Source organism: Alosa pseudoharengus, unplaced genomic scaffold (genome assembly GCF_046254945.1).
Source record: "Alosa pseudoharengus isolate Yale_2024_CS ecotype anadromous, Long Island Sound unplaced genomic scaffold, YU_APseudo_1.1 YU_APseudo_1.1_scf_24, whole genome shotgun sequence".
Taxonomy (NCBI): Eukaryota; Metazoa; Chordata; class Actinopteri; order Clupeiformes; family Clupeidae; genus Alosa; species Alosa pseudoharengus.
Window position 1 is genome coordinate 29,145,611 of NW_027468689.1, and position 71,527 is coordinate 29,217,137.

The window sequence follows — 71,527 nt, forward strand, 5'->3', positions numbered from 1 at the left end:
TGCAGTAATGACTAGACCAAGGTAAGAATCCTGCATTGTGTTTTTCTAGAGTGGAAACATTACACATCACAGAGTCACGGTAGTCACACACAATATCTGACAAGAGACTGAAGACACTAGACAAGACAGGTGAACATGCAAGCAGATGGCCAGCGCCATTAGAGGAGTACACATCACAATCAATTAACACCGACATCAAACTCTGAGACAAAAGCTCCAATGTTCTTCATGTGCAAACACCAGATTTAAGAAACAACATCCCCACTGCCACCACAGGAATTAGCCTGCCCAATTCCGCCAGGAACTAAATCAATATTGCCTTGTTTCTTTACCACCACTGAGCAGAACATAACACATTAAACACATTTCCTGTAACATTTTTACGTTAAACAACAATTTTAGACCTAAGTTTGCATGCCAACGTAAGCCAACGTAAGCAGAAAATAAATGTTTAAAACATAACAAAATGGTCTTTTGTGTCTTCCCTAAATTACGTGTATATCGGTGTTTGTATACCAGTCCATATGTGTTTGTTCGTTTTGGCTGCCAGTGTGTTTGCAGGTTTGGTATGTGCATGTGTGAGTTCACAACAGAGGGGCAGATTTGTGCCAACAGAGCACCAGATTTCGACCAGACTTCGCACTTCAACCATCACACACAGCAACAGGAACCTCACACAGGCAGCAAAGCCCCTTTAACAGGGGTTGCTGTGGGGTAGTTGCCTGGGCCTCAGTGGAGGCCGAGAACAGCAACGACAGTGTGGAGAGGCCGTGTCAGTTTGCTGAAGTGCAGCTTGTCTGAGAGTCGACAGGCAGGCAAACAGGAGGGCATCTGCAGCAGAGGCATGGGGTCACACCCCTTAAAAAGACAAACTCAGACTGTCCTCCTCCAGAGGCATCACCCCATCTACTGTCACCTCCGCTTTTCCTTCCTCTCGTTCCTTCCTTGCTACTTCTATCCTTTCATCCCCCTCCCACTCCATCTAACATCATAGGGACTGTCCCAGAATCCATGTTTGTGCAAGAGAGCTGTGGACCTGATTTGGTACAGCTATGAAACACAAAACTGCTAAAGAGAAAAGATGGAATTAACCTACTGCTCCACAAAGTGCGGAGAACAGAGTACACCAGACATAAAACAAGACAACCCAGATACATATACTCATTGTGACACTCATTGTGCAGTCCTACAGCACTCCTTACCTATTATCAAAATTATCTCCTGTCTATTTCTTCTTAATCCTTTTTTCCACTGCTGTTTAAGCTTCTTCTTCATGAGCATCACCATCATCACCTTCCTCCTCTTCCTTCCTCATATCTCCAGACACACACAGTGACCGCTCTCATTAGCGCAGGCAGTTGGCTGAGTATTAATGTGAGGTACCCTATGTCCAGTCAGGGTCACCCCTGTGGTCAGTCGGGCACCAGTCTGTTCACGAAAACTGCTGTCGTGTGGGCATGGCCTGAGACTGACTGTATGAATTACTAGTGCATACAGTATACTGCAAGGCACAACACAGATGAATGTGCCTGATAAACTGTGGTCCTTTTGCAGTAAATCTAATCTGCAACAGAGACGTGTGATTTCACAAGGTTCAGGAGTCAGCTTTGAGTGAATGTGTTTCTGTAAATATAATGGATGGAGGTTGGAGCATGCTTCAGTGTTTTATGGTTTTCCAATCACATCTTGTCACATGAAATTGTCAAAGATGCAGATTCAAACTGAGTGCTTTCAAATATAGTATTTTAAAGACACACACACACACACACACACACACACACACACACACACACACACACACACACACATACACACACACACAGCAACAGGAACAGGAACTATGTGTGTGTGTGTGTTTGAGTGTGTGGCAGAATGTCTGCAATAACCAGGTAGAATTGGAAGAAGGCTTTCAACATGCATGTGTCATGCAGGTCCTCATGCATTTTAGAAAAGGCTTTACGCTTTGATATAGCATGCTCTGTCAGAAGAGTGGTATACCGTGTGTGTGTGTGTGTGTATGTGTGTGTGTGTGTGTGTACATTTTTGTTGGCTCACATGGCTACTGTATGTAGCCTACCTGTGAACTGCTAGTGTCTGGGATTTCATTTAAGGGTCAAAACTTACTTCATCTATTGCCATCGAGTCACTTCGATAATTAAATTGTCAAAATGTAATGAAACTCTTTAATACTGAGTACTTTTCATTTCAGTAATTTGTTAGATTTTCACTCTGATTGCATATGTTATATATGAAATATTAACTGCTAAATACAGTAGACCCTGAAAATTACAGACAGTCTCATTGAATTACATGAAAGAGCTGGCAACAGCGTAATATCTGATCATCCTTTATTTATGATGTTTTACCAAGTTTGAAATGAAGGAGCAGTTCCCATTTTCAAACTTTAATGAAGTGTGCCAAGTTTTTAGGACGTATTCCAAGTTTAAAAAGAGATTCTTGATCATTAGATATATATTTGAAGTATTTAAGGGAAAAGGTGCCAAGAGCTATTAGCACAGGAGCTATTAACACATTGAGGAGTCATTACAGTATCAGCCGAAGATGGCTGTTGCCATCTAGTGGTATAGAATTTAAGTGTTTTGTGCTTGATGCAAGGAGCACAATGATTGCTGTGATATGAGACAATCAGCCAAAACCAAAAATCACTCCTGCAAGAAATTAAATCTGATTACCGGTAAATGAAATACATGGTTCAAAGTTCATGCCACTGGTGATTAACAGTGTTTCATGAATGAACATGTCAAAATTCACAATGCCTTTACCTAGCCCAAGAGCATGGCATGCAATTTCTTCTTCCATTCTAATCAGCATAACTTCATTCCTTTAATCATTCATTTAAAAAAGGTTTAACAACTGTGGACATGGTACCATCCATCAATGCAGGATGGCATAACATAACTGTTACATGTTGCGGCTGGAGCCAGACAGTTGTTGTTGTTGCTATGTCTAACTTGCTATCTAATTCCCACAATATGCCTGGCATCATCTCCTTTCCTCATTGATACTTATGTAATGGCCATATTAGTTGTTCTCTTTCTGTTTTTCTGTGCAATGTCGGATTCTTTATGTCTCTTTACCTGTCCTCTGTCACCCTTATGAGACCTTTGCCCACAAATGCTGATTGATGTAAAAATGGTTTCTAATCACACTGTTTACACACATTTGGTAAGTGGAAACCAAGCTTTGTTCACTCACTTTGTCTCTTGTCTTCCATACCTTATATATACCTTACTGTGGGATGCTTCTGTCCAGGCTGACACAGATTCTCATCTAAACTGAGATTGAGAATTAGTCAGGGGATGCTTCATTCACTTCCCATTTCCAACCAGCGATGACATTAAACTTAAATTACATTAAACTTTAACATAATCTTTTTGGAAGCACAGCATCTTTCAAATAAATGAAGGTTTTATATGTAATCGTTTCTTCAATTTCAAAGAAAATACACGTCCATGTCGTTTAACAGTGACACCATCAACACAGCTATTTGTTGTGTTCAACAGCACTGCTAACTGTACTCCGCTGTCTGTTGTCATATAAAGCCTGCCCCAGGCCGGGGAAGCTTTTGTAATTGATTCCTGGGTTTTTGATGATTTATAAATGGGCCCAAAAGGGAAGATAGCCAGACGGATCTGCTGAGCAAATTCAAATGCACTCACATTCACTCAGCTGAAACATATCCAGACCAACGGATAGCTGAATTACTGAAGCTAAGCATGTGTGGGCCTGGTTAGTACTTGGATGGGAGACCTCCTTTGAAAACTAGGTTGTTGCTGGAAGTGGTGTAGCTGGCACTCTTCCCTCTGGCCAAAAAGATTGATCCCAAAGCCCCAGTGCAGTGACGGGGATACTGTTGTGGGAGATGCCGTCCTTCGGATGAGACGTTAAACTGAGGTCCTGACTCACTGTGGTCATTAAAGAACCCATGGCATTTATTGCAACGAGTAGGGGATTCCCCGGTGTCCTGGCTAAATTTCCAACCTGGCTCATTCAGTCTGGCCCCCTAATCATCCCCCACTGTAATTGGCTCATTCACTCCCTCACTCTCCACCTCAAGCTGGTGTGTGGTGAGCATTCTGGCGCATAATGGCTGCCGTGCATCACCCAGGTGGGTGCTACACATTGGTGGTGGTTAGTGAGGTCCCCCTTTCCATGTGAGTGTTGAGAAAAGCGCTATATAAATGTAACGTGTTGTTGTCGTATTTTTACATTCAGCTGAGGCTTTCATCCAAAGTGACTAATGAGGACTGACTTTCAAGCCATGAGGACAAACATTTAAGTGTAAACATGAGACCTTGTATAACAATCCTTACATGCAATGTACAAATGTCTCATTTGCTTGTTCAAATGTTGAAAGGCAGGGGGGGAGATGGCGCTGTGTGTGATGTGGGCCATACCATGACCCACACAGAGCTCACACTGCAGAGTATTGTGCAAAGACACAGCAGTTGCAGAGCTGCAGTGCTGGCTGATTACATAGAAATACAGTTGTTACAGAAGAGATGCTGGGCTTGCTGACACAAGGATTGTCCCAGTTCTGTCGTAATAGATTTCTCTGCACTGCATTTCAACTTTGTATTAAGGTCAAAGGGTAGATTTCCACTCTGTTCCCAACCAGTATTCCAATATGGGCTCTAAGCACATATGGTTTGTGGTGAGTTTCCAGTTACCTGTTATACCGGCAGTCCAGTATTCCACATGCCTTCGTACCTATTTCACATATTAAGTTGCATATTAGAGTGGCCTTTCCCAGCAAATAAGAGCTTGAGGGGCTGAGCATTGTCACAATATGGCAGGGTCTCCCTCAAGGGCCAGTGCAGAGAAAAGGTCTGGGAAAGACTGAATTCCCTGGAGTGGAACAGACCCCAAACGCCCTTGCCTCATTCCCCTGGGTCTTTGGTTGCACGGGGAGGAGTATGGATCAGCACTGCGGCCACGTTTGGGTATTCTTACATGTTGAAGATCCTTTACATCACTGTACAAGCTATACAAAGACATGTTTGTTAACACATTATATAACCACGTTTATTATATAGATTAGAGGGAATGACTGCTGCAGTACTCTATTTGACTACCAGGTGGCACTGGTGTAACAGTGAACAGAAAGTCAGGCACTGCTCAAGAAATCTGCAGTGCTATCTGCAGGGCAAGCGAGAAGACATCCGCCTCACCCGACTTCACAAGGACAGGGATCATATTTCTGTTAAAGACTAATGGGCTTCAAATGTATTCCAATTGTATGATATATTATATGGAGCATTACTGGTCATAAGTCTAATCAGTTTGTGATTGGAAGTAAAACAGAGCAGTTCCTTCAGAGCATAAAATGATAGGGGGATCAGGGAGTATTGGTCAAGGACACGCACAGTTAGAAACACCCAGTTAGAAATGCCACCAACCCTTGTCAACACACACCTCACCAACCAGGTGTTCTGAGAAACAAGAAATTAGACTGTAAATAGACTGTAAACAGCAAATACAGACATAAAATAGGAACACTATGGGAGAGGAGAGAGTAAGGGCCCGTCCCAATACCTCCCCTACCCCTAGATTTTTGCCCTAACCCTCGTTTTTGTGCGTGCACGTGTAGGGCTAGGGTGTCCCATTACTTTAGGGAGCAAGGGGAAGTGCTATTTTCCCCTTAAAATCAACCCTCAAAACATAGCCAGGACCGATGCAGGCTTAAAACGAAGTGGGAGATGAAAGTACCCTGGATACCGTGCGAGCTCAGCGAGCCGGCCAAATTTTTCATATATTTTCGCAAATAAGCATATTAAAATTTCGGAATATGTTGGAATATGTTAGCTGGATGCACATCTGATGGACTGTTGAGTTTTGAACACTAATGTTAGAAAATATCTCACGAAGCTATCTGACGATGTTCATGATATCTGCTGAGTGCTTTGAGAGAGTCTGCCCATCAAATAACGTTATATATCTGATCTGGGTAGTTTCGTCAATATTTAAGGTGGGTGTTCTGGCGTTCACATGAACACGAATATCTTTGTTGATTAACTAGACGTAGATAAACCAGCACAGCCCACACAACAACGACCGCTGGAATGGGCATGTTCCTGAATGAAAATAGTAGCAGGCTACTACCGGTAGACACGTCGGCGCTGCGCGTGACGTAGGTGAGCACGTTCGCTACGCTTATTTGCATTTAGTGGTGTCCCAATTCATAGGGAAAGATCTTCACCTCCACTTCCCTTGTCGAGGGGGCTTTAATGTTGAGGGCAATCAAAACCAAGTGAAAGTTTTAAGGGGGGAGAAATGGGACGGGCCCTAAGAGTGTTAAAGTACAGTGCAGACATATGGAGGTTCAGGCTCAGTGTTTCCATGATATAATATTACCACATGCTGTGTTTACATCATGTGTTAAGTGGGGTGAAGAGATTTGCCCTGTATTTCTACTCTGAGCGCACATGCAGGATCCCCCCCTAAACTCCACCTTACATATAGGGAGGGACAATCCGTAAACACAATCCAGTATACTTACCAGAATGGTCAGTGTCAGAATATAATAATAATTTTGTAAGTAAATTCAACAATCAATTGGTGACCTGTCAAACAACAACATATACTTTTAAGATGACAAATTTGACGATGATTATAATATTATGGGTAATAATTATGACGTTCATACCTATTAGACCTTGTAAAGCTTTTACATACAAAGGGTGAGCCCAAGCCATTGCTGCTAGCTTGTGCAGCTCTCGAGGACTCCGTCATGGTATGTCCACGCATTATGTAATGGCCTTCCTGGTTTCCAGCCAGAGTGTGCACACTGTAAACAGTTTGACGTGTGTGTGAGGTGGAAATTGAGGTGGGCGCTAGCGTATGGGGACGTTACTCAGATGACAGCAGCTGGCTTGGGTCCAAACTTCAGCAATCCAAAGCATGCCAGCCCTCTCACTTGGACTGTGTCTCTAAGACACTTAATAACTTGCTTATGACACATGAAACCTTGAGACACACGTATATGATATATGACCTAAACCAAACTCATTCAGTTGAACTTTCTGAACCTGTCTTTAAATTCTGTTCAATGTTGCTACACTGAGGACCTGATATATCTCTGAAACAACTGTGCAATCAGCCAGAGATTCATATGACAAATAAAATAGGAAATAATAAATAGGCCTACTAGGTCAAGCAACTCAATTAAATCTACATTGTTATTTGTGGGACATGTAAGGATAATCACCAGATTAAATTAATTACTTTTGGAGAGGTTTTACCTGATTATAAGGGCTATATATCAGCCTTTTTAGTAGAGGTTTCACCTGATTTTAAGGGCTATATATCAGCCTTCGTGTTAGGAGAGGTTTCACCTGATTATAAGGGCTATAGATCAGCCTTCATGTCACCTGAGTACACATGGAGCCCAGACTTTGTTACTGATTAACATCAGATGAAGCGTGGAAGACGTCATGTCTCACTACAGAGTGAGTGCTCCTGATGGCTGTTACCCTACGCCTGGAAGGCTAGTCCCGTGTCACTACACAGCTGTTGGAAAGAGGTCAAACCCACACACGCGCACAATCTATGGCGGATTCCAGCTGGAGATACATTGTACTAGACTCTGCATTTCAAAGATTTCACCCGCAGCCCCAGGGCCGGATCAACAGGGCTAAGAGGGGCTTAAGCAAAAGACCTGTAGGCTGGCGGTATAGACTCTGGTTGACAGAGGAAGTAGGCCTACATCTTTGGCGTCAGTGTCCATTATCATAGCCTGTTCTTACAGACTCTATTTTAGTGCACGCCTTCATATGATCAGCCCCTGTGAAATAGCCTCCCGACTATATGTTTGTAGCTATCCAGTTAATTACAAGACCGATGGACTGATTTTTTTTCTCTCATCTAGTTTGTCTATTGTAGTTGGGTTGTTATGAATAGCTGCCATTGAGTGTAAGTAGCTTTGGAGGTATCTGCTTTAGGGATGTAACGGTATGAAAATTTAACCTCACGGTTATAGTGACCAAAATTATCACGGTTTTCGGTATTATCACGGTATTTCTAAAAGTGTGTTCAATATGTTCAGAAAGCACTGATAGGCCTACACAAGCTGAAATAGTTTGAAAAAGTGTCCCGTTCACTTTTTTCTTCATGTTTAGACAACAGAATCAGTAGGGTACCAGTTTTGTTCCATTGTACCAGGCCTACTGTATGTCAAAAGCAGGCTCGGATGAAGCTGGGAAGGATTAAACAAACACTCAAAACGTCAACACTTTTATCGCGGTTTACCATTATACCGGTAATAGTTACATCCCTAATCTGCTTAGTGCTATAGTCTAACCATATTACAGATTTATAGATGAAAATGATGCTTGTTGTTCTTGAACTTGGAAGTTACCTTGAACTTTTTGCTCTCTCTCTCTCTCTCTCTACATATATATAGTATATCCTCAACTCCACCAATAAAGTTGCTCACTGATGAAATTCTGCTATACATTTGTGGCATTGTGTTAAGTGTGATAGTCAGGATGCAATATTTAATAGTTGAAAATTGAAAGATGGTCTGAAAATACTGTGGCTGTTTTGAAGGGGTTCAGGGCCATGTTCTTAATCCAGCCCTACAACCTCACGATTGCAATTCATTCATAGCCTATTAGACTATGTTATAAAAACAAGTAATAATAGTCCACTTAAAGGTAAACTATGCAGTATTGGCAATTCCCTTACTGTTTTCTCGGTTTTTGCTTCTTTTTTGCTGGCTCTGTCATGACGAATGTCTGAGAAACTCCATCGCTACCTTTTTCTAGCCGGTGTCTGGTGTGTATGTGTATTTGAATGCAGTAAAGCAACTCGTTATACTTCCTGACACTGAGGTCGTCGGCCCGCCGGCCCACAGTTGCAAGGGTGGTTTTTCCGCTCACAGGCGCTAGGGGGAAGTGAGACGGCCACCATTCAACCCGAAAAAAGTCATATAACCATTCCAATGACTCTGAAGGTGTTAAATGAAGGTCAATTAAGCTAAAAAAACTTGCATATTAAGCTAAAAAACCTGCATAGTGTGCCTTTAAAACCAGTCTTACAACAAAGATTAGGCTACACCAGCGACGAAAAGTTTACATTTATTAATTTAAAAGACACTTATCCAAAGCGATTTTGAATAACATTTAAGTTACATGGCAAAGGAGACCTCAGGTAACAACAAATACTACTACAATAAATAGTACTTTATTGTGTTCACCATGTTTTTTCTCTCACAAGAGGTTGACAGCAGCTTTGCAAACATTAAAGCAGCATTACAGAGTTTTGGTCTAACAAGCTGCTATCTATTTAAAAGGCATGCAAAACCTTGCATACAACACCACGAGTTTTACTGCCACTGCTCGATGCTTGCAAACACACGAACTGGTGTCTTTTGATGATATTATAGGCAGAAATGTTATCCTGTGAAGTTTTCTTGTATGTTGTTCCTATCCGGAACACAGAACCACACGGGTCTACTACAGCATCCTGGATGGCTGGTGGTGCTAATAACATGTAGGCCTCTAGGCCTATTTATCTGTCCTTCACATATACAATCAAAATTAATTTGAAGATGATACCAAAACTAGCATAGCTGCCTGAAAAACAGAAACCTTAAAAAGGTTCAAATTGTTGCGTAGTGTTGCTTTAAAAGCACAAACTCACTGAATACCTTTCTGCTCCCTCTGTGGCGGACAGCTATGGACTGTCCTTAAAAGACCTTCATTGCGTCATTTGCGTCACGACCAAGGGTATCCGTTACATTAGTAGTCCCTACTGAACAAATACCTACGGTTGCACGGTCAACAAACAGCGTTTTACATAATAAAATGACATCTGAGGGATATCTCAAACTAGCAATAAAAATAGCGAATTTAGTTTGGACTGCCTATAGCCGCATAGCCTCGTTAGCCTACTAGCCTCAGTGCCGTTTTCTCCTTCCTCTCTAACGCTAACGTTACCCAATGGAGATAATGTTCAGTGGTTTAAATAACGCGACATATAAATGTTCGACCTTATCTAAACCGATTAAGAACAGTATTTAACACAGTCCACTACCATTGACTCTCCATCATTCTTTCCCTACAAGGATGTGAGTCTGAGCGCGAAAAGTAGACGTATGTCAAGTGCTTTCACAATTCGTTGAAAACCAGCACGTGATGGAGAAGCGCCTGACTGTGATGTCATTTGCCGGTGCCTCTAAATTAAGTGACCTTCCTCTGCGACCGAACAGAAGCGCTCCAAGGACCTCAGCTCTCGAATCCATCCTGTAGTTTTCTCGAAGTCGTCCTTTATAACCCCGAGGTAAGCACTAATTTTCGTGAAAGAGTTATGTTTTGTCGTTATGAAATGTACAGTTTAATTGTGTTAAATGTTTATTCTATTCTTCATAATGTGGAGATGTAACTGCATTGTCTACGACAGATGAAATAACTGACAGTGCTGTAACGTTAACGTGGGCAACGGCTTTAAAGAATAGCAGATTGCGTAAAACAAGCCGGTAGCCGGTATCTTATTCTGCAGGATAATCAGCTGTAGCCTATCAGTTATTTATAAACAGTTAATGGTGAACAGTATTCACGAGGTTATTTAATATAGACACCTGAGTTATATTGTAAGAAAAATCGTTTGAGCAGTGTGTTACCAGCTAACGTAACTGTGTCAAGGAGGATTCTGGAGCATTCAAAATCATAACAGAACCACCGGCTAATGTTACCGTTAGTTAACGTTAACGTTAACCAGCTGCATCAAGGAGGCTTTGGGGACCATCAGCTGTCCCATCCAATGTAACGTTAAATTTGGCAGATGAAGCGCAGATGATGCGAATGGTTACATTATTCTGGCTTGGTGGGGGAAAAAAACCCGTTTGCTTGATTGCCCGCATAGCCTATACGATTAGGCTATAGGCCTACTGTAGGCTATGTTATTTTGACATTCTCTTGGCTTTGGACACTGTCATAGAGGATAGTAACGTTAACGTAACGTAGCAATCCTTGTATGCTAACATTACAGATGTTTAAAGTTGCCTAACACACGGACCTATCATTACAGTGTGATGGGTAACATTATCCTAACAAATCTCTTGGTAACATCCTATAAGAACATCCTATCAAGAAGTCGAGCGTTTGTGTAGCCTACTAACACTCAACCGGCTTTTACGTTAATGCACCTCTTTAGTAGCCTAAGCATAATATTAACTATATTCTATGAATCAGTGACCTAACATTAGGGGTGTAGGTCTACTCTGGAAATGAAAATTGTAACGCAGACCTTCTGCAGTTAAATGACCCGGTTGAGGGCTTTAGAAGGTGGGTTTAAGGTTAGCAGGAATATGCTGCTACAGGGACCTAGTAGTTTCATTCTTAGTTTGCCAGTTAGGCCGTTATAGCTATGGTGACATGAAATGCTCCAAGTGTATTGATTAATTAATACAAAAGAACAAGGTATACAAAGGTGACATTGTGCCTAATGAGGATGAGGAACTGCTGTTCAACTCCACTATGACCTTCAGCAACAGCATCACTGTCAACGTCAGCTATTTTAGGCTGGAGACACATTTCTTGTGGTTACATGTCATTACATTACATGTCGTTATCTACAGGTTACCATGGGTGATGTGGAGAAAGGCAAGAAGGTATTCGTTCAGAAGTGCGCTCAGTGCCACACTGTCGAAAACGGTGGCAAGCACAAAGTAGGACCTAACTTGTGGGGCCTATTTGGCCGTAAGACGGGACAGGCAGAAGGTTACTCCTATACAGATGCCAACAAGGGCAAAGGTAATGTAAAGAATGTAGCCTACAGGATGGATATATGTTCATTGTCTGTGCTGCGACCTCACTGATCCATCTTTACTCTCTCATAGGCATTGTTTGGGGAGATGCCACTCTGATGGAGTACTTGGAGAACCCCAAGAAATACATTCCAGGGACCAAGATGATCTTTGCTGGAATCAAGAAGAAGGGGGAGCGTGCAGACCTAGTTGCTTATTTGAAATCTTCAACATCATAAAGCTGTATTTGAATTTGAAAACTGTTTTATTTAATGTGCTTCAAATATTTTTTTTTAATGTTAACTCACAACAACCTCAGCCAGATGAAAATATAAAAATGGCAGACATTCTGGATGTTATTCATGGTGCAATTCTTACTCATCATTCAATGCAAGAGAAAGTCTCCTCACTGTCTGTTAGTGTCGACTTTAATACCAATGTCAGCACTGCTCAAGGAAGTATGACGTTACATATCTATGGATTCCCTCCCTCAAGACGGAATGACAGCATGTATCCCCTGGTTTCACAGGAGTCTATGAAAGATAAATTATTTAATATACTAAAGACGTGGAGTGTTTTGGTCCAGACATTGAATTGGGTGGCAAAAGAGGGAATGTGCTGGAAGCTGCAATATTGATGTGTAACCTGAAAGAATCGAACTGTCAATAAAATGGGCGTATTTTGTGTGCATTAGTGATGTCCGTTCTTTCTATCTATCCGTGCTTTTGACATATGGGCAGCTCAGCTGTATATCAGTCACTTTTTTGAGTGCAAGATAAGGACATTTTGAGGATCGTAAACTACATCGAAAGTCACCAATACACTTGCTGCTAACGACTTACTTGTACGCATCTTGGCTGCCATGTGTATTCTGCGTTCGTTTGGTGCGTCGGTCGCGCACGTCGACGCGAGGTAGTGTCGCGTCCGTAAGATGCAAAGACAGGCAGTAGCCTATCGTGTTGGCCGCGTTTCATGCAGCAAGCATATTGACAGGACGGTACAGGTCGCATACACGCTTGGTCTAACAGCAAGTATAACTGAAGACATCCTAATTTTGATCTTTGATATAAGTTTGATTGCAGCTACCAGATATCTTCTACATACTGGAGTGGTGTAGGCTAATCTATCAATAACGTATCAAATGCATCACGCCGCCAGTCAGTCTTGTCCAAATTTAACTTGCTCCCACCAGCTCAGATGTTCTCTTATATGGCGAAATCTCACGTGAGTTTGGCAGGCGGAGAATAAAGGTATTTCTTAACGGAGAACTCGACAATACCTATGCATGCGTATCTGTAACAAACTGTAATGGCTACGGTACTGGTCTAAGGAGAAGGTCATAGAAAGGTGATCTCTGGATTATAGCCAATGGGGAAACACTGCTATGAGAACATGTCCAGGCTACTTCATAACGTTAGTCAATCGCACACGGTTGCCGTAGGGGTAACTTCCCGGTCACAGCTGATAGGCCTATTAGCCTAAATGTGGGAACGTAAAAGTGAAATTTGATTTCCAACTGATTTAACTCGCTGAGTTTGTCCGGCCATATAAGGTCAGAATTTCAGTTTCTTATCAGCGGCACCTGTTACAAGAACATGTCAGGTTAATCCGATTGCAGATCTCACAAGGACAAAGTTCACTGAATGTTCTTGTAGTTGACCCACTCCCGAATGCAAAGTCAAGTCAACGTTGCTCAATTGCCATGCAGGACCTCGTCTTACGGATAAAAGGGAATAAACATTAGGCTATTATTTGGTAGGATGTTTAGACTACCGTCATAAAATATAGCAGGACGTGTCAGTTGCAGTATAGACCTAAAATGAAGGCTCGATCATATGTTGCCTACGTGTAGGCTAAATGATTTTCTGATTTCGGTTCCTTTTACCGTCGTTATGAAAGAAAGGGCATACCATTACTGCCCTCTAGTGGACAAAAGTTGTTGCACACCTTTTGTAACATCACAACCATAGACTTTCTAATGAGGAGACACAGCACTCAAAAAATCCTCTATAGAAATGCATGGGGCTAGTTTGTAACGCCAATATGGCCGTCCTCGGCAAAACATTGAGCCAATCATGTGGTGTGATGTGAATACATTGAGCCAATCATATGGTGTGTTGTGAAGACATCGTGCCTATCATGTGTTGTGAACTCGCCGCTGGAGCAAGATTGGTGTCGTGAAGCCTTGCTCACGCGCATTTCTGCCGAAGAGGATGCCCGATGAGTGCCCAAAAAGCGTTGCAATATGGCCGCCGAGTGGAGGGACTTGCCTAAAAGGACTTTGATCACAACAGTTATGTAGACCTAAGATGAGGGATGGGCTAGTGCAAAATATCTTATGCTTAACACTACAAAACGTAGGCCTAGGCTACTCAAATTTAGGCCTACCTTAAATTACCCCTGAAAACTTACCAAAACCACTTAATTTCAATTAAGTGGTCCTTAATTTGTTAAACAGGCCCTTGATTGTAGGCTACCTTATGGCCACCTTACACCAAACAACTTTGACAAGATTTGGGAAAGATTCTTGAAAGATTGTGTCTTTTAACTAATGCCCCCCATTCAAGCTTTACTCAAAAAACTCCAATCTTTCAAGAATCTTTCCCAAATCTTGTCAAAGTTGTTTGGTGTAAAGAGGCCATTAAAGGGACACCAGGCAACGTTTTCGTGTTAATTGATCATCTTCGTAAGTCGGTATATGGTTAAATGACTCATTACGGGGCGAATGAAGGCTCTCTCGCCCGCCCCTACTGCCTGTAGGAAGAATATTCCACTTGCAAGTTCGGTGTATCCTACCCGCCGAACTTCAGTCTCACAAAGTCTCAGACATCGCGAGAAGCAGGATCAGTTTACATCCTGCATCCACAGAGGCAGGCTAACGAAACGCTAGCGATTGTTGCAAAGTGTATAATGGCAGAGCTTGCGAATAAACAGTGAAAACCCTTGATGGAAGATGCAAAGAAAAGGAAAAGAGCTTTAGACCGAGCGAGGGCTCGCACACGTGTCGACACGTAGGGGGAGCTTGGTAGAGAAAAAGCATCAGGCTTCCCTGATATCCCTTTAAAAGCCATTTTAAGGTGTGGCCCCTTAATCTACATTTACATGTAAGGTGCAGTCAGGGGTTCCCTTTATTTACTGTTATTAAGGGGGTAATTGAGGACAATTTAAGTATGTCTTAATTTTATTTTAAGGTGTTAATTCAGTGATTCCTTGATTAAGGGGGGAAATTAAGTGGAAATTGACAAAGTAATGGGTAAATTCATAGGCTTTTCTCCTTAATCAACCTTATTATATGCACATTTCTACTTAAACACTACTTAATTATAGAAGGGTTTTATGGTCAAAAGTAAGGCATTTAAAAGGGGTGAAATTAAGGGGTTTTGTTTATCTGATGACAATTGTTTGATGACACATTTGCAGTTGGATTTGCCTTGTCTGTGTTTATTTAATCAGAAACATGTAGGCTACAGGTGACAAAATGTTTATACAAGGAAGGATACAAGGAAGTTTATTGTTGTCACATGCATATAGTTACTGGAAGTAAGAAATGCAGTGAAATTATGTCTGGTGTCAGCCTATTTGTGCATTTATGGGGGGTGCAGTAGAAGAGGGGTTTAGTAGATAAAGTGGCAAGGGCTGCATAAGAAAGGTGGGGGAGGATTGGGATTGGGGGGGGGGGGGGGGGGGCACCAACAAGGAGCACCCAAGAGCAACAGGGGCAAGGAAAAACTCCCTTACCAAGGCAGATGGGCAGATCCACAGCTCAAGGGGCTAACCCAACTGCCAGGGGTCTTGGTGTGTGTGTTGGGGGGATGACAGGGGAGATGGGATAGTGTGCTGTGTATGTGGGGAGAGGGCAGTGTGCAATATGTGTGTTGGAGAAGCTTCCTCATGAGACAATGTGCTGTGTATTGGGGGGGGGGGCAGTGTGCTGTAAGTATGTTGGGGATGTGTGTTGGAGAAGCTTCCTAATGAAATAATGTGCTGCGTATGTAGGGGAGGGGGGGGGGGCAGTGTACTGCAAGTACGGTGAAGGGACTTACTATTGCAAGCAGAGTACTGTATGTATGATGTATGTGAGTGATGACAGTGAAGATGTGTGTGTGGGCGGGAGGGGAGTGGAGCAGTGACTGTGTGTGTGTGTGTGTAGTGTGTGTGTGTGTAGGTGGGGGCAGTGTGCTGTAAGTATGTAGAGAATGTGTGTTGGAGAAGATCCTGAAGACAATGTGCTGTGTATGTAGGGGGGGGGGGGGGGGCAGTGTGCAGCAAGTATGTAGAGGAGGCTTACTGTAGCAAACAGTGTGCTGTATGTATGTGAGGTGATGACAGTGATGATGTAAGCGTGTGTGTTTTTTGTGTGTGTGTTGGGGATGGGTGGGGGGTGGGTGGGGGCAGAAAGGCTAGGCAATCAAGGACATGGGTAGATGGAGGAGAAATCAAAATAATAAATAAAAAGTTCTATGGAGATGTGCAAAAGTTGGAGAAGGTCAGATATGTGTGTGTGTGTGTGTGTGTGTGTGTGTGTGTGTGTGTGTGTTTTGACGTGTGATGAAATAAGAAAATAAATAAAAGGTCTGTAGCATAGCGAGAGGGATGTAAAAGTGCTAAAAGTCTTGTAGGTGTGTGTGTGTGGGGGGGGGGGGTCATGAGTGCTGAGGAGTGAATGAGTGCAAAGTCAGTATAGTGTGAGATCAGAGTTGGGAAATGTTTGAGAGTGCTGAGGAGTGAATGTGTGCAAAGTCAATATAGTGTGAGTTCAGAGTTCGGATGGCCTGGGGTTAAAAACTTCTCCCGAGTCTCTCAGTTCTGGCTTTGTGACTACATAGGCATCTTCTTGATTTCAGCGGTAGGAATAATCCATTGTTAGGATGAGAAGAGTCCTTGAGAATCTTTTGGGCTCTTAGGAGTACTCTTCTGGAATAGATATCTTGTAGAGCAGGGAGTTGAGTTCTTATAGTACGTTCAGCTGAGCGCACTACTCTCTGCAGAGTACTACAATCTCTAACTGTGGAGTTCCCATACCAGGTGATGATGCTACCAGTTAGAACACTCTCAACCGCTGAAGTGTAGAAGGCCTTCATGATGGATGTAGAAACTTTGAATATCCTTAGCTGACGAAGGAAGTAGAGTCGTTGTCTGGACTTCTTCAGAACATATTGAGTGTTAACAGTCCATGTTAAGTGACCCTCCGAGAATAAATAAAGGTTGAATGAATGAATGAATAAAAAGTCTTCAGTAATGTGGACACCAAGGTATTTAAAACTTGTGACTCTCTCTACAGGTTGCCTGCTGATCATTAGTGGGGTGTAACTGTAGTTCTGCTGCTGCCTTCTGTAATCCATTACCATTTCCTTGGTTTTATTGATATTCAGTGTCAAACTGTTAGATTGACACCACTGTGCCACCTCATCAACCTGATCCAAGTAGAGCTGTTCATTGTTGTTACTAATCAGGCCCAAGATCACTGTGTCATCTGCAAACTTGATGATGGAGGTACAGTATGACTACTGTTGGCTTTGCAGTCATGTGTGTAGATGTTGTACAGCAGTGGACTCAAAACACAGCCTTGGGGAGCACCAGTGCTGATGGTTAATGAGTCAGATGTCAGACCCCCCACTCTAACCACTGTGAACGGTTGGTGAGGAAGTCAAATATCCAGTGACACAGGGTGGAGTTCAGTCCTAAGGCCTTCATCTTTGTGACCAAGGTGAGAGGTACTATCGTGTTGAATGCTGAACTAAAGTCGATAAACAGCATCCTCACATAATTCCCATTCCCCTCCTCCAGGTGAGTTAAGGTGGTGTGCATGAGGTTTGAGATGGCATCCTTTGTAGACCTGTTGGCTCTGTAAGCAAATTGGAGGGGGTCGAAGGAGGCAGGGAGAGATGAGCAGATAATGTTTTTCACAAGGTTCTCAAAACACTTCATCACTGTAGACGTCAGGGCTACTGGGCGGTAGTCATTCAGACATTATGGACTTTTGTTTTTCGGTACTGGAACAATAACAGACTGCTTGAGGCAAGTAGGAACTGTCTCTTGAGCCAATGATGTGTTAAAGATATAAGTGAACACAGGAGCTAACTGTGCAGCGCAGGATTTCAAAACCCTGTTAGAAATTCCATCCGGTCCAGCAGCTTTTCTACAATTAACCCTCCTAAAGGCATTGCTCACATCGACCTCAGAGACACAGAAAGGTGCATCCTCATTTGCTTCACATGCTGCAGCTAGTGCAAGATAGTCTGTGTTTTTCATGTCAAAGCGAGCATAAAAAGCATTAAGTTCATCACCAGGGAGGGCTTTACTCACATTCATCATAGGAGGGGACTTTCTTTCAAAGCCAGTGATGGTTCAGAGTCCTTTCCACACTCGTGCTGGATCACCCTCCAAGAAATCAGCTTCAACTCTGTCTCTATAGCGCCGCTTAGCATCTTTAATAGCTCTACGTAAAATATAAGATGCTGCTTTGTAATCCGTCATATCCCCTGAAATAAGCCCAGCATTATAAGTCATGGTGCGTGTCTTTAATGCCGTTCTCACTTCTCTATCCACCCATGGCTTCTGGTTAGGGAAGCTTCGGATCTTTACAGCTGGGATGATGGAATCAGTTAGCATATTGATGTAACTCAATGATACTTCCGTAAACTCATTGATGTCAGCTGCAGTTCGTCTTGAACATCTCCCAGTCAACGTTGCTAAGGGCGTCCTGTAGCCTGGCTTCCGATTGGTCAGTCCAGCGCTTGACCTCCTTCGTCACTGGGGGATGCGACTTCTCTGTTGTACAAGAGAATGTCTAATAAGGGCTCTGGTTGTACATAGGCAGTAGGAAAACAGCGGCATGATCTGATTTTCCGAAAGCTGGTAGAGACTTCGCTTTGTAACTGTTCTTGAACTGTGTGTAGCAGTGATCCAGTGTGTTGTTACCACGTGTAGGGAAGTGAATTTGTTGAATAAATTCAGGCATGGACCGGTTCAGATGTACTTGATTGAAATCACCGGCCACAATAAGCGCAGCTTCAGGGTGCGTGTGTTGTTGTCTATTTAACACTTCTTGCAATTCTGAAACCGCAGCATCTGTGTTGGCTTGTGGAGGAATGTAGACAGCGTTGAATATTACCGAAGTAAACTCACGGGGCAGGTAGAAGGGTCGACAGACGATCGCTAGATGTTCTAGATGAGGCGAGCAGGACTTTGAGAGAAAGGTGACATTTCTAGCATCACACCACTTGCTGTTCGTCATGATGCAAACACCGCCACCACCATATGCTTTGTTATGTCATTTGTATTCTACCAACAAGATTATAGGTCAGTCTGCTCCTTTTAACAGAAACAGTTGGTGAAAATAATCCTTCAAAAGGTACTTTTTACAGTAGGCTACTGTTACAGCGGCCTATACTGTTTACTGTTTGTACTGTTCCAGTCCAAAAATATTGTGGACATTAGAAATATAGCATATTTTATATATATAAATGCAAATGTTATGGCTGGGCTATTTAATGAACCTTTCTGGTTTGTCTATCTTAATATTCTGAAAAACAATCAAATTGTCCAATTTTCCTGAAGCTCCTCCAAACGGTGGCTCTGGTGGTGAGTGAAGATAGGCTATCAGTCGCAGGTGTGCAATACTAGGCTACGTATAGAAGGACAACCATCAGTGCAGCACTCCACCAATCAGGCCTTTATGGTAGAGTGGCCAGACGCTATAGTCTGATTAAATGAAGATTTAACTATTTGAACACTCCCAATGGCGTGTGTGGAAGAAACCAGGCACTGAGCTGCACTAGCCTATTAGTTGTCCTTCTGTATGCTTCTCTCATCTTCACAAAGGAACTCTGGATTTCATAGTAACCATTGGGTCCTTGGTTACCTGTTTGACCAAGGCCCTTCGTCCCCAATTAGTTTGGCTGGGCAGCCAGATCTAAGACTGTTGGTTGTTCAGACCGGATGTGTGACTCTCATAATGTCAAATTAATTAATTTGGCACAAGATGGACTCTAATCAAGTTCTAGAAGCATCTGTAGGACCATTGACAGAAGTAGGATGCACCAGAGCTCAATTATAAGCGTCATAGGGGTCTGAAAACGTATGTAAATGGAATAGTCCCCTGGCAGTTGGGTTAGCCCCTTGAGCCGTGGATCTGCCCAAGGTTTCTTCCTTGGTAAGGGAGTTTTTCCTTGCCCCTGTTGCTCTTGGGTGCTCCTTGTTGGTGCCCCCCACCCAATCCCAATCCTCCCCCACCTTTTTTATGCAGCCCTTGCCACTTAATCTACTAAACCCCTCTTCTACTACCCCCCCCCCCCCATTAATGCACAAATAGGCTGACACCACCAGACATAATTTCACTGCATTTCTTACTTCCAGTAATTATATGCATGTGACAAACTTCCTTGTATCCTTGTAGTCTTTTATTTTTGATATACATTTACAAAACACTTCGTGGAGTATTGGAGTATTTTGTGTAGATTAGTGAGGGAAAAATTTAATTAAATCCATTATAAAATTAGTCTGACTGAAGTGAAACATAACAAAATGTGGAAAATTTGAAAGGGTCTGTAAACTTTCCGGTTGCACTGTAACTGGTCGTTTCAAACATATCCTCTAGATGGCGATAGTGACCTTCGAATGTGCGATTCACTGACAAAGAACACGAGACGTTTTTGGCGGGTCTGAATCAACTTCGTAGCATGTGAGCTTTTATCTACCTTTCAACTGTGGGAGATGTTTGTAAGTGACAACAAGCATAACGTTATGTTTGTAATGAGAAAGATATACTGACTGACAATGTCTGCTTTGAAACTGTTTGACGGCGAACACCACGAAACGTAAGAACACAATCATCATCTTGTGAACAACTTGTGATGATAAAATGAACTTAATTTCTCAAATCTGATCTGAAAATGATAGTGTTAACGTTAACTTAGCTACTCGTAACAGTTACAGTAACCTGATGAATAGTTTAACGTTAACGTTACCATGATCGCCGTTTAACGAATCATCTCTCTAACGTTAGCCTACCGTTATTGATCTGGAAGTTAACGTTACAGTCCTTGCTTCCTACAAGGTTAAAGGTTGTATCAGCGATTTCAGGCCCCAAAAAAGGCCCAAACGTAAATTATCACATTCATCTAATCTTTCCTAACGATCCGCTAGTCAAACAAAAAAACGCGTCTCTGTAGGCTCCGAGATCTGTACACAAAAACAATTGGCACCAACAAGGGTTGGCAATACACTCAAAGGCAAAATAAAGTGTTTCAACCAGAGCCTTATACATATAAGGCTCTGGTTTCAACCAATAACCGACGATATGCGCGTTTAGGAGAGTTTTAATTGCACGGGAGGGGGAGGGAGTAGCGAGCTAGCTAGCTAGCTCTCTGTTTTGTTTGAACATCAACAAAAGTGACGTATCCCCGCTGTCGCTGATACCTTTACTGCGCTGTCTGGTTAACCTTACTGGTTACATTACAGTCCTTGCTTCATACAAGATTAATAAAGTTAACGTGACTGGTTTAAAGTTGACTGGTTGAAGTCTACAGTGGTGTTACCTGACATGTAAAACTCTCGAGGCCAGATATTTTTTAAAAGCCGTGGTATGACTCGAAATGCTCATGAATAATGACCGACACTGTCTATGTCAGTGCAATTTCTTAAATGTTTCTCCAATTTTTTCAATGCAGATCACAACATAACATTACTCGTCGCATGCGGCAAACAAAGAGACGGGAGGCGGATGGCACACTAAAGGTAACCTAGTCAGTTGTAACGTTAGTGTTTCCTTGAAGTAAGCACTGTGGTTTATCAAAACAATGTCACAAGTTCATCGTTACTAGGTCAGATTTGTTTCTATGGGGCAGTTATTTACCATTGTCAGAGATTCGGTGGTTCTTTTGATGAGATGTCTTTGCTCTGACTGCTGATATCCTGTGGTGTGTAATGCAGGTGGAGTGTGTGATCGAAGAAGTTGAGATCCGCAGGAATGTTAAGCACCTCACCATGAACCAGTCCAAAGCAGCTGATAAGTTTCAGACTAATGGTGTGTCCCCCTCGAAGCCTTTCAAAAAGCGTTTTTCCAGCAAAATTGTTCTGGATGATGAGTCTGACCAGGATTTGGGGGCCCATGATCTCATCGACCTCATCAACAGCCCTCATAGTCGCCATGATAGGTGGACGAAGAGCGGTGAGAGTCCTATGTGGGGGTTGAATGGAGACTCATCCCCAGCCATGCTCAGTGTGGCCCTCCTGTCAGACGGCGGTCAGTCAGATGCAGCATGCTTGGACACAGAATCAGTCGAGATCATCCTCGGCTCAGAGAGTGAGGACGATGAACGTTTGAACCTGAGCATGTCACAGTATTCAGGGCCCAACGTGTCTCCTGAGCTGTCTACCACTCCTTTGTCCCAAATGCTGTCCCTCTCGAAGAGTCAAGAGCCCTCTGCGAATAGTGGAGCTGAGGCTGGCTTGAAGTTTATGAGTGGTTCTTATGGGGAGGACTCTGCCCTCATTGGTTGTGGAAAAGAGCCGCCAATTGCGATCGGCAGCGAAGATGAGGACTTGGGAGACGGGAACGTAACTGACTCCTGCTGCTCCATCGCCTCCGGCCCCAGCAGGCCGTGGCAGCCTGTGCCCCAGGGGCCGTGCTCCAGCTGCCTGGCGCTCTGCGTCAGGATGAAGAGGCTCACCGACTGGACAAAGAGCAGGGTGAAAGGTAAGGGCAAGAAATAAAGGTGATGATACATGGGGGAACTTTTTGAGCAATGTTGCTAGGCAACCAAATAGCCGATGATGACAATTTGCCTAATGATGATTAAAGTTCTCCAGAAAAATGTTACCCAATATCAGTGGGAATGTGCCCAACAACAATACTCAGGAACATTGTCCAGCAAATTTGTTCAAAAAGTTGCCTTGTTTATCGTCAGCTTTTCGCAGCTGCCGGTGTCCGTTTTACATTATAATCTTATGGAGTAGACCGTGTTTTCAAAAAAGTCCTCGGCTTCTTTTAAAACTTAATCGTTGGCGTTTTCTCTGCAGCTCAAAGCTGTTTTTAAAGTTGAGAAATGTTCAACTTCTAGAAAAAAAACGCCCTGTCACACTATGTTTTGACAACTGGATTCACAAGTGAATAACCGAGACTTGTGGTCCAGCTGCTTTTTGGAACAAAAAACGATGGCAGATTTTTGAAAAACGGGAAAAGCGGTCTGCACAACTTTATTTAGTCAGAAAAAGAAGCCAAGCCTGAACGTACTCTTAAGGTCATGTAAAGCCTAGCAAGTGTGCATTATGTCTCAACTCAATTGTTGCACAAACATTCCACATTATGGAAGTGGCCCTTGGATAGCAGTGCATCAAATTCCGATATTTCTTTAGTGTTAGGTTTCTGTGCATTCTTCCATTTCATTATGCACAATTTCTCTTTAAGATGTCTATCATTGTTGTTGTTACATTATGTGCTTACATAATTGCAAAAGGGTTCTCCAATGTTTTCTCAGTTAGCCTTTTAAAATGATATCAGATTAGTAAACAGAATGTGCCTTTGGAACATTGGATGAATGGTTGCTGAAAATGGGCAATGTAGATATTGCATTAAAGATCAGCCATTTCTTTTCAGTTGAGAACCCTTTTGTAATTATGTAAGCACATAATGTAATCTGAAAACTGCTGCCCTGATTAAAAAAACAATGCAGCTGATGGTAGTGGTAGTGTATATGAATGACAAAGGTTATCATGGATATCGAAGCTGTGTTGTATAGTGTCATGTGTCAGGTTGTCAGTCCCAATGACACGCTTGTTTTTTCTTGAGTGCATCGATTTAACATAAAAATAGTGACCCTGTTTTATCTCGTTACCTTGTGTTCTCAGTTTCTCTTATTCATTGTTTACTCAGATCCAGCCTGTTTATACTATGACCGATGGATGCTGCTGAAACCGTGGCAATCTCGAGGAGTGCGCGGCCTTTGCAGAGTGAGGGGGTGAGACGAGGCATCCTTTTCTATGGGTGAACTTAGGAGATGGGTATTGTTGTATTCACATCAGGGTTTCCGTTGTCCGGTAATTACCGGACATTGGCCGGAAAAAAAATGAAATGTCCGACAAAATTAAATCTCTCCGGTCAAATTGTCCGATTGAAATTGGCTAATAATCCCGTCCCCTAACGCAATCTGAATTTGAGAATAAGCCTTAATATGTAGGCCTAAGCCTATATTATACGTCCTCTGGCTATGTTTTTTAAATGAACAGGCTCTACCGTTTGAAAGTTATTAAACAGCACGCATAACCTATGCTGCATTTCAAATAGGAAGCGCACGCTTAAAACGTCCATGTTAAACAACGAACAAATGAGCGGTTCAAACATGGCCAGGCCCAGGCAGACTAGCCTTAAACGTTTTTTCAGAGGCCAGACGCGATGGATGATGATAAATTGGTAACGTCTGAAGCCTCAGATGTCCGGTCAACTCCACCACCACCAGATAAAAAGCAGAAGTGTCGGGCGTATCTGTCGGAATCAGTGACATTGGAAGTGGAGTTGCGGGGGGTGCGGCCGCTCCGAGACACTGTCATTCTCCGTGTACATTGGACATGCAAAGTGTTCTTTACCCAAAGCATACAGTAGGTTTATGCATTCTCTGTCTATGATCTGCAGGGTTAGGGCCTCCTCGACGAGGCGATTACTGGTCCGCGGATAATTTCTGGCATAATTAAACGGTATCATTGAACCGCGGCCGAAAGAAAAAGAAACTAAACATTTCCCAGAATAGGAAACATTTCTTAATTTATTGTTATCAAATAAAGAGGCATAGCATTAGGGGGTAGTGGTGTGAGCGCTCATTCTTGTGCACATCTGTGCAAGTTAAACAGTCACCACTGAGATAACGTGGGTAGCAGCAACAAACAACGTAGCCTTTTTAAAACAACGAACGAAGTGGACTCTTGCTGTCCATGAAAAGATACTGGCTAGATCTTGTTAGGCATGTTTAAGTTAGGCTAATGAACATGTTGCATTCTATACAGATTATGTAATTATTTAAGCTACATAGCCGGTCTCCATTTTTCCTCAGTTTGACTAATTAAGAAGGGATAATAGGATATTTGACCGGCATATCATCAAAATGTCCGGAAAACGAAACCTCTGCCGGTCACTTTGACCGGCACCATTTTTTTCTAGCGGAAACTCTGATTTACATATGCTTTTTGTCGGATGTGTGTGTGTGTGTGTGTTTGTGGTGTGCATGCTTACTCGTGTATGTGTGTGTCCCAACACAGGAAGTTGTTTAAGCATCTTCCTCGGATCTGGCAGCATGCAAAAGTCCAAGCTGAGGAAGACCTTGATGATGAATGTGGGGTCTGTTCAAGACCTCATGTGTTTCTGCAAAGGTAAGAATGTAGACATCCAAACAGATGCCATGACCATATAAGTGCCTCTTGAGAGGAGGAAGCACACACACACACGCACAAATACAAATGCGTGCTGGTTTGACTAATTTCCCATACGGTTTATTTGTGTTTTTACTATTGGAATTATTGTCTATTTATTAGAATTGTCTTTCACTGTGTGTGTGTGCATGTGTTTTTCAGAAACCTTCGACAGTGCAAGAGATCTCAGTCAAAACTCCTCAAACACACAAAGGTCAGGAATAAGGCGGGCTCAAGACGTGGTCGAAGGTCAAAAGACCACTGGCCCCCACTTCCAGGCCAACACGTGAAAAAGAGGAGGAGCAAGAGCGTGAAGGACTCCATAAAGAAGAAGAAAAAGAGGAGTGTGGGCGAGAACCAGGGGAGCAGTGGGAGACGTGAGGAGACGAGTGGGACAGAGGTGCTGCACGAAGACAGCCAGACGCTGGGTGACGAGCACCTGAGCTATGATGACGTCACTGCAGACTGCAGCACAGAGGAGCAGGCAAACCTAAGTCCAGACAGACGGCAGGATATGAACGCTGACATACAGACCAATGGATGCCCTGACGAGCATGTAAATGTCAATGCGCCAAGCCCCTCAGAGTGGCCTGCAAATGCTAATGTAGGCAGCCCGTCACATACACACACAGGCAGATACACAGGCAGTAGCCCAGACAGCAGAGAAGACAGACCGGGAGACTTGAGGGCAGACCGGCACCGAGATGAACATGTTGATGGCCACCGAGAGAAACAACGTTCAAACCAAAGATCTGTCTTGGAAGCAGATGGACAAACTGGAGTGAAGGCATTCAAGTGTGTCGTCAGTGGTTCAGACAGAGATGTAGGAGGAAGCACAGACACATCTCCCATCGTACATCTGCACAGATGTGACGGTGTGAATGGAAATGTCAAGCAAGCAGACTGCCTCAGGAAGGCACCACACAACTCTAGGGACGTCAAACATAAAGGTGCAGGCAAAGATTCATGTTGGAGCACAGACAGGCCTACGGGCAGTGATGTAGATGTAAGCCTCAACAGAAATGCAGATGATGAAGGCAGATGTTTAAACAATGAGAGGAGGCAGAGAAAAAGTCACCCTGGGGATGCTTTAAGCAGGCATTTGGGTGTAGATCCAAACATTCACTTGAACAGCCCCTCAAATAGGAATGGAGATGATGTCTTGGATGATTCAGATGGGCACTTGGACAGACATGTAGAAGGTAGTTCAGATGAACTTGTAGATTTAAGTACAGCCATGGGCATCACCCGCAGGGCTCTCTTGTTTGAAGACCCCCCCACATTGCCTTTGACGAGTGGATCCTCAGCAACCCCAGTGGTGGGGTCAGTGCAAACTCAGGGACACACTGCAGTGCCTCTGAGCAAGGACCCGTATATGTTCCGCACCCCAACACCTCCCGGAATTGAGGCCTCCGAGGTAGTCAGGAAGCTCCGTCCCTTCGCCCGCACCTACGAAAACGTGGGGGCTCGATGTGGTAGCTTCAAGTCCATTCTGTGCACTTTGGATAGGGTGCACAGTTCGGTTGTCCGTGAAACCGATCCATGAGTGGCATACAGAGAAGTTGGCACAGCAGCCATTGATACACGCTCATGGGCTCTTCTGACCAGTATGTATGTTGCATAGTTCTTTGCACTTGGTTGTACCCTGTATGGAGAAAACAAGTTCACTGTGAAGTTGAATCCAATGGTGTTAATGTTACTGTGTTAAATTGTTTGTTATTCATACTTGAAAGAAGTGTTAAGTTATGTTTATATTTATTTTCTTTGGTGACACATCTGCTTAACCAGTTTGTGATTGGCAGTCAGGCCTGACTTAATAAAGCAGATTGGTTAAAAGCAGAACTGATGAACAGTCAATGCCTAAAAACAGGATCAAAGCAACAGGACAAAAATCAGTAACCTCATGTTCTGTGATAATTGTACAATGGAGATGTTTTTTTTAAAATATAGAGTTGTGAAAAATACTCAGAAAAAATCTAATTGTGTTACTATTATTCAAGGATACATAGAGTGAGCCATATGGTGGCGCCAATACCCTCGGTAAGAAGCGTTTAGGGTTGCGTAGTTTTCAGTTTGTAAGTAGTGGGGTGTCACATGTCATTTTACATTTTTACCGAGAAATGTAAGTACTGGCACACATAATGCCGATTATTTCGCAGGAAAGTTGGTATATGAAACACAACCTCAATAAGAAAAACGCTGTCAGCCGAGCACTGAAAAATGGAAATGTAAAAAATAAGGCAAATTTACATATACCTGGATTTGTTTCTGTTAATATGTAGCTTTTCATTTTTAATAGTAGCTTTTTATGTCTTTCTAAATGGTTGCCTACAAAATAGACGGAGAGAGAAATTACGTCCTAAATGTTAACTGGACGCGCGGGGCACCGTGGGAACCTCGTCTGAGTATAAAATAGTCCCTTCCTCTTCTGTGGAGTCAGTAGAGGCTGGTTGCTGAGCGCGCAGAGCCGTCACTCGGCTTGTTCTTCCATGTTAAATGCGATATCACTGGCAATAGCCACTTGACCGGAGGGGGTGAGCCGCGCGCTTACAGCATGCGCGCCCTATCAGCAGCCAACATCTGTTCCGGGAATGGGATCGCGCAAGGGCGCGCGGAATTTTTCATTTTCACTCTAAGGACTGTGAACAAAGTACTTTTCTTTTGAGACAATCATTTGTCCATAAGCGCTTTATGATATTAAAATATTGCGCTTAAAAACACGAGCAAACAGATGAGGAGGTATAAGAGGATTTGGGACTGACTTGAGCACACCATCCCACAGAGGCGATTATATTGTTCTAATCAAGACTAAAGAAATGCACATTCGTCGTCACATTTTTTCAGCACTTATTGGCTAAGCTGTTCGGGGAGCACCGAACAATCCTGGGTGTCCTGCGCTAAGGTGTCCCGTCTGGGTGTCACCACACGCGCGTAACGGGATGCGCTTTGTGGACTACTGAGGTGAGCCAGTGACTGATAAAACGAAACGGTAAGAGTTAAAACAAACTGTTTCAATTAGATGTCTTTGTCACAATGTCACACACAGGTGTCACATAGTCTATTATGTTATATGCTTAGTGTGGCATGATAAAATCGACCATGCATGACGTTATGAAATCATTTGTAGATTTTTAATCCTCGTTCATTTTGAAATGTCATCAGGGTTTTTTTTTTGTTCAACTGATAAAGCTAGAATTATTTACCCCTGTGATGTCCTTAATCCTTGCTGTTCTGTTGTCCCTTCCGCGCAGTTCGGATCAGCGATGATGCCCGAAGTGCAGAGTCTGTGCACCGAATGTGGATGTATTCAGTCCTAAAGTTGCTAAGGAATGTTGAAGAAAAACCCCAAGATGGCAAAGCTTCTTCGGCTCACACTGGTGATATACATGCGGATGGTGAGTTTTCCTCTGGCTCCCTCGTCTTACCTAAATACTGTGTCGCAACCTTGTAAACGCCATCATGTTTATAGTTTATTGAGTCTTGTGAATATATGGACCTTGCCATTACACATGTATTTACATAATTTATTAATAAATAGCAAAGACTATTGGAAATATACTATTCTGAAAAACGGACAGTAGGCCTACTCACAACACACAACAGTTTAGATGATGAAATAATTTTAAGGTTTAGCAAATAGAATCAAGGAATTATGGAAGCTTACCTGACAGACCAATTTGTAGAATTGGCAAGAGTGGTATGTGTGTTTTTCAGAGATTGGACAATGACAGGGATGGAGAATATGAGGGTGATGGCTGGCTGGGGCTACAGTGCATATATTTGCATCAGCCCTCAAAACTTCTCTCATGCTGTATGTGCATATACTTGTGAAGACTCTAGTAATCCAGTCCTCTCACGTCTTAATCCACCACTTTATGCTCTTAGTGTCATTTCTCAGACCAAATCATTTGCGTGCGTTTTCTTTAATCGCAAATGAAAAGTTACATTGACTTTGCTGAGGTTCTGTCTGTGTGTGTGTGTGTGTGTGTGTGAAAGAGCATGCCTTTAGCCTGCTGCGGACTACTGCATAGATATGCCAGTGGTCCCCCACCCCTCCAGAGAGCTGTGCCCCCACGTCCCCAGGCCCTCCCAGCTCAATCATGCTTCTCTCTTTTCTTCCTCTCTTCCTTCCACCCCTGCTTACAAACCCAGGGACTGCCACCAAATGTAATAAAAAATGCGTCTGGATTATGAGAGGGTCCCTAATCTCTGCCTCATTGATTAGTTTTTTCTTTCATTTCTTTATTTTTCTTCCATCCCCCCCCCTCCAGGGAGCTTATGTCAGGGACATTAATCCGCCGTTTGATTGTGTCTGTCTCAGTCTGCCTTTCTCCTGTACTGTTCATTTCGCTGTGGCAGAGAGGCTTGTGCGAAAGCCGGAGAGGGGATGGTCCTGAACTTCAAAGACCATGCTTTGCCTGACTGAAAAAAAAAAACCCTCTCACTGCTCTTGGTCTCTCTTCCACCGTCTCTCTTCTGCTTGCTTTAGAGAGCACCTGCTCTGCAGAGAGAGACAGAGCTCTCATTACTCTAAATGGTTTGTGTTCAGGTAAACCGATCATTGTCTTGACCCCAGCCATTTAGAATGCCAGAGTGATACTGGCTCAGGATTAGGGCTTAACTGTATGTGTGGGGAGGAATCATACCGTATTAGCCAATCAGTCTCTGCAGTGGAAACAGAATATAATTCTATGCTCTATGGACTCAGCCTATGATGCGCAGAGGCTTTGCCTCATCTATTGGGGTTATAATTTGATACCAGACACTGTTCTCAGAAACCTCAGTTTTGGGGATTGTGTTCTGAACTGGAGAGGGGGAGAATAGGGTGAGAGCTTGAAGGTTACCTGAAGAAAGAGGGTTTACCAGAGGGTTGGAGAAGCAGAGAGAAGTCATCAGCACAAAGGGGCGGGAGGGAGGAGATGGGGCAAAGAGGGCAGGGCCAAGTGGGGAAGAGGAGGCAGGAGACGCACAGCAGAACACAGCAGATAGAACCAGGCGGGGGGGGGGGGGGCGCAGGGATCCCTCTGCTCTGAGATGTGGGATCCTCTGAGTCTGGAACCCTCAGCTGTTCTAAGTTAGGGCTGAAAAACAGCTGTGGAGTGGTGAGCTTTCATTGCTAATGTAAGTGGATTTCAGTTTAATCACATGACCAACTTCAGCGAGAATTCAGTGTTCGTTAGGAGAAAAACAATTCCTTTTTCATTAGATAAAGACAGGTGATGACAGCAGTCATCTCAGGTCAAAGATTTGTGTGATCCCACAGTGCTTCCTTACAATCAATATGTTTTATAGATGGTAGGTGAATTTGATACTATAGCTGTGTGTGCGTTTCATGTCAATAGCTGTATCCCCTGAGATTAATTTAATCTGTGCATGTGAGAGCATTTGTATTTGTGTGTGTGTGTGTGTGTGTGTTGTAGTAGTTCCCACATTTGCATACCACATGTAGTTTGTGCATTGGCTTGGCCACCTGTCATCGCTGTAAGAACTGTGTTTAATGGAGCTTCATACACCTACACCATAGTTTTATATTCCCCAGCTAGATGTGAACGCAGGGGATCATAATAGCTGCTGTGTGGGTTGTATGAGTCTTTGGTAATAATAATAAGTGTTTGGTAATCTCAGAAAATGAAGATAGGGGATCCAAAAAACAGATACTTGCATCAAAAATGGTCCTCCTCTAGACAGCAGTTAGTTATGTCTTTGTGAGAGAAAATGTGCAAATGCACAAATGTCTCCCAGTAGTACAACCCTACCCTGTTCATTCTCCTTCCTATGGGTATAATTGCAGCAAAGAATCCTGTCAAATGTGGCCAACATCCCAATGTTCTCCCATTTACATGTTCTTTATGTCCCCTACCCCATCCCAATGTTCAAACCCAGACATTAGGAAATATTTAACAGAAGTGCACACACACACACACACACAAACATTTAAACAAACATTGATCATATCACATTCTCCTCTTGCAGGTGTCTTGCATGGCTGATCAGGACCTTGTACAAGGCGTGGTGGAGTGGAGCCAGACCCAGGAGCAGGAACGGCCGCAGGTGGCCCTGAAGCCTGACTCATTACGGCTCTTTGCCCAGCCGCCCCCGCCCCACGAAGAGCCCAGCCCGAGCGGCCCGACGCAGCTGGAGGACAGCCCGCAGGAGCTCTGGGCGTGGCTGTCCAACCTGACGAGCACCGACGAGACCCTGGCGCGCTCCAAGCGCCGCCCCATCGTCAAGACGGGCAAGTTCAAGAAGATGTTCGGCTGGGGGGACTTCAACTCCAACATCAAGACGGTCAAAGTCAACCTGTTCATCACTGGCAAGATCGTCGACCACGGCAACGGCACATTCAGCGTCTACTTCCGCCACAACTCCACCGGCTTGGGCAACGTGTCCGTCAGCCTGGTGCCACCCAACAAGGCCGTGGAGTTCCAGAGCCAGCTGCGCGAGCTCGCCGCCATGGAGACGCAAGACTCCATGGCCAAGGGCTTTAACTGCCGCATCGAGTACGAGAAGACGGACCGCAGCAAGCACACGTCGTCGCTGTGCAGCACCGACCCGTCGCGCGTCTGCTACCAGGAGCAGACGCAGAGCCACCTGTCCTGGCTCTGCTCGAAGCCCTTCAAGGTCATCTGCATCTATATCGACTTCTCCAGCGAAGACTACCGGCTGGTGCAGAAGGTCTGCCCGGACTACAACTACCACAGCGACACGCCCTACACCTCCATGGGGTAGTGTGGAGCCCCCACGCACCCGTACCCATCGCCTCTCACCTCCCTTCACCTCGCCCCTCTGCATGCCTCTAGAGGAGGCACTTGGAGAGCCTTCTTACTCAGAAATCCAATTAGACATCTCTCCTCTTTGACCTTTCACCCTTATGTCATCATAGCCAGGCTCTCTTCCCATGTTTGCAGTGACAGCAGTTGTCGCTGGTGTGTCTCTCCCTCTGCCATGGTTTTGTACCGCCAACCCAAAAGTGATTTGAATCTCCTATGTTGTGTCTTTTCCACTGAAAGTAAACAAAGTCTATGGTCAGAACTAGTGATTCATGTTGCCTGTGTATTTGTACTATTTTTTCAGAAGTGTTAAGCACCAGTGCTTGTATAAGAAGAGGATGAGATATACTGACTGATTTCAGCCAGAGAACTGTTATTTATTCTAATTTTTCCTGAAGTCATGCTGTGTAATTCATCACTATTAAACTATACAAAAATACCAATGTGTTTGATGCAGAGGACAAGACTAAGAAGTCATATTTTTCCAGCGTTCTCCTTAAATACATTGAATGAATATTGTACACGCTCCAGGTTAAGGAATGTCAGCAATTAAACAATTACATTAATTACGTTGACTTCTTTTAAGCTTTCTAAAACATATGTTTGGGTTGGATTACCAATGAGCCAATGATCTTTGAAACATGGTATGCATACAGCAAGTCTTTGACCTGTTTCACATATTTTTGTGAGACATATTTAATTTTGACCACTATTTACTTCCCCAAACAAGTGTCCTATTTGATTTGGATGTCTGCCAATAAGAGGCCTATAAATTATTAAAGCTATGCCACTTTTGATAGACAATCGAGATAAATAATTTAGTGAATTAAAGTCTTCAAAGATTATTTATAAGGTCAATGGTTAAAAAAAAATTGTATTTAGATTGAAACCGGCAGTCGCTGTCCAAATTTGGTTCCCCCTCATAAATAGTTAGTTAAACAAGTTTGTTGTAAAAATATATTATGCATGCATCTTAATTGCAACAGGCCCCTTATATCACAGTGAAACTCTGCATTAAGGCATATATAATCACCCTGTGTGTGCCTGCCATCCAGTCAAGTCATCCAGTATGTGTGATTACTCTTGACATTTCAAAACACTCCAGAACAGTTCTACAATGTGAATATCCAAAACAGCAGATTTGCCATAAACATTGCCTGTCATTGACTATACTAAAAATGTATTGTTTATCTTAGACACGGTAGTATAATTCGCACTATTTGTTACTTTGTTTACAAAGATTATGGAAGATATTAGATGTAGTCAACTTAAGTCACTTGGTGTACACCCATGACGTTACATACCAGGCTTCATCCTTCCAAACATGAGGCCAAAAAAGCTGTTCATCTCAAATAATAATGAGGTTGGACACTTCATACAAACCTATTAAGAGTTACATACTGTAGGTTACATTACCTTTAGGACCGCATGTCTCTGGTCTTCACAGATTTGTCACACCGATTTAGGATCCCTAACCAAAACAGGACAGCATTCTGCAGCTTAAAAGAAGACTTGCAGGAACATGACATGTTTTTTCTGCATTTTAATTTCAAAGCATGAAATCATAATTCATAATAATTCATGAACCACAATACAGCTTTTTCAGAAGACAAAGAACTCAGTCGTTTGATCAACTAAGCAAAGCAGAATCCAACGGAAATAAAAAGACCAAGTTCAGAAAGAATGCAACATGAAGAAACACACAAAAAAAAAAAAACGTTGTAAACCAAAAGAAGTCGGTAAACAAATCTTCATATTTACCCAATAGTTAAGGAGGTGCAAAATACAGACATCTCAGTTTTTTCATGTGTAATATCCATAATTACATACACTTTTAATACATCACATTATTTTAACCAAATATGTAATGCGGGTCCTCAGTGTCATTTTTTATGGCCACCGCTGAGGAAGTTTTGAACAGTTTGTATTCAATATGAGCAGCATCGCCAACCTCAGACTGGTCCAGTGCAACAGAGAGCCTCATCTCGCAACACAACGCCGTCACGCTCCTGTTCCTGTTCCGTCACGTCTGGGAGGGGGAGGGGGGGGTCAACAGCTAGGATGGGCGACAGGGGCCCCCTTCACTCCCATTACTTGATGTGCGACAAGGTCCACAAAAGCGCCACACCATATTTTCAACTACTGCATTGTGGGAGACTAGTGCAATCTGGAGAGGCCTGGGGTCAGCCTTGGCAGGCACGGGGTCACACACAGAAACAATGGGCGGGGATGGGGGTGTGCAGACGCGTGCGTGTGTGTGTGTGTGTGTGCGTGTGTGTGAGAGGGAAGGGTTTGGGGGTCAGTTAAGGCCATGTTAGAAATGACCTGTGGAGTTGAGGCTCCATGATGTCATTTTCCTGAGCCAGGGAGCTGAGCTGACGCAGAAGCGGCCATGTTGTCAGAGTCCTTCCCCTTTCTGGCTGAGAGGAGTGCATTGTGGGACTGTCCACCTGCCCCACCTGGTTTCTAACATCGGGGGGGAGGGGTAGAGGTGTGAGTGTGTGTGGTGTGGAAGGGTGGGAGAGAACGGAGTGTGGGGAAAGGGAAGGGTTCTCGTGTCTTTTGGCAGTCTGTGGGGGGCAGTGGGGGTCAGGACTGTTTTAGTCGTTTCCGAGGGAGGCCAAACGGGGGACACTGGGCGGACGCCAGTGCGCGGAACGCCTCGGCAACCAGGTGGGGATGCGACTGGATCATTGCCTTCCAGCCCGCAGTCTCCATGATGTCAGCAGCGTGACTGTACCCCAAAACACATGGACACAACATCACAAGACAGCCAAGCTACCGCGACATGAATAATACATTTAACAGTTCACACCCAGTAGACAGTGGTGCTTTGGTTTAGAATAGCATTAAAAATTAAGATTCAAGCTGTAAAAATAGCCATGTACTCACCTGTTGTTCCAGTTCTTCCCATCTTTACAACCTAGCTGCCTTAACACACTACATCTGCAAAGAGAAGCAAAGAGGACAGAGAAGCGGAGCCATTTATCTCACCGTCTGAAAACCGAGATACAGTTTGTAGTGTGATGTGCACATGAAGCCTCCCACACTGTGTGTGCGTGGATTTGAGTGTGTGTGTCCACATGCTTAATGAAGTGCAGATTGCGCTTTGTCTGTGCTTGCATTAAGGCCATCCAACACATCAGTTCCTGATATAAAGTAGGATCCAAAGCATTTGAATTCCCCCAAGGCCAGTGTGCTGCTGCTCACTAGTGTGCACAGCAGGAGCAGTGATTAAGTGCCAGTCTGACCTGTTGATGAAGTCTATGGCTTGTGCTTTGAGCTGCTCAGCACTGTGCAGGTCAGCCAGGATGAGGATGTCGGCCACGTTCTCCACCGAGAGGCTGTTACACAGCGCCTCCTCGCACATGACCTTCAGTCGCTCCAGAGCATACTACAAACACACGCACACACACACACAGAAAAGGAAGAGTAAGTTGCTGGTGAAGTGCTAATCTACTGCTGAGGTATGTAGAAGAGAACTACAGAAGTGGGCTGAGGCAAAAAAAGAGTGTGGAAGCTGCTGTTTGCAGATATAGAAATAGAAATAGATATAGAAAGACAGTTCTACAGCTCACGTCTGCGTATCAAACCATAGGGGGCATACTGTTCGGTTTGAGAACCAGATACCATGGCATCCCTATACATACACATCCGTGCCAGAGAGAGAGTGTGTGTGTGTGTGTGCGCGCGCCTCACCTTGTCTGCTGCAGCCAGAAGGTTGTCGGCCATCTTCTCCAGGTTGGGGGCCTTCCCTGTATAAATGAAGCCCATCATCTCTTTGAAGACGACAGGCTCCACGTCACTAATGTCCACACGGTTCTACAACACAACAGCTTGAGGTAACACACCTAACGCATCAAAGCATCCAGCTATGTTAGTCATGTGTGGTGTAAGTCTGAGATCAGCTTTAATGACCCACCTTTTTGCTTTCTTCCATCTTGTGTTCAAACATGGCGTTGAATACTGGTGACCTTGCTGCCAAGTAGAGAAATAAATGTAATTTATTCTGTGAATTATATTACAAATAAATGCATTAAAGCTAATCTTAAGATTTTTGATTGCCGCTTGGGCACATTGATTGATTTTCAGGTGGCAGTAATAAATTCCTCTTTTATCAGCCGGTCCCACACACAGAAACAAACAAGGCTGATATGACTTACCGGCCAGGATAGATTTGTGTGCTTTAAATTCTTGTCCCCCCACGAATAGGCTGCAGTCGGTGAACCTTGAGCCCTCCCATAGGCTGCCCAGGTCATCTGACAGCTGGCATTCCGGAACCTTCAGCACGTTCATGTTGGACTGGCCCGAGATGTTGACCGAGTCCTGTACCACACTCACCTGGTCATGGAACAAAGAGATGAGTGTATTAAGAGATGTGGGAAGAGAAAATGCATTAGAGGGACTTTTCCCTCAATTGGTGACACACACATCAGCATACAGTCATGCAGACACTTAGGCCACAACATGAATATGGGCTCATTTCCAGCTATTGTTGCCTCCATCCCAAATGTTTGAACTGGAACGATGATTGGGTATGAAACAAGCATCCCAGAAAGGCAGTCTCTCAGATGTAATGATGTAGATTGCGCAATCAAACTGGCCGGGGTAACACCGTTACTTAAGAAAACTTCTCTCAACCCTGCTCAAGTTGAGAACTACCGTCCTGTCTCACTCCTACCTTTCCTATCCAAAGGTATCGAACGAGCAATCTCCAAACAGGTCTCTGAATTTCTTTCACAGAACAACCTTCCTGATTCCAACCAATCTGGGTTCAAGAGTGGCCACTCAACCGAAACAGCTCTGCTGTTCATAACAGAAGCCTTAAAGGAAGCCAGGGCGACCGCACGGTCATCAGTACTCATTCTGGTTGATTTATCGGCTGCCCTTGGCATCCTTCTCTCTATACTCACAAACAAGGGGCATCTCCGGCTCTGCTCTCTCCTGGTTTGAATCCTACCTCACAGGACGCTCGTTTAATGTATCATGGCTTGGACAGCTGTCCGCACCTCACTATCTCACCACAGGGGTCCCCCAGTGCTCAGTGCTGGGCCCCCTTCTCTTTGCTATCTACACCACCTCTCTGGGACAGATTATCCGTTCGCACAGCTTCTCATACCACTGCTATGCAGATGACACACAGCTCTATCGGTCTTTTCCACCTGATGACCCCTTGGTCTCGGCACAGATCTCTGACTGCCTCTCAGACATATCTACATGGATGAAGGCACACCACCTCCAGCTAAACCTCTCAAAATCCTCCCTGCTGGTCCTCCCTGCTGAACCTACTATACTACATCATCACATCAACATCAAAATTGACTCCCTGTCTGTTGCACCTACCAGGGCTGCAAGAAATCCTCGACAACCAACTAACCTTCTCCGATCATGTTGCCTCGGTCGCCCAGTTCACACTCTACAACAGGAAAATCAGGACTTGCCTGACTCCAAATGCTACCCAACTTCTGGTACAGGCCATAGTCATCTCACGACTTGACTACTGTAACGCCCTCCTGACAGGTCTCCCAGCCTGCACAGTGAAATCCCTTCAGATGATCCAGAATGCGGCGGCGTGCCTGGTCTACAACCAACCTAGGAGGCTACATGTTACCCCGCTGCTCATCCAGCTACACTGGCTACCTATGGCCACCCGCATCAAATTCAGGTCTCTAACGCTTGCCTACAAAGTAGTCTCCGGTTCTGCTCCCACCTACTTGAATGCCCACATACAGGCATATGCTACCTCTCGATCATTGCGCTCCATAGACAAACGACGTCTAGCTCTGTTGCTCGTTGGTGGAACGCGCTACCAGTTCCTACTAGGGCAGGGACATCCCTCTCCATCTTCAAAAAATTCCTGAAGACCCAGCTCTTCAGACAATATCTCCTCTCAAAGCACTACTTACATCTAGCCTTGCTAATTCTAGCACTTATCACCTGACCAGAACTGACACCTGACTGTATAAATACAGCACTCACAGATGCACTAACTTGCTCTTATTGTACTCTACCTTTTAAATTGTTTTAAATTGATCTAGAATTGTTGGGATAATTGTTTTTGTGTTTTTGCGGCCTCAGATGGCACTGCATCAAACACAGACCTGTTTCTGTAGCCATAACCATTGTATATGAACACAGTTTGTCCGCATCCATCACCTGTTTGCTGTTCCTGTGGACGTACCTCACAGAAAAGGGTGAGCTTGTCGTCCGGGAGGAGACCATTGGTTTCGTCCAGGAGGAAGTCCCTCCTGATGAACTTCTTGAAACCCCAGTCCTTGCCTTGGACAAAGCGGTATGCTCTTTGGCTTTCTGAGAGAGGAAGAGGATAACAGATCTGTCAGGCAAAAACTATCCCCAGCCCAGGACTGTCTTAAGAAGTGGGATTTCATCCACATATTATAAAAAAAATAAAATAAAAAAAAAAAATTATATATATATATATATATATATATATATATATATATATATATATATATATATATATATATATATATAGACACACACACACACACACAATAGCAAGCAATAAAACTGATTAACTGATGTGCCGAACAGACACTACAGAACTGTCCCATCTTTGGTGTATAGAATGGTTACAAAGCTACAACCTCATGCCTCATGCTAAAATACACAATGGATTCAGAATCTAAAGAGCACATTAAAGTTGATCCTTTTACAGCTTGATTAGAATCCACTCACCCATGGCTTTAGTCTCTTCTCGTTTGGCATTCAGTAAGGAGAACTTGAACTTGGCCCTGACTTCACTTTTGGGGCAGCTGACCAGCAGTAGATACAGTGAAAGGTAGTCTTTGCTCTCTTCATCCAGCCCTTTAGGGTTCACACGCAAACACCTACACAGGGGAGAGAGGGAGGGAGAGGGGGTAAGGAGCAAGAGGAAAGCACAACAGAAAACAGAAAGAAGAAGAAGTGAATACAAACAACGAGACTGAGAGAGATGTCAAATGAAGGAGAAACTAAAGAGAAGGACAGTCTCAGTGTCATTCTTTCTTCCCCCCTTCCTCTAACAAAGAGATTATAACTGCCAATACCAAACAGTCTGGACATATGAAGACTTCAACACAGGGTTCAGACAGGCCAACTCACTTAAGACAATACACACTGCAGTTAATACAGTGACCATAAAGCCAGTGCACACAGCATGTATGTGTGTGTGTGTGTGTGTGTGTGTGTTTCAAAGAAATGTGTATCAATCAATCTCTTGTGCATGTGCATTTCAAAGAAAGAGGATTAATTCTTTGTTAAGTGTGTGTGTGTGTGTGTGTGAGTGTGTGAGAGTGTGTGTGTCTGTGGCCTCTGCTACACTACACCGAATCAGTTTCGATATGGGGTTCCGGATCAAATCCACTCTGCGTCCACAAACACTGTAGCCTATCAGTTTGGGAAGCCTTAAAAATCATGACAAACGCATAGTCAACTAGATGTACCGCATCGCGGTACAAAATATGACCGCCGCTCAGTCCTGTACATCCTTTCCGCGAAAATAAATCACACTAATCAATTTGTCTCCATCTTTTACTCCATCCACCACTCTTGAAACTTTTGTGTATGCTTGTTTGGCATGCCTGTGTGTGCGGCTGCACAGAAAGTAGCCTACTGGCACTGAAAAGGTGAATAGATTGTAGAATAGCCAAAGAAGTTGTAGCATTGTTATAAAACCTTTAAAATCTCTAAACAATCACAAGTAGAGCAGTTCATCACAGTTCATCCATTGCAACTGGACTGATTGCTAGGTTACGGGGACGCTGGCGAGACACGCCGCTCCGTCTGGCATCATGTTTTTGTTTGTTTTTATGTAATGTTCGTAATTTTATGTAATGTCACGTTTATTTTTTGTATTGATTTGTCCAGTTAAATGTTTTCTCTCTTTATTTACGTTATTTTTTTTAGTTTTCCTGTTATCCTCTTAGTCCTTTTACTGCTTTCAAGTCGGCTGATGTTAACGTCTGTCCATTGGGAGCTTGCTATGGCTAGCTTTTGCCCTGGGCCTCTTACATCCTTCCCATCCATCTGTGAGCCGGTGCTGCACTTCACTGTCTGGTCGAGGGGATTTCTCGGAACAGCAGCTGGAGCTACTCTGCGAAAGATCTGCCGAGGCCGCCGAGCTGTTTCTGACCAATGAGCTGCCATGCCAACTGCCTGGAGTCTGGATTGAGCAGACTAACGTTAACGTTGAATGACTCTGCATTACGGACCAACTACGGTCGCTGTTAAAAGTCCACCGAGTTGCTGATCTACAAGATCGCCCATGACTTCGGACTGTTATGCTTCCAGTGATCTCCAGACTAACAAGGCCTAACGTTCACGTTATCTCCAGACTGCCAGTGAGATGAAGAACTTTGTTGGCGTTGCATGCATCGGTTGTGGAGACACAGCTGTGTGCAGTTTCACGCGAGTCATCATTGCCCTTGGACATTTTCAGCCGGTTGGAAATTGGACTAATTTTTATTTTTAATTTTTATTTATTAATTTGTTTGTTGTCTGTCTTGTATGTCTTGGTGTCACGGGTACGCTGGCGACTACGCCGCTCCGTCCGGCATCTTTTGCGTTTGTTATTTCTTAAATGTAGTTCTGTGTTGGTGTCACGGGTACGCTGGCGACTACGCCGCTCTTTCCGCTATTGTCTTTGTTAGTCTATGTGTCATTGACAATGTCGTATATGTGGAACGCTTTGGGTTGCACTCTGTGCATGTTAAATGCGCTATACAAATAAAACTGACTTGACTTGACGAAAGGTCACTTACACCTGTAGGCTACAGTACATTGTATTTGGGAAAAGCAAAGGGTATCAGCATAATGTTATATTTTTATTTATTTATTTATGTATGTATTTATTTATTTATTAATAAACAAAAACATCTCTGTCAGTTCCATGCCGTTTTCAACAGCTATCAAAAACAAAGGTCATTTTTGGATAGATTTGGATTTTTTGTGAATGTTTCTTCTTCTGCATAAGATTTTAGTCATCTTTAGTTCATGTGATACTTTATTGTCAATGCACAAATTAAGTAACAGTAGTCTGAAACGAAATGGTGTTTTACATCTAACCAGTGGTGCAAATAACTGACATGTCCAAATGGGCCTTGATGAAATGCGTCGCTAGACTGTTCATACACATTTTAACGGGCCAAAGTTGAAGAGCTGTTGTCCGTTGTTGTTCGTGCAAATATAGGCTGATTCATGTTCCCTTGCATTGTGTAACTGAGGTCCATAGCTTGTCTAGCTTTCACCAGACCAAGCTCAATATTTTAAGAAATCAAAAAATAAATAGCGGGCAGATCAGGCTGGGTTCACCCAGCCTAGTCCATAGGCGCCCGATATTGTTTAATTTTTCGATTGAGATATCCACGCTCTGGTTATTCTAAATGCAAAAATGCATCAGGGAGTTATGACAAAACTGTAACTAACAAACTAGATCCTAATAGAAAGCTGTTAGCTTCCCTAAGCTACAGGTAGGCCTATAAGGTAGGCCTATTTACAACATAAATTGTCAATAGGCTATGCTGGCGACACAAATAAAATCTCCTTTGGAAACCAATGGCTTACGCCTTACAGTATCAAGCGGACTTAAACTGCCATATCATGCGAAAAGTTGTAATAAAATTCACGCAGCTCCATGAGTCAAGGAAAGCGCGAATGAAGTAGCCACTTCTAAATGGGACCCACTACACAGTAGCTTAAGGTGTTTTGCTAAAGCAGCCATAATGAAATGAAGGTGTCATTGTTTGGATACTTCACACACACATGCTTTTTAATCTCACAGACTACAACTACCACGCTGGAATCAAAGCACATCGATTCCCCTCTCACACCCTGCACGCACTTAAATCAAATAAACAGGCGTCTCAGTCTCACGCATGTATAGGCAAAACTGTATCAGACCGGTGTAACGTTGGTAAATCTTCCATTGCACAGAATGATTTTTGTAGCACTTGCAACAAATGACAGTCGAAAGATACAATTACAGTGCTGCTATCAATTTGCTTGGTATAACCGCATTTATAGTTTTCTACAAATGCAATCAAATTGGCCTCCATCACTCAACCAACGCTAACGGTAACATTATTGTACCTAGGTCCTTATTGATATTATAAGATTAACGTACCTGCAGTAAAAACCAAGCATGTCCGATAAACATTCTCAGATTTATTTCGGCTTCAAGAAGAAATGGGAATTACATTTCATGTGAACATCGTCCTATCCTTATTAGACGTTCTCTGCGGTAAACTACAGTCCTTGTAGGAAGCGCCCATTGTTTTTCCAACCCACTTTTAACTTCCAACAAAATTACGTCTCACTGCAACGATGCGCCATCTAGTGGACAAACGACTACTTATCGCCAATACTGGAAATGCAGCCATGATGATGTTGATGAATATTTGGCTTTCTTTTAATCCTACTGAATTTGTAATTCTAATACCAATAGTATGTGCGTACCTGTGTGTGTGTGCATGTGTATATGTTTGCACCGCCATCTACAGGCCAATGAGTGTACAGTCACTAAATGTACACATAACCTAAATTTTTTTAGACCCCCCCATGGATGAAATTCTACGAAACTTGGCATACCCCCAGAGAATGCCAGGTCAATCATACACATAAAATTTGGTGCAGTTCTGAACATCTTAACTGAAGATAGGGGCGATTAAAGCAGAATGATATTGCATTTTCATTTTTTACCGGGGGGGTGCAAATCACAAATGAGTGATTATGGGCCAGGTTGATGTGGCCCTTGAGACCAACATACCATAAAAGATTCTTCATCCTCAGTGCCACGTTTCAGGTAGTTATTTAGGAAAAACTGCTTTTTTTGCGGTTCGGGGGGCCCAGCACAGGGGGGGGGGGGGGGGGGGGGGGGGGTGGCCCCCGGGGACGAAATGAAAAAATTCCGTAAAAGTCTAGTGGGGCTACATACCCACCAAATTTCATGTTCGGTGTCCCAGGTATCGTTGACCAAAAATTCAGGAAGTAGATGACGGGAAAAAAAAACAAAAAAAAAACAACTTTGACAATCATTATATGACCGCTTCGCTAGCGGCGGTCATAATTATGGATACAAGGGAATAAATAACCATCAGATATAATCTGTAAACTGGGGGGAAATGGGATGTTTGCCAAGTTTAGGCTACTGCCTGGGTGCAAAAGACAGCATGCTACTTTATACAAAATTCACATTATTATGGCAGGTATTTGTCGATGAACGACAAATGGACACTAATAATTAGGCTATGTTTCAAGTTAGCTTCTCGGTGAGCATGCTGCGACTTGGCAATATACAATGTAGGCCTACCCCAGTCTGTATAATTGGGTTGATTGCGAATTTCATGTGACCGAGCTGCACAAAAATATTTCTGTCAGAAGTTATTGCTTCCACTCCGTTGTAGTTGCTTCGCCTATTGGTCGCTATTGCAGTGGAATAGGCATAGTTTACACAGAATGCCAGATAGCTTTGTCGACTAACGACAAACAAATAAAATAGCCTAGGCCTACCTCGTGTGATGGACATTATAGAACATAGCCTATACCAGGGGTCGGGAACCTTTTTTGCCTGGAGAGCCACTTTTACCAATTTTTTTTTTTTTTAATCTCAGAAGAGCCACATAAAGACTGTTACAAGAAAAAGTTTAGATATTTAACGTACATTTACTTTCATTCAACAGAGGATTTTTAAATACATGTTCTACTAGTTTTAAAAGTAATGTGCAAGTAACTTGAAATGTAAAGTGGAATGACAGAAGTATAGGCCTTAGGCTTCCCATGTAGGCTAAACACCACCGCTATTTTCCCAGTGTTCTTTTGGTATGCAAAGTAACCTCATAGTTAACAACACAACACTCAATTTTCATGACATGACATGTCATTGGCGAAATTGAACATTAGGCCTACTGTACCAGAGATTAGATTTGGTGATGGCCTTGGAGTCTGGCTGGCTCATATTCAGTGAAGTGAAGTTTCATGCAAGAATTGAGGCTGTCATCATTTAAGGGCAACTCCACGCAAAACTGTCATATATCCATAACGCTAACATGGCATTGTGTTGGCGTTATGGATGTGACAGTTTTGCGCGGAATTGCCCTTAAACGTGAGCGCAGGTTTGTCTTTATATTTTTCATATGTGAGAAAGATTTCTCATATGCAAGTGGAACCGAACAGGGTTAACACAGCAATACTAACTCGTTGCAGTGTGCGATATATAACGGGCAGTTCATTTCGCGTTTTCAGAATCAGTCTTCGGATGGAAACTTTCCCATTTCAGCCCGCTTGTGTTCGCGCTCGCAAGCTGTGGTCACTGACGTTTCCTTTTTGAAATTTTCCTTATCTAGCCTACAGCAAGTGCACACATCAACAATAACAATTAAAGTGTTCTCGTTCATCTTTTTTTCTCTTCGCCATTTTCTTTGTTTTGGATACAACCGTTAGCTAGCTGAATTTTTAAGTAAAGCATCAGCGGGTGGAATGTTATCTCGGCACAGCTTTGTCCAATAAAAAAACGCGTTTTTCATATCTGTACAGTACATCGACGTAACCGTGAACTTCAGCGGTAGAGAACAGACATGGGATGGATTAAACTACGGGAACATATATTATATTTCGAACACTATTTTAACATTTTGATTTCAGTAGGCCCATTTTTAATTTAATACAGTACCAAAATTATTCATGACTTATTGAGTAAACAAATGGCAGGTTTGTCCGAGAGCCAGATGCAGTTCCCAAAAGAGCCACATGTGGCTCGCGAGCCATAGGTTCCCGACCCCTGGCCTATACAGTGCTTCTAATGATCAAGAGGGATTTATTTGTCACATAGCCTACACAGATAGGCTATATAATAGCCTAGCGTCGTTAAATTGCATATAATCTGTTCATTCACTGTATGGCTGTCAAATGAATAAATGTAGGCTACTTCTCACGAAAACAAAGCAGCATGGCCATCATCACATGAAACGAGCACAACAAATCAGGGAAGGGAACATGGGCTTGTACGTCATCGGTCATCCGATACGGCTGCGGAGCAAAATGAGTTTGGGGTCTCCAGCGGATCAAAATTGCTCCACTACGGGCAAATCATAACAAAATTGCGTTGGATACATTTGCAGGGATTAAAGTGAAAAAAAATCGTTTGACTGAACTTTTTTCAGGCCATAAGTCATACGTTCTTCATATCTACCTATAGAGATAGCACCCCTTTTGCGGTCGCAACCTATTGGTTTTTAATGTACAAAAAGATGCAAACAGCAAAGTAAAGGGAGTATTCGCCTTATTCACACGGCGGCCATTGTTTAAACTAAAACGAGGCTACAGGGTACACTTACTATATAATTAATGCCACCTACAGGCAGTGTTGGGCAAGTTACTTCAAAATCATCAAAGTAATTTGTTACATTATAATATTACTGTCTCTGAATTGTAAGGCATTACATTACTATTGTATTACTTTTAAGTTACTTTTACCAAAATATCTAGAAATATGGATTTGGAATTCTAAATGCAGTTTATTATGCTCAATGCAGCTCATTGCACTTCTAATGGAGGGCGATGTGGTATAACATAATGACTAAGCTAGGCTTAAGGCTAACAACAGTAGAATGCAATAGGCGCAGTGATGGCTCATGATGCAATACAAGGAACAATCATAGCCAGAATTTTGTTAAAAGCAGACAAAAGGTCGAAGTCTGGTCAATTGTGATAGAAATGCTGTAACTTTAGGCTTAGGCCTACTCATTAAAATCAACAGAGAGCCCACTACCTGTATATTGTAACCCAAAACTTAAAAACATGTCAAGATAGGCTACACAGTGCCGCTGCTGGCCATTGTGGTGCCCTAACTGGTGAAATACAGTATTAACCCAAGTATGTCATCATATGGTCAACTATAAAGATGTAGGCTAATCTGCCTGTTCCCAGGGATGGGTAGTATTTCTGAAACATGTAATATGTATTTCAAATACAAAATAGTATTTTGTCATTTGTATTTTATTGGGTTGAAGGAAATGGCTCTGTATTTTGTATCAAAATACTTAATTGGTGTGTATTTTTGTATTTTAGAAATACTGCAAAATACTATATGTGAAACACACTAAAAAAAGTAGATACTACACACAGGTGTAATGAATAATTGGTAATTAGGCAACAATGGTTTATTTTTATCGCAATCAGCTAATGTGAGAACAGCTGTGATGAGCAAGTTTACCTGTGCAAGTTCACATAAGGACACTGACAAAGGCAACCATGTCCTATTGTCTCCATGCCAATCTTTAACAGAAAAAATGTCAGATATCTCAATGAACCACAATGACATCAATAGATGGTAAGGTGTTGAGTGTGTTTGAATTCCCTTCCTTGTAGCATCCATTTCTGCATTCTACAGTGGGGACAAGTTCACCTTGTTTAATTAAATAACAATTCTATTTCCTTATTAGCTGCATACTTGAGGTTGGAGATATTAAGGCATATCAAGTTTCTCACATACTGGAACTTCAAGATACATAGCCTTATGATTTTCTTATTCAGTTCTGCACTGGACTTGAATTACGAAATTCGGCACAGATACACAATTATGATTTTGGCCTATTGATTATAATGTGGTTAATTGAAAGCTCTGTCAGTCGTTTTGGATAAGCATCAGCTAGTTGACTAAATGTAAATGTAAATTCTTGAATTATTCTTCTGATCACACTACATGAACTTGCATACGGTATACTATTTGGTATGACGGGCCAAATTGTATTGTTTTTTACTATATAGTTTTAATAGGCTAAATGTTTGGGATATTAAAAAGCTTTTTTTGCAGTGCTTTCATACTTCCTTGAAAAAAGTATTTTGAGTATTTTCTAAATACAAAAATACAGTATTTTATTTTGATACATAATATGGTTACTGTATTTTGTAGTTTATTTTGATACATTAAAAATGAGGGTATTAGGTATTTTATTTTGAAATACATTCTGATGTATTTTTGCCCATCCCTGCCTGTTCCCAGCATCAGAACACTTTGCGATGGTTAGCGTGTCGTAATTCAAGTCCAGTGCAGAACTGAATAAGAAAATGATAAGGCTATGTATCTTGAAGTTCCAGTATGTGAGAAACTTGATATGCCTTAATATCTCTAACCTCAAGTATGCAGCTAATAAGGAAATAGAATTGTTATTTAATTAAACAAGGTGAACTTGTCCCCACTGTAGAATGCAGAAATGGATGCTACAAGGAAGGGAATTCAAACACACTCAACACCTTACCATCTATTGATGTCATTGTGGTTCATTGAGATATCTGACATTTTTTCTGTTAAAGATTGGCATGGAGACAATAGGACATGGTTGCCTTTGTCAGTGTCCTTATGTGAACTTGCACAGGTAAACTTGCTCATCTTTACTTGCGTACGACTTCACACCAGTGCTTCAGACCAGAGCTGATGCTTCAACAATAGCCGTCACTGAAAAGCTGTTAGTGTCTTTGAACACAGCTGTTCTCACATTAGCTGATTGCGATAAAAATAATAACCAATTATTCATTACACCTGTGTGTAGTATCTACTTTTTTTAGTGTGTTTCACATATAGTATTTTGCAGTATTTCTAAAATACAAAAATACACACCAATTAAGTATTTTGATACAAAATACAAAGCCATTTCCTTCAACCCAATAAAATACAAATGACAAAATACTATTTTGTATTTGAAATACATATTACATGTTTCAGAAATACTACCCATCCCTGAGAACAGGCAGATTAGCCTACATCTTTATAGTTGGCCATATGATGACATACTTGGGTTAATACTGTATTTCACCAGTTAGGGCACCAAAATGGCCAGCAGCGGCACTGTGTAGCCTATCTTGACAAGTTTTTAAGTTTTGGGTTACAATATACAGGTAGTGGGCTCTCTGTTGATTTTAATGAGTAGGCCTAAGCCTAAAGTTACAGCATTTCTATCACAATTGACCAGACTTCGACCTTTGGTCTGCTTTTAACAAAATTCTGGCTATGATTGTTCCTTGTATTGCATCATGAGCCATCACTGCGCCTATTGCATTCTACTGTTGTTAGCCTTAAGCCTAGCTTAGTCATTATGTTATACCACATCGCCCTCCATTAGAAGGAATGAGCTGCATTGAGCATAATAAACTGCATTTAGAATTCCAAATCCATATTTCTAGATATTTTGGTAAAAGTAACTTAAAAGTAATACAATAGTAGTGTAATGCCTTACAATTCAAAGACAGTAATATTATAATGTAACAAATTACTTTGAAATGACAGTAATAAGTAATACATAATACATTACGATTTTGAAGTAACTTGCCAAACACTGCCCCTGGCACTTTCATTTCTTTACACCATGGCTTGTTAGTTCTCCCCCATTTCCAACAGCTGCCCATCTCCATTTATTTTTTAACTTTTGACACCTGCCTTCCTTTAGCAACAACGCATCCATGACAGCTAGTGGCCTTGCCAAATAGACGCACACAAATTACGCTAATATGCAAGGTTCTGGTAGGCATACTGGTTATGGTTTTGTGCTATAAATTAATAATATTTTATAGCAAAGTTTTAAGTTGACTATTTTGATTGCATGGTTATTTTTTGTCAACATACACTCACAACCTACTGTCGTTAAAAGTGAGGCCTAAAGCAAAATAGGCTACAAGGCTGTCTGTGCGTCACAAACACGACTGACCCCCTTACTAAACAGTTCGCGATGATGACAATATTATTATTATTTTATGTTAACACGCTCAGTCAAAACCTTCCATTGCAAATTGTGAAAAACATTGTTGTACATGTCATAACAGACGGGATAATACATTGCATACGGTTTATATTGCGTCGCTTTACACATAATGTTAGTTGCATTGATTAAAAACTGTAACAATAATAGTAGCCTACATGGGGTGGCATAGCAGGCTATCTGTTCAAGTCATAGGTGACACCCAAAATGAATGACCTCCCCTGACAAGAGTTCGCGATAGTAAAAAATTGTCTACATTGATGCACGGAAAGAACACAGCCTACGCTTCTTCTCCGAATTCGCACATAGAGCTCACAATATCATATCCAAAAAAGTTAAACGGATTTGCCAACCTCATCAGCTGTCTCGATTGTGTCACTATAATCCAACTTTTAGACCGTTATTAGTCCTCCATATGTGTTCTTTTTTTTAAGCAAACGCCCCAGGCCAACGAGACAAGCGTGTAGCTACAACATAAACAAAGCGGAACTCATGGCTGAGGTAGGCTAGGCTATCTTCTTGAGCCGTCACTGATTGAGACACAGAAAGTTCTCAAGAACACTATTAGGTCTTTAAACATTTATCATCACACACATTAATTCATCGGACCTAATATTTGTTAGTTGCCTTAAAAAAAAGGAAAAGAAAAGGTGATAGCCGCCCCCCCCCCCCCCTATTTTTTTTTTCTCATCGGATCTGCATCGATCTCAAATATGACATTTCTAAAATCAAATTGACGGAAATCCGTCCTACGACGGAGAACTTTAATCCTTGCATTTGTATCCGACATAGTGTAGATGTAGCCTGTGTGCCTGTGTGCCTGTGTGTGTGTGTGTGCCTGTGTGTGTGTGTGTGTGTGTGTGTGTGTGTGTGTGTGTGTGTGTGTGTGTGTGTGTGTGTGTGTGTGTGTGTGTGTGTGTGTGTGTGTGTGTGTGTGTGTGTGTGTGTGTGTGTGTGTGTGTGTGTGTGCGTGCGTGCGTGCGTGCGTGCGTGCGTGCGTGCATGTGTGAGTGTTTGTGTCTGTGTGAATGTGTGTGCCTCATCAAGCCCTGTTCTGCTCACCATTTCATCTTGTCATTGGGGCCTGAGGAGAAGGTGGAGCTCTTAAGCACCTCGCCCATCTCCTCTCGGCAGAAGCTGAAGTTGTTGATGGTCCACATGTAGGAGAACTTCACCACCTTCACCTGAGGCGAGAAACACACCGGTGACCCACACACGCACACGGCCAGAGCTAGAAACTGAAATTCACCTTCAGAAAACCAACCAGACTTCAAGCTATTAACTGTCACTGTTATATGGTGTGAGGGACATGAGTATGATAATGTTGGGGTATTGACAAGATGAGAGCATTGTCAAGAGAAAAACATCTGAAAGAGAGTAAGCAAAGAGCTCCAGTCACCCTGTGCCATCAACATCATATAGAAAAGCACACTCACAGAAATATTTGTACTATGTAGCCACCTATAGATAGAACCAGAAATTGTCAATTCAATTGTTTGTAGTCTTCTGAAGTTATATTACCATTGCTACACTACACTTCCTATTTTATTACATCATAGGTCTGTCATCTATAGATATATATATATATAAAACATGTGGGTAAAAGTACACCTTCTGATTGCCCATTCAAACCAAACCTGGCACTACTTGGGCAAAAAATAAAATGTATTTCATTGGGCCCCATCACTAGTTGTTTGTCACACACACACACACACACACACACACACACACACACACACACACACACACACACACACACACACACACACACACACACACACACACACACACACACACACACACACACACACACACACACACACACACACACACACACACACACACACACACACACACACACACACACACCTGTGTGTAGCACCAGCTCTCTGCCACAGGTCCTGCGGTCATCTCCCCCGGGGGAGGGGGCGTGGGGACCCGTGACATGGCCAGCTCTGCCACAGCTGACTTCCCTTACGAAAATGACCACACCACCTTCAACAAACAAACAAACAGCATAAAGTACCAAAAGTTAGTGAATGACATAATAGCTATGTTTATCTTTTACTTTTCTTCAAAACAACCAATGGGAACAGACACAGAGAACACATTTGCAAACATCTAACAGACTGAACATGTCTATTTCACTCCAATGAATACACCTCAGTAGATATACTTAAACTGTAAAACAGATGCCAGCATTAAAGCCAGTCTCAACACATTAAAGGATTCAGGCTCTAATGAAACCATGATAAAAATCCAACATGAGTAGTTCTTGTGTAACTGCAACCCACACATAGGCCACAGATCTACAGGATATCCATGGACCTATTTGAACATGTTTGCTTGAAAAACCACACAAAGTACAAAGAGAATCTGAGGTTGATGGATTTATCCTACTGAAAAGGAATAGGTCAGAGCCAAATTTGCAGAGGCTCTTAGTAAAATGATTGTTAATTGAGTTGGCATTTCTTAATGATTCCATTACACATTGGTCCAAGACTGTAGACTACAAACAATGTTCTTGAATACTTGGATGCAAATTCAAGCCAAACAGCCAATGACATTTGAATAAAATGCTTTCCACTGACCCTTTTTGGTGCCATCTGATAGATTTTTAGATAAGGATCTTTCTAGAAGTATTTTTTTGTTAGTCACAATGTCCACCAACTGACAGATGATGAATGTGCAGTTATACAGGGTTCCTTGTGGGTTTCATCAACTGGGTCCTGTACAAGCTTCTGAGCAGTTCCATAGGAAGTATCACGCTGGAAACCCCCTTACTTTTTTAATAAACAGGTTACAGTTCTGGTAAACACTCCGGTCTATTGAATGAGCTTTTTCCAGTTTCTCTTCAGCACTGTCTACCTGATCATGTACAGTCAAGTGCAGTATTGGGTGAAAACCGTGAGTATGCTGCAGTCAGGGTATGCTGTTTTTTGAGCCCAGAGACATATGATATAGTCTCTAAACTAAACCCCTACTTTCAGCAGTGAGATTCTGAAAAAGAGTGTGTGTGTGTGTGTATGTTTATAGCCTATGTGTGTGCATGCATGCGGACGTGTGTAATCTTACTTTGAATCTGGAGAAGGGCTGGGCTCTCATGCTACCCTTGATGGCATCCCCAGAAACACAGAGAGGCTAGGGGGCTCACAGCATGCTCACCGCAGACACACTACAGGCCATCCTGTGAGAAAGAAACAGAGACATGAACAGTTAGCAGCTGATTTAGATCATTTTATTGTGTTGCAGTTTAATGTTAGTGCACAGTTAAATGGCATGACCATACGGCTGATTCAGTCACAATGACTTGGTCACCTGGTTAGCTCCCTATACCCTGCCCTTTCCACCACTTTATGGCTCTGTCTCATGATACTGTTGTCATGATAATTTGACAGAAACTAGTTTACCAGCAGTCGGACACCACACTTCCAAAAATAACTTATTCAAATGGCAGAGATAAAAAGCACCATCTGCTCTGGGATCTCTGGTTGAAGGTACTGGGTGGAGCAGAGTCAGTTTTTCACATTGACCACCCAGAGCAGATGACTTGATCTCGACCTGGCCTGTCTGAGAATGGGCTGAGCTGATGGTGTGCAGCCCATCCTCTTAAACTTCTGGTAAACACCAGCATCAACGACACCACTCAGTCACACAGACAGACACACACACACACACACACAAAGATAGCATCAAACTCGCACCACTGTCACTCGAGTTTGGCACATCAGCTCTGTGTAAACCTGTAAATGGGTAAATAGACAGTGGTGCGCGAGTGTGAGTGTGCCTGTCAACATGACAGTGCTAAAATTGGCAGAGCATTTTTTTTTCTGTCGTTTTTCGCCGTGCTGCTCTCATTAACTTCAAGCATGGCTGGAGATGTCAGCTGTCATTTACAGGCGTCAAGAGAGAGCAGCACTCACTGGGGGTTTCTCGACAGGGGAGCTGGCAGGGCACATCCCTCTGCTGTGTGAACCTTCTCCTGCTTCCTGCTGCTCTAGTCCCAGGAGGGAATGGTCTCTTCACTACATGGGCTGAACTCACAAAAACACACTCAAAAACTCAACCCTAAACATGGCCCAGAGACAAAACACACACTCGACATCCAACATGAGGCCAGCCGAACAAAACATGCCATCAACATCAATCACACAGTTCAACACGCATTTACTCTCAAGGAAACAATTCACAAAAATACAGATTCGCTGGAATATTTGGCAAGGCCTGGCATACTAATCTTCAGGTTCAACCTGATAGAGGACACTTTCCCTGACACTGCTGCTCTCCTTACTCATCTCTTAAAAGCTCCAGCTGTGCACTTTAATCTGGACAAAATATGCTCAATACATGTTTTTAAAGCTACCTTGTGTAAGAACTTCTCCCATCTAGCGGTGAAATTCTATATGACAACCAACTGAATATTACTTTCTAGCCCCTCCCATTCCGAGCGCATTTTAACTCCTACGGTGGCCGTTTCATGCCAAAGTTAACATTGCTTCCAGTACTACGACTTCGTCCGGTGTTCCTTCCAGTTATAAGGTTACTTTAGAAAACAATTACACATTGCATTTAGTTATATAGCCAGTAAACATGTTGGGTATGACCTCTATGTAAAGTGAATAGCCTAGTTTTACGTTTTCATTATTTTGGTAGGCTACTATTTCATTGCTAGCATCAGCTATCAGGTTCCCAAACGAATGCATGCTAATGTTATAGTACAGTAGATTCAGTGCTATCGTTATTCTGTATGTGCGAGATTAATAGTGTAAAGGCAATGTTTACAGCGTAGCCTACTATTTTTCTCAGTGAGCAGAGTCAGAGATCAGTCGATGCAACGGAGGTGCAAGGGAAAGGTAAAGGAAGAGGGAAAGGTAAAGGAAAGCCAAGAGCCGGTGGCAGAGGATCGATGAGACCTCCTATGCAAAGAAAAAGTAAGACTCCAAAAGATGACGAGGAGAGACTGGAAGAACTTCAAAGACAAAGGAGAGAAGCAACGGAGGTTTGTGTTTTTAATATATTTCTCTGAACAGTACCAATGTCAATGACACCGAAATTAGCTCGGAAGCTGCACCAGGCACGTTCGTTTGCGTTGCGTCTGCTGCAGAAAAAAAATAGACCATTCATCTAAAATTGATTTTACGCGTTGTGAACGGAACGCTTCAGTCACGCGCTTGGTGTAGCTTCCCTGCCTGTTTGTATCTCAATTGTTTGTAGCAATTTCTAGCTGTTGCCAGTCAACTGCATGATGCGAGTTGTCTCCCAGTGAAATCACGACACATAATTACGTTATGGTCTATAGAAAATGTTACACAACATTTTCACCTTTTCATTGTCCATACACATACATAGTATTCATCATTTTGTGTGAACACTTGAAAAATGACACAGAGTAGGCTACTATTACTACTACTCTGCTAACAATCTAACTTTGCTACCTAAACAAGCCTATCTGATCTTATTTCTTGTGTCTTATTTCTTCAGACTTGTGGATGGAATGAGCCTGCAAGAGCACAGGAACCTCACCACACAGTTGCTATAGTGAGGCAGCCAGGTCTGGTGTTTGATGCATCAGTGCAGACATGTCGTCCCCCCACCTGTGCCAGGGATGCCTTGGTGTAGTTGTACACACTGCAGAGACATGCCAATCGATCGGGAGAGAAAATGCTGTGGACAAAACCCAGCCACCTGTGTGAGCCTTCTGCCTCACTACACACAGCACTGCCTAGATGAAGGTTTTCTCCCGATTCACAGGCAGTACATCACAGACATCACAGCATTAGGCCATGTAAGAGAGCCAGGTGATGACAATAGAGTTCAGATATGCTACCTACAGACATTTCATTTTCTGGCAGCATGGGTCTCTAGGACAGGGTAATAGAAGAGTGATCCCAAGCTGTGTGTGTAGGATAAGGGATAAATTCCCTGACCCTCAGGGACATCTCTGGAATTTATTTCACCTTCCTATAATGTTGTAATGTTGTGTTATTGTAAATAGTTTTGTATTAGTGTTCTTGTACTGCCTGTTCCTTTTAAAACTGTATTTAATTTATTTTACACCGGTACATCGCTATATTTTGCTTTCATGAAAATAAAAACTTTTAGAATTGATAAGAGACTGTTCATGCTGTACCTCATACATTACATCCACAAACTTATAATTAAAAAAGGAGTTGTGGTAATTTACCATTTTGAAACACCAAATGACAGTAACATGGTCAACAATGTTATTTGCAATATATTTATTTACAGAAATTAACAAATTATGGTATTTACACATGAACCCTTCCTTTTTGTATGGTGCCTTTGAAGCAACATGGGCCATCATTCTAAATTTGCAGTCTCCTGGAAAGCTGATCCTGTGGAAGACATGCAGTGTCGTTAGACATACACGCCATTTTATATAGTTCAACATATTGTTACTAATCTGTATAGTGCTATTTTGCCTAGACTGAGTTACAGGCAAGGTTACAATGAAGGCATGCACGTGCATCACATAACAAGACCATTGAATTTCGTCCACATCCTCCTCCACGATGCTCATGTCATGTAGGCTTTGTAAAAAATATATATAAATGCTTATATCATGAAAATATACAATAGAGAATGTCATCGGGTATAGACATTATGAGCATTGATGGGTTACCTCTGTTCAAGGTTCTCAATTTCAGGGGCTTCTGCAATTGCGCCAAGATGCTCATCTGAAATGAATAAGCAGAGCGTTTCACAACATATAACAGTACATAAAATGGTAAACACCAAGATATTAAAAATATACTTTCAGTTATTATCAAACAACAATCACATAGAATCAACAATTGTTTTCATGCAGTGAAAAACGTTCAGACAATTTAGTAGGCTACGTCTACAATTAATAAGACTACAGGACAGGCCTCAGGATGTGAACGTCACCCTTGGAATTGGCTACACTAGCATTATCAGATTAGGATATATTTAGGCTACAAAGCAAAAGCAATGAAAAATAACTACAATTTAGTGCCCTTTGCCTGTGATCCGTCATAGCAGATTTATGTTACAACAACAATCCTTTTTCATCGACGCGAGGAAAAGTATCCCAGACGTCATTCTAGCGTTATGGACAACCATGCTATACTAAGCCAAGCAACTATAAAACTTCGAATTTACACCATAGACTGTATGTTTACACGAATAGGCCAAATTACCTGTCGAGGAGAAAGCAGGCCATTTCGGCGTCCCTTTTAAAATCCTTGCTCCTCACGAGCTCTTTCCATCTTAGAAAAGCCACTCCAATATTGACTTTGGTCTGTTGTTTTTCCGGTCGCGTTGGCGTTTTAATTCTCTTTTTCGCTTCCTTGGCGACTCCTTTTCATGTCCTCGAGAATAGTTGTAATCCTCCATTTTCAACAGACTTTCAAATCTGCCGGCAGTCGCGAGTAGACTGATCATGCAATGAGTGTTGCCTACAAGCGCGAAAGGCGGAGCTGAATTTCCAGGAATGTCCCTCGTTGGCGAATGTATTTCAAAGATGGAGGCGCAACATGGATTCAGCCATTTGCGCGACTCGCGCGTATGTATTTGGAATATCAGATTCTACACTTACGAGAATACTTTGATTAGTAAGTGGAAATAATTACACATGAATGAGCACATATTTTTGAAAGAACAAATGGGTTTTTGCTAAGAATTAACTCAAAAAAGTACACAATGTAGCTTTAACAATTCAATACATTCAGGACAGCTAACAAGTTCTTGCAACCAAACAGTTATGCAGATGGTGGCAGACTTGGTTGGTATAATTACAGTCGGAAAGGTTCTGTTTGAGTGACTCATGACAAATGGGAAGGCGCTGTGTTGGTGAAATGGAGAAAATACTTGGCACTGGTCCAGCTGCTTCATCAGTTACAAGGTTTTATCATATCTAGCAACACATCATCTAAATGATAATTTATGGCTTTTCAGCAAGCATCTGGTAAAGAGGTCATCATTAAGCTATAGCGATAGTAGATATTCTACAACATCAAATTAACTGCAAATAGGCCTAAGAGTTTAAATTAAAAAGACAACGGATTATGCAAAATCATATGGCCAGTACTGATTACAAACACCTGCTTAAACCTGTGCTCGACAAAACAATATTTTTGAGTTGGCCAAGAGTATAAGCGGAGTTATTTCATCGAACTTGTTTACATTTCAACGAGTTAGTCTAGGGGAAACCGTTTTCGGTTTTACTCCAGCTATTCAACTAACGGGATGTTGCATAAAGACATCGCTCTGAACAGATTATGATAGTGGCTTGCTAGTTAGCCTGCTAAATTAACTTTGTTTTACTTGGAGCTTTACGTTTGTTTAACTTGGCTAGGTAACATACCTCACTGAGCGAGTGGCCAGTTAACCAACATGCTAACTGACGAATAAAGGGTGTTGCTTCCAGTTTCACAGAAAACAAAGCAGAGAATTTTCTCTCATTCATTGCAAGCGATTTGGCCATGCCAAAGGTAAGGTTAATAACTATGCTAGTGGAGCATAACAAAAAAAAAATTTCCGCTATTATCAGTTTCAACATTTTCAAACATATGGTTTAACAACATAACAGAAGTACCATTAGCACACCAAGCTAGCAAGCTACCGCTTAGCCTGGCCTACATTTCTGTGAACAGCCCAAACAAGTAACTGGCTAGCTTGCCAAGTTAGCCTGCTGCCACTGCCAACAAAAACAAAAACGAAACGAAATGTGACAACACAACGTGACTCGAAATAGTTACAATTTATGTGATGTATAGTCGTGTTTGAAAGTGTTGCATCAAAGTTGCGAGTGATAAAAAGTGAGGCGACGTTTCTTTGTGTACCATCACCTAGCATAACTAAATAGAAGCTGAGACCGCTAAAGTTAGCTGGAAACGTCAGCTACGTCAGCTAGGCGGCTAACGTTAACATTTTCAGACGTGAAAGCCTTGGAAGCTAACTAAATAGTAAAAAAAATAACAGTTACAAACCTTTCTCATCCCTCCTCCTCTTCTGATAAAACCTAAGCTGTTGGATAGTTGACAGATACTATTCAATAATCTTAACGTGCAAAATAAGACTAAACTTTTTGCCCTACTGATTGGATTGACTGATGTTTTTCAAAGCACATAGCGGTGCACTTCTCTGTCCTGCAGCTTCCAAAGGGAACTGCGCATGTGCTCGAAACAGCTGCTCCAGAACTTCCTCTTGGCAATGTAGTAACAACATTTTGTTGTCAGCAGAGGTGGAAAAAGTAGCCTACGAAAATATTGTACTCAAGTAAAAGTACTAATACTTTGATATTGCTTCCATATTGATGAAATATTACTCAAGTAGAAGTTAAAATACTATGAGATAATCATGATTTATGACACATTTCCAATCTTGCCCCCACTTGTGTGAGGCAATGACATGGTCTATTAGAGAAGATAGACCTAACAGCTTCCCAAGTCTGAAGCTGAAGTTCCTTTCAAACCTTTACTTAGGATTCACTGTAAAACTATGCAGACCAACAGAGTACATCTCAGTTATTTCCTTCGATGTTTTGTTTAAGAGCAATCATGTAGACTAGCATTTCAAGTTACAGAATAGAAACTAATGTGTTAGCTTATGGCTAATGTATATGAGAAATCCCATAAAGATACTAACGGTTAGCATAATCAATAAAAGTAGATATGTAGAGCCAACTTCAGTCCATTTACGAAAGGGTTACATAAGAAGAGTTCTTTGTTTACAACTGACTATTTTCTCTGAATATAATAAGTGTAGGAAAATGTGACTGTTTAACTCATCAATGCCACTTGAACAAGTAGCCTGCACAAAATAAATAGGCATGCGTGTGACAACGTGGATAGAGGTAGCCCTATGCGTAGTACCTCCACCTACTGGTTAGGACTGTAACGTGCAACATTGTATTGCCTTTGGGCAGAGTAGCCTATAGCAGGGGTTCCCAAACTTTTCCACGACAAGGCCCCCCAAATACCACTAGGTTCTGGCCAAGGACCCCTTGATGTGTTATTAAACCCATCGACAATACTGCGGCAAATGTAAAATTACATTAAGCTAATTCTAATAATTATTTTAGCCACAAGCACTTCGCGATTGAGCATACAGGGTGTAAAAATTGCATTTGGAGCTTTCTGCTATATGAGAGCTATCACTCTACTATTATTCCCAGTAATTATCATGGAAAATATTATGTTCAGATATGCGACAAATTATTCTAATGGCATTGTATAACAACCCTCATAGTAATAGGTATATTTAAAAAAAAATTAAAATGTATTTATTTGTTGCTTTTATTTTTCCTTCCAAATTGCTGAGGCCCCCCTGGCACCCCCTCGCGGCCCCCCAGGGGGCCCCGGCCCCCACTTTGAAAACCACTGGCCTATAGAAGCTTACTCTTTGCTTTGGGGTTGTTGGCGATTTGAAAGGCTTATTTTTCATGCCACTTAAAGACATGTTAATCTCTCAAAGTACGAAAGTCATTTAAAGCAGGAAATTAGTAGGACATATGTGCTTGCTTTTATTGAAAGGCTGTTTAGATCCTCAGCACGGATCCTATCCTTATCTCATAATTAATTATGAGATAATATGTCATAATTATGAGATACTATCTCGTAATTATGAGATAATTATCTCCTAATTATGAGATAACCTGATTATTTATTTTTTTGTGATGTGAATGCAATGCGCCACCGTAAAATACTGATCTGAACATGTACTCAAGTAAAAGTAAAAAGTAGTTTATTTAAAATGTACTTTAAAGAAGCCCTATGCAACAATTTTAGCAAAAATGACCTTAATTATGCAGGTTGAGAGTCGTTCTGATGGTTCTACAACACTTTTTGGGTCGTTTGGTGGGTGCTTTGTCTCCCCCTAGTGCTTCTCCGCGGAAAAACCGAATATGCAACTTTCTGGTCGCGGTCCGAATGTAACAGAGGTCGTAATTCGTCCGCCGCTCACGGCCCTCGAACCCGCCACTTCGACACACATCGGCATGGGAGACGAACGCTCTAACCACTGAGCTAAAAGCCCAGGCTTCCAACTCAGCGGTTAGAAGTGTTCTTAAGGTTAGGGGTGTGAGGATTTACTCGGGCAACTAGCACGCTAGCTCAGTTCGCCTCCGTTACACTCACCTTCCTAAATCCTCACTCCCATGATCCGGGTCACGGCACCACTGTAACAGAGGTCGTAATTCGTCCACCGCTCACGGCCCTCGAACCCGCCACCTCGACACACACCAGCATGGGAGACGAACGCTCTAACCACTGAGCTAAAAGCCCAGGCTTCCAACTCAGCGGTTAGAAGCGTTCTTAAGGTTAGGGGTGTGAGGATTTACACGGGCAACTAGCACACTAGCTCAGTTCGCCTCCGTTACACTAACACATCCGGATGTAACTCAGTGGAAGTATCCAATTTCACCTCGAAAATGTAGTCAGATTGTAGTTTCTAAGAAGACTGCAAAACGGACTCCGACTTGGCTTTGTTGCTGTTGAAATTGTAAGTAGCCTACCCTTGGGTGAACTTCGTTTTTGTAATGTGATTTGATAGTCTCTTGAACAATGTGTTTGCTCGACCGTTTTATTGTGAGCCCTGTATGTGTTTAGCTTGGTTTCTTGATGGCTAGCTCTCTAGCTAGTGGGGGTTTAGCGTAGCAGTCACTTGCTACCGAAGCTGCAGGGGGAGCTATGTCGTGAAAAATGCGAGCCCAAATCAGGCATAAACCCAGAAACAGCGAAGAAATAATCAGACCTGCTGTGACGGCTGGCTCCACAGCCACACATGAGAACGCCACAACAAGCGGCAAGTTCAAACACACACCCACAGTCTAACACTCACGCATACATGCCAACATTCCATTACACTGATTGTCACTTTTGTTATTTTCTGTCCATTCACACTTATAATATCTACCATTCATAACATTACTTATAGCATCTTTGTTTCGTTTGTTTCATTTCCGTAGCAATACATTTATTACAAATATTAAGCTACATAAACCATAACACGTTTATCTTGGTTCAGCCCTTGATACTTTATTTAACATTTCACATTGTACAGTTACGTTTTATGGTCGCAGGTCTGAGTGCACGCAGTCTTGTTTCAGTATTTCGTTACTTACATTTTCCTTTGTTTCACAAGTTACCGTGGCGGCTTGAAGGAGATGAGTGGCGAGTGTCTGGGCGCATCACTTCCTGGTTCCGGTAAAGGACCCGAGGTTGGAAGGAAGCCAACTTAAGAGTCCCTCGGCCGCAACCACCAGCCTTGTGACGTCATGGGGAGAGGAGGAACTTATGTTTATTTTAGTTATTATATTCACGCCTTGTTGATATTATTTATATTTATTTATAGTTATAGAATATTAGTTACTCACCTTAGTGGTTTATGTTAAACTGGCCTTGTCTTTGTGGTTGTCCTCCTGTCAATTGTATGTTGTTGTGGTACTCCCTTCTGTGTTTGGTCTGTCATTGGTCTGATCAGCCGATATATATGTTGTTATATATTGAGACTGTATTTCTGTGTCCCACTTGCCTTACTGCTTGGTCCCTGACATATGGTGGCAGTGGTGGGATCATCCAGTAGGGGGCGCAGTTTGTTTTCCCCTTCCAATTTTGAATTTTTCTTTTCTCACCATGCCTGGGGGAAGAGGGAGAGGAGCCAGGAAGTCTGCAATGCCAGAGTCAATGCCAGTGGGAGAAACTGAGTCGGAGTCCATGGTGCCAGAAAAGCAGGACCAAGGCGCTGCCGGCGGTAAGGACCCAGAGGTGAGGGATGGCCGAGAGCCGACTCTTTTAGACCTGGCGGCTATTCTTCGTGGTCATATAGCCTGGCAGGAGGACCTAGAAGCACAGAGGAGCAGGGAGGCCGACCAACAGAAAAAGACCATACAGGATCTTCAATACCAGCTGAGCTGTCTGGGGCACAAGCTGGAACACCAGCCCACTCCTGCCTTGGCCGAAAGGCAAGGGGTACACCAGAACAGGGGGCTGGAGCAGCTAAGGTGGGCCGAGGAGCCTGAGTCTCGCTGCCCGCGGCCAACAGTGCAGGCCCGTGCTGCTGCTTACCCAGAGGTATTGCTGGAGCCCTGTCTTTCAGAAGACGAGGAGGATGGCTACTGTCCATCTCAGCGATCAACAGGCCAACCGGAGGGTCCTCGTGGTTTCCAAGGCAACAGGTTAGATCGATTGCATCATTCTTTTGAACCCAGGTTGCAAAAACTGACTGATGAAGACGACATTGAGCATTTTCTTCTGGCGTTCGAGAGAATTGCTGCAGCCTGCCGATGGCCTCGTTCGGACTGGTCATTCCACCTCATTCCGCTGTTGACGGGCAGAGCCCGAGGGGCCTATGTGCACATGGACATTCAGGATTCTAATAGTTACGAACAGATTAAAGCAGCTATTTTGGCAAAATATGATGTTAATCCCGAGTCTTACAGGCTGAAGTTCCGTTCCGGGGAGGTGGAGCCTGGCGAAAGCCCGAAGGAGCTCTATGTCCGCCTGAAGGAACTGTTCACCAAATGGATCCAGCCTAGAGGGAAAACCATGGAGGAGGTGGGTGAGTTACTCATACTTGAACAATACTTGCGTATGCTGTCCCCTGAACTGCAGGTTTGGCTGAAGGAGCATGGTCCCGGTTCTGCCGCAGAGGCTGCGACGCTGGCTGCCGTGTACGTTGCTGCTCGGGGGAAGCATCAGCCGTGGAGCTATACGTCTTGGAAGTCTAGCCGAGACGCCCGGAGACCAAACCACCCCCAGTTTCAGAAGCCATCTGAGCATGTGAGTAACCCACCCAACAAAGACCCCTCCAGTGGTCTGGTCAAGCGACGTCCTGTCTGCTACCTATGTGGGCAAGAGGGGCATACCAAGCCGGCGTGTCCGAAGAACGCAGGGAAGCTGACCCAGGTGTGCTGTGTGGCTAAGGCAGTTCAGGAAGTGTCACCATCCCTTAGAGCACTCCCCTTCTATGATGCAGACTTTGAGGTTTTGCCTGGGAAGCCGAGGAAGTCACGCAGGCAGAGGAGGCAAGAGAAGTTTGTGGGAACCCCTGTAACACCTGTGTCCGAGGGCACTCCTGAACTACCTGTAGGACTAAAGCTGCCGGATAAAATTGGGCAGTTGCAACAGGATGATCCTGGATTGAGTTCATGCTTCCTGAAGGCTAAACAGGACCATAATAGTGGTGAGAGTACTGGGCAAGAGCAGTTTGTTGTTAGGCAAGGGGTGCTGTACCGTTGTCAGGGGTCTTCAGAGCAGCTGGTGGTCCCTCGAGAAGCACGTGAGTTGGTGCTAACCCTGGGCCATGCCATTCCCTGGGCTGGCCACTTGGGGAAACATAAGACTAGGGCTCGCATCAGCAAACACTTTTTCTGGCCAGGTTTGCGAGCGGAGGTAGCTCAGTTTTGCAGAAGCTGTCCTGAGTGCCAAAAGGCCACTGCTAGGGGTCCCTGTAAAGTCCCTATGCAACCCTTGCCAATAATAACTACTCCATTTGAGCATCTGGGAATGGATGTCGTAGGCCCTGTAGAAAAGAGCAGATCAGGTAATCGCTTCATGTTGGTGGTGACTGACTATGCAACAAAATATCCAGAAGTATTTCCCTTAAGATCAGTCAAGGCTAAACAGGTAGCGTTCTGTTTAGTGCAGTTGTTTGCAAGAGTTGGATTCCCACGGGAAATCCTTACTGACCAAGGCACCAACTTTATGTCTACTCTTCTAAAGCAGGTCTACGGACTGTTAGGTATCAGAAGCTTATGTACGACTCCTTACCATCCCCAAACTGATGGGCTCACAAAGCGATTCAATCAGATGCTTAACCCTCTAACAGACGATAGACGCGAGTACAGTGTAAAATCTCATTTATACTCTTGACCACTAGTTGGCAGACACCCAGAGCTTCGATTCAAGCTCAACCTTTTTTTTCAAAGTTTTCAGGAAGCATGCGAAAACACGCGAGAAACACACGAAGAAGACGTGCATTTCCTCCATAACGCGGAAGCAATGCGGGCCATAGTTTTGCACAAATTGAAGCAGAAATACACCAAATGTTGAAAAAAAAATTCACGTGTGATGAAGTCTTGGATCTGTTATTCACCTATTCTGATTCTGAAGGAGAATATCTGCCTTTTGGAGAATATGATCGATCGTCTATTGACTGATAGTCATGGTGCGTCTGTGAATGGAGGTACGTCTTTGCGACAGTGTCCACTAAGCATACCATGCTTATTTCGACCGATTTCGACCCTCTGCCCAACATAGCTGGAGGTGCCAGTGGCAATAGTGATGATAGTGTCCGTAATGGACGTGGTATAGACAGCAGGGGTTGTAAAAATAGGGCTCTGAAGAACTACAAAGTCACCCGCGATATGGAACTGATTTGACCAGGCTACTTTATTGTATAGTAGCATAGGGTTTGTGATTATAGTAATAGTTTACTATTGTTGGTTTACATGTGAATGTACATGTATGTCATGTTTTATCAGGTAATGGTATTCTAAAAGTATTCTTTCAGCCCAGGTTGAGCCTCAAGAACCATGCAGCAACAACTACTCTGAGCCCCAAGACTCTTGCAACGACTGCTTCGCTGAGCTCCAAGAACCACACAGCAACTGCTCCGCTGAGCTCCTGCAACCCTGCTACAATGGCTCCGCTGAGCCCCAAGACCCATGCAGCAAAGCTACACCGAGCTCCAGGACCCATGCAATGATCGCTTCGCTGAGCCTCAAGAACCATGCAGCAACAACTACTCTGAGCCCCAAGACCCATGCAACGACTGCTTCGCTGAGCTCCAAGAACCACGCAGCAACTGCTCCGCTGAGCTCCTGCAACCCTGCTACAACAACTACTCTGAGCCCCAAGACCCATGCAACGACGGCTTCGCTGAAGCCCCAAGAACCACGCAGCAACAACTACGTCGAGCTCCAGGACCCATGCAACGATGGCTTCACTGAGCCCCAAGACCCATGCAACGACGGCTTCGCTCAGTCCCAAGAACCATGCAGCAACAACTACGCCGAGCCCCAAGACCATGCAACGATTGCTTCGCTGAAGCCCCAAGAACCACGCAGCAACAACTACGTTGAGCTCCAGGACCCATGCAACAGCAGCTACGCTGAGCCCCAAGACCCATGCAATGACTGCTTTGCTCAGCCCCAAGAGCCATGCAGCAACAACTACTCTGAGCCCCAAGACCCATGCAACGACTGCTTCGCTGAGCTCCAAGAACCACGCAGCAACTGCTCCGCTGAGCTCCTGCAATCCTGCTACAACGGCTCCGCTGAGCCCCAAGAACCACGCAGCAACAACTACGTTGAGCTCCAGGACCCATGCAACAGCAGCTACGCTGAGCCCCAAGACCCATGCAACGATTGCTTTGCTCAGCCCCAAGAGCCATGCAGCAACAGCTACGCTGAGCTCCAGGACCCATGCAACGTCGGCTCCACCAAGCCCCGAGAACCATGCAACAGCAGCTACGCCGAGCCCCAAGACCTATGAAATGATGGCTTCGCTGAGCCCCAGAACCATGCAGCAAATACACCGAGCTCCACGACCCATACAGCAGCAGCTACACCAAGGCCCAAGATCCGTGCCATGACTGCTCTGCCGAGCCCAAAGCCCCATGCAGCAACAGCTCCACCGAGCCCCAGGACCCAAGCAACGACGGCTCCACCGAGCCCCAGGACCCAGGCAACGACGGCTCCACCGAGCCCCAGGACCCAGGCAACGACGGCTCCACCGAGCCCCAGGACCCAGGTAACGACGGCTCCACCGAGCTACAGGACCCAGGCAACGACGGCTCCAACGAGCCCCAGGACCCATGCAGAAGCAGCTCCGCTGAGCCCATAGGACCTTTAGGAACAGCTCCGCCAAGGTTCAGGACCCATCTAATGACTGCTCCGCTGAGCCCCAAGACCATGCAGCAACGTCTCGCTGAACCCCGAGACCCTCGCGGCAGCAGCTCTGCTGAACCCTGACACCCATCGTTCCCACGGTTATGCATACACGAATCCACTCTTGTGTACTTGCCGCTTGCCTCGCTATACTTCGCAAGGGGTTCATGTCACAGCACTCTGATTCACCCTCCATCATGTTTACCGGCCTCCTTTGGGCTGCTGAGATGTAGTGAGTCTACATGCCCCTCGTCTCATTTCATTCCCGATGGTAGATCTTGAGAGTTAGACCAGGACTCTATCGCGATCTCCGCTTCAGGCATTCCATGACCACGGCCAGCTACCATGCTAAACACGCGCTTAGCTTATACACTCAGTATAGCAATCATGCCGATGGGCGAACTAGTGAAATGATGTTTTCTAAACAAAGTTCGGGAGGAGCCCTTAGGGATGATTGACAGCAATTAACTCACCTGTCTTCCGCCGCCAGGGTATTTAAGCCGGCCTCCTTATCCATACGTCACACGCCGCAGCGCTCGCAAAATTATACCTCCTCCTCCCCTTACTCCTCCATTTCACTGATAGCCCAGTTACGCATCCTCCTTACACTGGGGGGGTGCAAGCGGCCATCGCTCTATCGCGATCTCTGCTTCAGGCATTCCATGACCACGGCCAGCTACCATGCCAAACACACGCTTAGCTTATACACTCAGTACAGGGCCGCGTTTGGGCATTGGGCAAAGGGGCTGCTGCCCCAGGCCCCGGCCACTAGGGGGCCCCGGCGCGGGACATTTAAAAAAGAAAGCAAGTGTCTTATCGTCACCTGTCTTTGCCCGTATCAATGCATGCTATCACAGACAACAATGGCTTCGCATGAGACAATTAGGAAATATGAAAGCGGATCTCGAAAAAAAGAGAGAGCTTCAGCCAGACGTTCTCAGTAATGCGCGCCAAAACCATGGCTGTACACACTGTGCGTATCAGCCAGGCTACTCAACAACGAGAGAGAATTTCCCCTGTGTGCGTGTATTCACACCAAATTGGCCTAGGCTACTATAACTTCTCAACTCTGAACAGTAGCCTATTCCATTAACTGCATGCCAGTAGGCAATTTTCTGTAAAGTAAAGTTTGTAACGTTATCAAAATCAACTTAATGCAGAACTATGCACGCGCGCACCTTTTGTTTGAGCAGGAGAGATACACAGGCATGCTACAGAAGTTGTAGGCTAGCTTGTTGTTTTCTATTAGCCTACTATCTACGCTGGTTATCAGCAAACAATGGTATAAGCTAATTCATTAACTCGAGACTCATCATGGATATAAAACAGAAAGGATGGAGACAGCAAAGCGAGGAGTTATTTCAAATGGGCAAGCCGCAAGCACAAGGTAGGCAAGATTATTGCTTGTCAAAACATTAGGTTAGCATTACCACTGTTTAAAGCCATACGTGAACGTATCCTTCGCTGTGCCTTTATAGGGCTATACAAAGTTGTCCAAATAAATAGGTCGTTGTTAGGCGTTGTTATAAAGATATTGCATGTGGATGTTATTAGCCTACTACAGTATGTAGGCTACTTTTTAACTGACCAATGCAGGAACCTAACCGGGACAAATATTATTGTAACGTTTGAAGGTTTCAAGACGCCAAGAGTTGTTCAGTGCAAGCTTTATTGGATGAGAATGAGGGCAGGGACACAGACACAGAACACAATGCACACAGGGCAGGTCAAGAAGACACACACACTACACCAACAGGGGAGGTCCAGCCCCCCACACAAAAAGGATCACACATGAGGGAAAACTAAAAGGGAAACATGTTACACTAAAGACACTAACTTTACACTTATAACTTAAGAGAATAATGACATAAACCCCCCAAATGTTCGCTCTCGTATCCCAGCATGCCTTTCGCTGGAGAACGCTAACGTCTTTTTGCGCCGACGCTACATTATCAAAGCGTTGAAAGTTAGGTGGGTGTGTGCGTAACATCGCATTCATTCCTGCAGGCGCCCTGTCCACTTTTTTCAAAACGAGGATCAAAATAGTGATAAGTCCACGTCTAGGCATACCCCTGTCCCTGACAACGTTACCGTTATCGGCTGCGACACCCCCCTTGTTTTGTTTGTATTTGATGTGGTTGGGCTGTGTGTGCGCACTAGACTGCGTGTTTCAATGTATTTGACGTCCTGGCTGGCTAGGGCTGTGTGTTAACAATGTATTTCAGACAGCGTGTTACAATGCATCATGATGTGGCTGTGTCTAGGCTACAATGTTTCATGAGTTCAGAGTTCGGGAGTTGCACATTTTAGTCTGACCTGGGTACCACTGGCAGTTTTCAAGCCTTAGTTGAAGTAATTGATGGTAATAATGTAATATTTCATGGTTGATTTTTTTGTGTGCATTGCCCCATGTTTGTAGGCTACTTGTTTTTTGTATGTTGGTACAATTGTATGTTGGTTATATGGTTCCACAATATAAATGCAAATTTCATTTTTACATTATGTCTGTCATAATTTAATTGCCTCTCTCTCTCTCTGTCTTATTATGTATATTGATGATAATAATAATAGTAATATATATTGAAAAAAAATAATTCCGTGGAAATGCATGGATTCCAGTTGCTGCTACTGTAAGAAACTGGAATCCATGCATTTCCACTGAATTATTTTTGGAATCTGATCCCTTATCATACCTGTTCATTCTTACTCGTCACTCGACTTATCGTGACTAAATTCAAGATGGCTGCAAACGCTAAACTTCGTGAAGATACTGTCTGTATAAATCGTCTTGTAAGTAAACTACCAGTGCTTTTTAAAAGTTCTCAATGTCTCGTTTTAAATGTCAGGGCCTTCGGTAGTCTACCAATGAAGTGTGGAGATACATTGAGCCTCGTAAATGGTGTAAAACAGTGATTTATTTGCATGGCTAGCCCGATGCCGAAGCACCACAATTGAAAAAGCTGTTGGTAGCATCGGCTAACTAGCGCCAGATTTTGGAGTGCAAGGGACAAGCCGAGATGGGCTATGAGACATACGTTCACACTCGGTATCATGTTTCAACACACTTTAGGTCAATATCACACCGGAATTCTCCTTTAACCTGGCCCTGACTCAGTATAGCAATCATGCCGACGGGCGAACTAGTGAAATGGGATTTACTGCCTGGTCAGGACAAATGAAACGGGTGTTTCAATCGTCCCAGGCTAGTCTACTACTGGATTATATCAAACCTGTCACAAATAATCTTGCCGTCTGGTTTGACAGTAGGCTAATCTAAGTTTAAACACATAAAACACATAATAAGATAAACACATCATAAATCATGTTTTTATCAACTTAATAATAGAATAGTATAATATAGTAAAGTAGTAGTATAGTATAATAATAATCAATGTAGTAATTTTTCCAAAATCTTATTCCAAGATCTTATTGTTTAAAAGACTATTTTGCATGCCTTCATCTCATCACGCCTGGATTACTTTAAAGGTAAACTTGGCAGGAATTCCCCCTCTGCTGGAGAAATTGTGCATTATGCTATTTCAAACTGTGCGAAAAGGTAACGATGAAGCACATGGATTTGTTTACAAGCTAGCGAACGGTTAGCATACGTTTGGCAGAACTACTTTAACAGTCTTTTTACCCGCCTTAAACCAACACCAAAGAGTTTTTTTGTACCTTAAAATAATGTTTCCAAAATCGTTTCAGTGGTTCATTAACTTGTAACAGGGTGAACAGCACTTCTGCATTCGCTTCGCAGCCCCTCTATCAGCTATAACCGCACTATGTAAGTTTGCCAGATCGGGTAGCGGATCTGTAGTTCGATGGAATGAGACATAAGAAACTACAAATTTGACTTGCGCATGATGTCGCAATACATTGTACTTTCATAAATCATGCAACATATTCTACCTTGTCTGTGGACATTGTTATTTGCAAAGCAGGTGCTGGATAAACAAATAGCGTGCGTGTGACAGAGGGAAAGTTCTTTGGTGTTGCTTTAACCACAAATCCATACATTGGCTGCCAGGCTTAAAACCAAGAGGTGTGAGTACATCACTCCTGTGTTAGCCTATGCCTCTCTGGCTCCCATGTTTTTATTGATTTCAAAATGTGACTTATTATTTTCTCCCAGTTATATTTCTGACCTGTTAGTGTCATACACACCTGCATGTAGATCTTCAGTTCTTCAGAAGTTTTTTTTAACTGTTCCAGAAGCCTGGCTAAAAACTAAAGGGGACAGATCATTTGTTTTGATGGCCCCTAGGCTCTGGAATGAGGTGTCTAAAGAAATCAGGTTAGCTGAATCAGTGTCATCCTTTAAGTCTCTCCTTAAAACCCACTTTAACCTTTTCTGACTTTGCTTGAGTTTGTCTTTTTCTTTCTTATGATTAAATTAATATATAAACTCATAAATAGATAAATAAACTAGAAATAAAATTCCAATTACCAGTGCATCAAAATGCAAAAAATAGTGTAGTGCCAAATGTCTGTCATTGAATTTATGTTTACTTAATAATTCATTTGAAATGTAACGAATTCTGGTGTTTTCTAATATAGTTTTTTGTTGTCAGAATGTAACTTTACATAATGTGATTACACTAGGCCTAATGGTGATATGTTTGTTTAAATTAGGTGCATGTCACTTTAAGGACGTAAGTTTAGATGAGAAAGTGATTGAACATATTAGGTTGGTGCACGGCGTGAAAAGTAAGGAGTTCCACGTTTTTTCTGACCGTGTCAGTTGTGTCGTCAACTGCGAAATGTATTAGGAAGTTTAGTTTATACTGGGATGAAATATCTGTTCATGTGGCATTTGTTACAATAAATATACAAAAGACAACTGGAAGACAATATTTTGAAAGAACACGTCAGCCATAGGACTCCTCTTAGATTGGTTTCTTTATTGGAAACGGACCTACAAATAGCATGTAAATGATGATATAAATGATGATGGTTGCTATGGCAGTTGCTAGGGTAGATATGAATGGTTGCTAGGTTATTGCTAGGGTTATTGAGATGGTTGCTAGGGTGTTGCTAGGGTAATTGAGATGGTTGCTAGGTTGTTGCTAGGGTAGATATGGATAGTTGCTAGGTTGTTGCTAAGGTAATTGAGATGGTTGCTAGGATGTTGCTAGGGTAGACATGGTGGTTTCTATGCTAAATAAAATGGTTGCTATGTTGTTTGCTAGGGTAATCATGTTGGTTGCTATGGATGTTACTAGGTTGACATTATGGTAGTTGATTTTAGGGTGTTGCAAGGGTAATCATAGTGGTTACTATACTAAAGTGGTTGCTATGTTGTAATTGAAGTGAACATGGATGCCAATGGCTGTTGATAGACTGATAGTTTAATGGATATTGATAAAGAGAAAGTTTACCCAGGAAGCACAAAGGGAAAAGGGAGTCAGTATACAAACAAACATATAAATATGCCATTAAACTAGGCATACTCTTTTTAGGCTCCCTGTCCAAACAAGGCGACCTTGTAACTTTGGACCACTTTCCCCTTGCCTCACAGCAAGCAAGGGTTAACTTCACATTAAACAAAGAAACATTAAATAATAAATAAAGTAATCTATCTATCTATCTATCTATCTATCTATCTATCTAACTATCTATCAAACTCTACGACTTCCCTGTCCCTGGATATCTGGCTCTTCCATGCGTCCTCTTGTCTGTCCTGTATTTCCAGTCTCTCTCTCTGTGTGAAATAAACCCGCCTTTAAATAGGCTTGCCAATTACTCAATTAAGATGTTGGGCTAAACCATTGTAGAGGGGTGAAGGTCTATGCGGGTTGTGCGGTCCGCCGGCCAATTTTCAAAACCCAATGTGGCTCTGGAACCAAAACGTTTGCCCACCCCTGGTCTATACAATTATCCTCACACAGCTAAAAATCTCCCATAGTGCAAAGACAAAGACATTTTAACATCCTGGCACTACAACAATTTAAGTTGACCCACAGTCACA

General features: G+C 43.1%; 4 protein-coding genes and 1 long non-coding RNA gene across 7 annotated transcripts; 3 read left to right on the forward strand and 2 right to left on the reverse strand.

The window, feature by feature from the left end:
- Positions 1–10,205: 10,205 nt before the first annotated feature.
- LOC143142664 (cytochrome c) lies at positions 10,206–12,097 on the forward strand. The gene is made up of 3 exons (XM_076303710.1): positions 10,206–10,302; positions 11,600–11,774; positions 11,861–12,097. The coding sequence occupies exons 2-3, from the start codon at positions 11,606–11,608 to the stop codon at positions 12,004–12,006; spliced, it is 315 nt and encodes a 104-aa protein (XP_076159825.1). The 5' UTR covers positions 10,206–10,302; positions 11,600–11,605; the 3' UTR covers positions 12,007–12,097.
- Positions 12,098–20,411: 8,314 nt separating this feature from the next.
- On the forward strand, positions 20,412–27,092 carry LOC143141839 (uncharacterized). Its single transcript, XM_076302543.1, has 6 exons — positions 20,412–20,488; positions 21,439–21,505; positions 21,701–22,466; positions 23,643–23,727; positions 25,019–25,129; positions 25,331–27,092. Exons 2-6 carry the CDS (start codon positions 21,464–21,466, stop codon positions 26,712–26,714), a joined length of 2,388 nt encoding a protein of 795 aa, XP_076158658.1. The 5' UTR covers positions 20,412–20,488; positions 21,439–21,463; the 3' UTR covers positions 26,715–27,092.
- A 1,189-nt stretch (positions 27,093–28,281) lies between these two features.
- On the forward strand, positions 28,282–32,335 carry nxph2b (neurexophilin 2b). The gene is made up of 2 exons (XM_076302737.1): positions 28,282–28,563; positions 31,142–32,335. Exons 1-2 carry the CDS (start codon positions 28,498–28,500, stop codon positions 31,895–31,897), a joined length of 822 nt encoding a protein of 273 aa, XP_076158852.1. The 5' UTR covers positions 28,282–28,497; the 3' UTR covers positions 31,898–32,335.
- Positions 32,336–33,466: 1,131 nt separating this feature from the next.
- spoplb (speckle type BTB/POZ protein like b) lies at positions 33,467–57,816 on the reverse strand. 3 transcript variants are annotated; one of them, XM_076303712.1, is made up of 13 exons: positions 57,659–57,816; positions 52,610–52,720; positions 51,762–51,873; positions 50,556–50,681; positions 49,749–49,870; positions 38,638–38,789; positions 38,120–38,247; positions 36,102–36,279; positions 35,861–35,916; positions 35,638–35,760; positions 35,190–35,332; positions 34,831–34,884; positions 33,467–34,672 (listed from the first exon to the last, which is right to left on the reverse strand). In XM_076303712.1, exons 4-13 carry the CDS (start codon positions 50,631–50,633, stop codon positions 34,528–34,530), a joined length of 1,179 nt encoding a protein of 392 aa, XP_076159827.1. In that variant the 5' UTR covers positions 50,634–50,681; positions 51,762–51,873; positions 52,610–52,720; positions 57,659–57,816; the 3' UTR covers positions 33,467–34,527. The 3 variants fall into 3 exon arrangements, with proteins under 3 accessions (XP_076159827.1, XP_076159826.1, XP_076159828.1); XM_076303711.1 differs by lacking the exon at positions 52,610–52,720; XM_076303713.1 differs by lacking the exon at positions 52,610–52,720 and having other exon boundaries at positions 49,749–50,053.
- LOC143142054 (uncharacterized) lies at positions 55,008–56,123 on the reverse strand. Its single transcript, XR_012990871.1, has 3 exons — positions 55,868–56,123; positions 55,330–55,384; positions 55,008–55,042 (listed from the first exon to the last, which is right to left on the reverse strand). It is a non-coding gene; the product is annotated as an uncharacterized LOC143142054 (long non-coding RNA).
- Positions 57,817–71,527: the final 13,711 nt, after the last annotated feature.

Coding starts and splice junctions, on each gene's coding strand:
- LOC143141839 (XM_076302543.1), top strand. CDS start 21,464: ATGCGGCAAACAAAGAGACGGGAGGCGGATGGCACACTAAAG. Junction 21,506..21,700: donor AGGCGGATGGCACACTAAAG/GTAACCTAGTCA, acceptor TGTGTAATGCAG/GTGGAGTGTGTGATCGAAGA. Junction 23,728..25,018: donor GGCCTTTGCAGAGTGAGGGG/GTGAGACGAGGC, acceptor GTCCCAACACAG/GAAGTTGTTTAAGCATCTTC.
- spoplb (XM_076303711.1), bottom strand. CDS start 50,633: ATGTCACGGGTCCCCACGCCCCCTCCCCCGGGGGAGATGACCGCAGGA. Junction 38,790..49,748: donor CCCAATGACAAGATGAAATG/GTGAGCAGAACA, acceptor TCCCCTGTGTAG/GTGTTTGCGTGTGAACCCTA. Junction 38,248..38,637: donor AGAAGAGACTAAAGCCATGG/GTGAGTGGATTC, acceptor TTCCTCTCTCAG/AAAGCCAAAGAGCATACCGC.
- nxph2b (XM_076302737.1), top strand. CDS start 28,498: ATGTTGAAGAAAAACCCCAAGATGGCAAAGCTTCTTCGGCTCACACTG. Junction 28,564..31,141: donor TGGTGATATACATGCGGATG/GTGAGTTTTCCT, acceptor CTCCTCTTGCAG/GTGTCTTGCATGGCTGATCA.
- LOC143142664 (XM_076303710.1), top strand. CDS start 11,606: ATGGGTGATGTGGAGAAAGGCAAGAAGGTATTCGTTCAGAAGTGCGCT. Junction 11,775..11,860: donor AGATGCCAACAAGGGCAAAG/GTAATGTAAAGA, acceptor ACTCTCTCATAG/GCATTGTTTGGGGAGATGCC.